The sequence below is a fragment of the Carassius auratus genome, unplaced genomic scaffold, assembly GCF_003368295.1.
Source record: "Carassius auratus strain Wakin unplaced genomic scaffold, ASM336829v1 scaf_tig00214148, whole genome shotgun sequence".
Taxonomy (NCBI): domain Eukaryota; kingdom Metazoa; phylum Chordata; class Actinopteri; order Cypriniformes; family Cyprinidae; genus Carassius; species Carassius auratus.
Window position 1 is genome coordinate 54,081 of NW_020527537.1, and position 72,089 is coordinate 126,169.

Genomic DNA, 72,089 nt, shown 5'->3' on the forward strand with positions numbered 1-72,089 from the left:
ACAGGACCTTCAGTCTCAGGTGCAGGTGTAATGTCTGACAATAACAATATAAAGAAATTGTGTCATATCACTACCTCTATTCCTAAGGAATCCAGATTAGCTATACACATGGGGCGACATACACTATCGTTAAAAATTTTGGGTTCAGTAAGATTTTTTAAATGTTTTTAAAAGAGGCATCTTCTGCTCACCAAAGCTGCATTTATTTGATAATAATAATAAAATAATAAATAATAAAAAAGTAATATTGTGAAATATTATGACAATTTAAAATGACTTTTCTATTTTAATATATTTTAAACTAATTTATTCCTGTAATCAAAGCAGGATCACACTCCAAATTTTCATAGGCAGGTTTGCCTGCAAACACAGTCACCAAATAAATTGCAATGTAAACTAGATGTACAGCATTTAAAACTGTCATTTTCTAGCCATTTCATGCTAATTAACAGTTTGCATTTACAGAGAGTAATTGTAACTTACCCTGGTGAAAATGCTTTGAACACACCATCATGTGTGGTGCAGTGTTATCAAAGGTAATCTTGGCCTCCTTACCGCTGCTATCCATGCCATGCGTCGCCTTTTTGTCACCTCAAAAAGTCATGATGACGACACATTAGCAATCTCTATAGAGAGGTTTCTGGAGAAGCAAACAGGTTACTGTGTTGTCCATTCGGACCAAACTTACTGTCAAAGTGCTAAATTGCTATAAACGTAATATCAATGCAAGAACAAAATGAATGCAACTTAAAATAGATATAGAGGAGTCATAAAATAAGCAAGTTAAACTCACAGCACATGTAATTACTGACTGTGAATGGAGCCACTTTAGGAAGCCAATAATCAGCTGTGCATGTGAATATTGCATTTTGAGTGGAATCCCGTGGCAACATTCTTTGCCAAATGATACTACCAAATCATGATTTTAATTTCTGTTTGATAAAGTGTTCATTACAAAACTGTGGGGGGACAGATCATATTATGATGGTTCATCATTGCAAAATGTACTTTTGATATAGAATGCAATAAAGCATGAAAAATCTGTTCAAAAAGGCTATTATTCACCTCCTGTATATGCTTTAAGTCTTTGACATAGACTGCAATTTAATCTTTGTTTTGCATAAATTACAGTTGATTCATGTGAAATATCCACTCATGTAAATCCTTTGCAAAATCATCAGACGATCTTTTGTCGGTGGACAGTTAATACTTTTCAGATGATTACTGATCACAAAAACCTTTAATATGTTAAAGGAGCTAAACGAATGAACCCTAGGGAGAACTGATGGTCCTTATTTTTCACCCACTTCAATTTTAATGTTGACATACTGACCAGGCAACAGGAGTCACAAGGCTGATGCACTGTCCTGCAGACATTATTCAGAACAGGTAATTTTTGCATTATTTGGTATGATGAGAAAGTACAAATGTTTAGGATCATAAGCTCTTCTGTTTCTTTTATCAAACAGGCTGATGTTGTGCTTTCCAATACATTGACATCATCCACACTTTGTGGCCTCTTATTGCTAATGTGTAGTTGTTATAGCCATTTTTCTTTATCATTTTCTATTGCTCAGCATAGGCAAGGACAAACACTGAGGGATACATCTCAGTATTGACATAGACTTACTCATCAAAAGCCACTGGGTGATCAATAAATGAAGCACAGCCAGAATTACAGATGATGTTTTCAGTTTATTGATACAGCTGTAGTTATCTCACCTTCACTAATATGTCTTGGCTTGGTCCGCCATTACCCTTGCAAACCGCACATTAACACTGGGCTAGCCATGTTAACACCCAGTCTTGCTCACAGGGCCACACAAAGCAGACGGTATTAAGCCACCAAGTCAAATATGTAAATAATTCAAGTACTGTGCCAGAAAATACCAGAGGTTAAAAATGGGGTTGGGCAGTGAGATTGCCAGTCCATAAGCATGCAGAGTGGGATTTTCCAATTTCTTCCTCCTACAGACCCACACACTTGACATCTCTCTGATCCAATTCTAGAGTCATCTTTGAAGACCATAAAGCCTTCCAGAGACTGTTTCTGTTCCCAACTCATTTATTTGGAAAATGGCAGTGATGAAGGAAGCAGGGTAATTAACAGTTTTGCAAAGAAGTATTATAAAGACAACCAATGAAAGTCTTCTGGCTTCGGAGGAATTTAAAATTGCCAAACTGCCATTTTGCAGTTCAACAAACCCTCTCAGAACAAATTGCTGTGGCAAAAGGCTAGTAACAGGCTTTGACAATATGAGGACCAATTCTGGTAATTTACAGAACATTTTTATTGATGAATAGATGTTGTTGTTGAAGACGATGAGTGGCATTTTCCAAATAAATAGCAGTTTAAATGGTCTTATATATAATAATAATACAAATTTGAAACAGAAAGAGAAGAAACACATCTTGGTAAACAGCTAAACAACCGCACACTCAAACAACTGAAAACACACACACACACACACACACAGAGAGAGAGAGAGAGAGAGAGAGAGAGAGAGAGAGAGAGAGAGAGAGAGAGAGAGAGAGAGAGAGAGAGAGAGAGAGAGAGAGATTCACATGCATGCAATCTCCACTCTCTGAAAACAAACAATGTTTGATCTCTCACAATATTCTTAACATCAGTCATGGAAATGGAACTCTTTCCAAATTTGAAAAATATGTTTTATTTTTTCACATCAAGGAAAGAGGAAACTGTGTCAGCAGAAACAGTCTCCCAGAGCGACAAGGATATAATTTGCTACAGAACTGAAAATATCCATATGGACTTTTGTCTGTTGCTCTGAAGGCTGCCCTGACTTTAACATTCATTCCTTACCTGATTGTTAACCTTTGAAATAAAAACACCATAGTGTTGATTGAATCTGCCTTACTGACTTGTGCAATAAGGGTGAAATATAGACTTGAGATGATGCTAAATGGGATGCAACAGTGATTATTGAAGAAACTGACAGAGCATCATATTTAATACAAAAACAGGGAATTGTTTCTTGCTTTGCCTCACAGTTGATCACTGGGCTGTAACAACTGTTGCCCTTAGGGAACCACAGACACTTAAGAACACCACAAATACAATATAATCGTAGTGATGACTGTTCCCAAAATACATTTAGTCCCAGCTAACAAACAATAGGGTGAAATGATGTTTTAAAAATGTTCTCATTAAGTTATAAAACATTATTTCTGAATTGTCCATAAGCAATGCACAGTATTAAACAAATATTTTCATTTTTAGTGTTTAAAATATTTTTGTGCTAATGTTTTGAGAATGTTATTATGTTGCAATAACTTAAAAAATAGAGCAAAAGGTTTCAGAAAAAAATAATGATGTTTTAGTTCTAACATTTTGAGACATCATTAGTTTGTCTAACATTTTGAAAAATAAAAAAGTCCAACTAAAACATATTAGAAAAAAAGTCCAAGAGCATTGTATAAATAATATGTTTCTGCTAATGTTTTGAAAACATTGTTAGTTTGTCTTAAATTTAAAGAAATGTTAAATGAACATCCAAACTATAATGTTGCAGAAATAATAATAATAATAATAATAATAATAATAATAATAATACAAAGTTTCATGAATGATGTTCATGATACATTTTGTGGTAATGTTTTGTAAAGACCAGATAACTTTGATCAAGCATTCTATTAATGTTACTGGAAGAATGTTTGTTCATAACTTTGCAGAAACCTTGCCAGAACTTTAATAAATGTTTCCTTTTAGCTGGGTACAGATGACACATTTTGAAAATCCATTTTTATATATATTTATTTATTTATTTTTATTTTTTCTCGATTACTGGGATTTTTCTATCAGTGTGTTTGTTGTGTTTGGTTCAGGTAGTTATGTTATGATAACAAAATGTTGGTCCTTGTGAGGAAACCTCACTAAAGCTAATCAGGCCAGAGCCTGGTCAGTGCACTGGTGGGAGACCGGTTCTGAAAATACGGCATGTGACTGCAGCAACTTTTAGTCCGGCCAGCAGAGAGTGATCATTCGCTGGCTTGAATGGCTTCAAAAGTCCCAGTATAATGACATGGACTTCAGACTGTTAAAAAGAGGTATTTTTTTAGATGAGGCATTAAACTGGCCTCCTGACATGCTGTCATCATCAATTCCCCACGTCAAATTATGAATTAGACATTGTATTCTTTATTGAACCTGGTAGCACATTCTGTTTACTGATAGGTCGCTGTGCAAAAAGAAAAAAAAATATATATATATCTTGCTGCTGGATCTAGTTTTAATCCGGCCAGCAGGGGGTGCTGATTCCCTGACTTGTATGGGTTCACACCGCAAGTTTCAGCAGAGCAGAAGCAGCGCGTTAGCAGCAGGTAGGCAGAGCAGAAGCAGCGCGCGCCTATTTTGCTTTCACACCAGCAGCGGAGGCAGCGCGCAACTGAACAGCAGATTTTGGTCAGAGTGCTCTATAATGGGTACGTTCGCATTGCTTTATTTCCCATTTAAAATACATTTAAATAAAAAGAGGCAAGAAGCTTTTTTAATTAATAATTTAATTGTTACCTACTTTTGTTGGATCTTTGTTTTGCTGTCTTTGTTTTCCGTGCAGTAGCTACGTGTTGTTGATAGAAGAAAGGCCATCGCGCTAAATTTGTTATTAAGGAGACTAAAAAGACCCAGACTTTGGGTTCATCCCATTAACCGACGTAGGAGAGAACATGGTGCATATTACCATCTTGTCACTGGGTTTGAAAATTTACCAAATTTACCAAAAAACACCCTGAAAACCAATTTAATAAACGGTTTTAAATTACGTGTATTGTAAATGGTTCACAGCCTTGACTTCCTGCTCATCTTGAAATCAGCATTTACTTGTTTATTATATATGCATGTATCACCTGCTTTTGTTATTTGTGTGCTTATGTGTAATTCAGAAATTGTAAATAAATGGTTCCAATTGAATCAATTTTGAATCAAATATTGAGTTGTTTGCTCGTGTGCCAGCGAAAGCGTCAAAAACACTATAAAATTAATTACCATCTGCAATAAGAGCCGCTGCAACTTCATCGCATGCTTTTTCCTTCTCCTGCGAGTCTTTATAAAGTACATTGTGTGGATCATAAAGAACTTGATATTTCTCAACTTTCACAATGAGACGAGTGTCGTCCATCATTGTCTTTCCAGGTGCACTCTGAAGACCACCGCCTGTGACACCACGTGCTGTTGTTTATGATTGTTAGCACGACATCCGTTCTTCTGCCAATACATATGCCTAGTTAAAAGAATAGGACAACTAATAATAATAAATAAATCTCCAAGGCTAAGCTAGCAATATAAATTATTTAAAGTTGTTTTTGTATTTCGGCAAAAAAGTCTATTTTTGGATAGAACTGTAAGTACTTTAACAGATTTTGCCATGGTCACTTTATCTTCTATACATATTTTTTATATTAATTTCCTTTTCGTAACATACTCTAGTTCTTGTTAAAACACCCTAGATGTGCTTTTTTTGTGCAGTTAGAGCACTTTTTGTGTGAAATCATATTTATTTTGTCCATCAAAGGTGTACTTTCACTTTAACTGAGCGTCAGCAGCGCTGCAAAAATAGACCCAGCGCCGAAACGATCGCGACACTGCTGCTTCTGCTCTGCTTCTGCAACGCTCTGCCGCGCAGCTTCTGCGTGCGGTGTGAACGCTCTCATCTGTTAACATAGGCACCGAAAAAAATACGCGCTGCTTCTGCTCTGCTGCAGCTTGCGGTGTGAACCCGGCCTTAGCATATTCAGAGTGTAAAAATAAGCAACCTTTTTAATAAAGCGTTAGACCGACGCCTGTAAAAAGGAGCGCCCTACAGGTTAGGAATTAATCTGCCCTCCTGACATTCTGTCATTAATTCCCCACAATAATCATTTATTTGACCTAATTGTTTAAGCAGGTAGCGCATCCTGATGGCCGTATTGAGCTCTATTGGAGCAGCTCTATTAAGGTGCCAACTACGAATGCAGCTGCTGCATGCAGTATGCAGAGTCTGGTCCCTCACTAATGCTAAGTTGGCCAGAACCTTGTCAGTGCACTGGTGGGAGACGGTTTGTGAAAATTTAACTTGCTACTGGAATTACTTTTATTCCGGCCAGCAGCGGGTGATCATATGCAGGCTTTAATGGGTGCAAAAGTCCTAGTATAATGACGCAGACTGTAGACTGTGATAAGAAGCATTCTTCAGATGAGACATTCAAGTCCACAGCCACTGAGACACAAGCCATAGAGCTGTATCATGGTAAACTACCAATATGTTTCAAATTAGGTTTTTGCTTGGTCAAGTGGACAAGCAACAGTAGTGCTGTGCTAGTAAACATCCCTGAGAATGAATGGGCTGACAGACAAAAAATGGATCTTGATCATGAAATGCTGCTAATGGAAAGAGCATTGGGCATCCATTGGGATGCTGGGTAAGACACATTTGAATTCAAAATAGTCATTTAAGATTGTTCACTCACTCGAAGATGACTTCTCTTGATCGTCAGCTCTATCTATGACCCCTTGGGGTTTCTTGCAACTGTAGTTTTACCAGCAAATATGATCCTGCAAGATTTATGTAGAGTGAAAATAGGATGGGACAATGATCTGCTAGAGTAAGTAAAACAAAAGTTGACAGAATGGCTCAATGAACTTTATCAGCTTGAAGAGTTAAAGGTGAGCAGATGCATTAAACCAGCAGATTTCTGAGAAAATCTTGTGGCACAGCTATATTACTTCACTGATGGGAGTGAAGATGCGTATGGTACAGCAATATATCTTCTTTTCGGTAATCAACAGGATCAGGTGCACTGCACATTGATTATGTGGAAGGCCAGAGTTGCCCCTCTAAAAAGGCCTACATTTCCACGAATGGAACAGACAGCTGTGACAGTTGCCCAAAAAAGGATTTGATGTTAAAAAAGAGAACTACAGTTGGAAGTTAAATCTTCAGTTTACTGGACAGACAGCACAGCTGTGCTTAAATACCTCAGAAATGAAAGCACAAGACTCAGAATATATGTGGCGAACAGAGTCACAACATTGAAAATATGCTGAACTTGGGCTAAATATAAATATTCTTACTGCCACAAAGACTCCCACTAATTCAAATAGAGTGGACAAAATTATGTCGGACATCAAGGAAGTCACATTTCAGATTGGAGGATGTTGAGCTTGAAATAGTGAAGTACTGCCAAAGAGAGAAGTTTGCTGAGGAGATATCAGCTTTGCAAAGTGGACAAGCCATAAAAAGAGGCAGTTCAATCTACAAATTAAAACCTCAGTTGCACAATGAAGTCTTACATGTCAGAATCAGAATCAGAATCAGAATCAGATTTCTGTGGAAGACTTAGCAATGCTGCTATGCCGGAAGAAGTGGGGGAGGAGCGTGAGTCGCGACACTAGCCTTCTGTTCCCATCTTTGATCCTCAGATCGAGACAGGGCAGGACCCCTATGTTGTTCAGGCTCAGACCTGGACCTCCTGGAATGAAGAATCTGAAAGCAGCAGAGCGCGCCTTCGTCTCCCTGAACTTCTCGATCACCGTCTCAATGTAAATAAAGTTTTCTTTTTCTGCTAAACATAAACTCTGTTTTGAAAGAAGGTGGAAAACCAAACAGTTGCTGGTTCACAGTGACTTCCATAGTATTTTCCCCCCTACTATCAAAGTCAATGTGGACCAGCAACTGTTTGGTAACAGCTTCTTCAAAATATTTTCTTTTGTGTGCAGCACAAGAAAGAAATTAATTTACTTTAGGTTTGGGACAACATGTGAGCAAATAAACAATGACATACATTTTAGAAAAAAAATAATTTTAGAGTGAACTATATCCTTTAATTACAGTTGCAGCACGTTCATGCTTTGTGTGTGCTCAGAAAAAAACAAAAACAAAATGTTGCTCTTGTGAATAAGTGGACACTGGGGATGTTAATGTCTGATGTATGTCACAGTATATTAATTCCTCGGCCCCAGAACTGCAGGTGATAGAATGTGCGCTGCAGCACAATACAACAATATTTCTTCAAAAGCAGAGCGTGGAGACAATTTTATCGTCCACTAGTGTTGGGCGATATGGTCATTTTTCAAATCGTCATATCATCAGCCCGTGAGATCGACGATACACGATATTATCGTGCATGGGTGGAGCAAGAGAGGGAGAGAGAGCCTACGGAATAACCCAGTAATCGAAAAAATATATACTTTAAAACATACTGATAAACTAACGTTAAATATAAAAATACTGTATTTAAAGCAGCTAGTTCATATATAGTTGGACGCAACTGTCATATTGCGCGTCCTGTGACAAATTTGCTGCATCTGCGAATGGAAGTTATCAGTCTAAATTTTTTGCAAAATCTGTCAACAGTTTAACACCAATATTGGGCATAAACGAACAAGTTAAATATAAAGTATTCAAAACAGGTAAGTTTATATATTTGGAGTAAAGTTTAATTGAACTGCTGCATCAGTCATACAGCGCTCCGGACTGCACTCCTCATGAAAAGAATGACGCACTGCCACAGAAACAAGAATGAGATGCGGGAATGGCGCGTCACGTGTGCTTACCTACTGAATTTGCTGTGTTTATAATAATAATATTAAAAAAAAAAAAATATATATATATATATATATATATATATATATATATATATATATATATATATATATAAGAGAGAGAGTGTGTGTGTGTGTGTGTGTGTGTGTGTGTGTGTGTGTGTGTGTGTGTGTGTGTGTGTGTGTGTGTGTGTGTGTTTGCTCTTGTTTTTGTGCCATATCGGGACACAAGAGTTCCAACAGCATAGTTTCAATGTTGTGACTCTGAACATGAACAATATTAAATAACAGTAATCATATATCATACAGACAATTAAATAATAAACATAAATTTACAATATACAATGGAATTACAATATATATTTCATAATTGTATTTATGAAAAAAAAAATCATAACATCTTTATTAGTGGTGTTATTATAACACATTTGATTTTGAATAGTTAGGCCTGAATAAATATGCAACTCAAAATCTTGTAGTTGTGAGTGTTTATGATCCCTAATGACAAACAGCTGGAATTTGCAAGTACGAATATGCTGTCATATTTAATATGTTATTTGTTAAAACTTGTACACAAGCTTGAACACAATTCACCATTTCTACGATTTTTCCAGCTTTTGGAAAGCAAATGATATTTGAATTCTCCCAGGCTCAAAACTTTGCCCTAGAGATCAAAGGTTGCCATGTGTTCTACTTGCTATTTCACCCTTGATAAATACTCTGTAGAAGCTTCAAACAGAAACAAAGATGATGACAGCCTTTCAGTATCTGCAGTAGGCCTCTTTGAATCAGACCTTAGAAAAATAAATAAAATAACATGTTAACATATTTATTTTTTGCTCTGATGAATGCGCGATTTAGAAACATACAATGCATATTATTCCTGTTAGCAGAATGCATTATCATTTTTATATCAATAGCCTTTTTTTTCACGCAAAATATCCATAAGCTAAAAGACTAAAGGAACGCAGCCACCCCCCAAGACTGCTGAATATGAGAATTATGTCTTTGAGCCTGTGTGCAATGGTTGTTTTTGCTTACCCTCACACTATATTTGCATGTGATATTTACTCTCAAGTTGCACTAGTTTGCTCAGATCAGAAAATTCTCATATTTACATGCATTTGATTTCTTCCTTTTCATATTTCACTTGCTATTGATTAACATTACTGTGTGAAGAAAAACCCATAAAGTTGTTTTGGATGATAAATGGGGCCATGTTAGCATGAGAGATTGGAAATGTAAATAATTGATCTATTTAGTGTGTGGATATCTGGCTTGGAAAATACTATGTTTGCATGTGAGGAATATGCTTATCTTCCAAGACAGGAAATTCTGATCCCTTATGCGCCTTTGCCCAAGCAAGCATGTTACAACAGGGAATTAAACCTCAACACAAGCCAGCTGGGTGTGAAACAATACAGTACATACCAGTGATAAACACGCCTGTTCTTTGAAATGGGTACGTAGACTTTGAGGAGTTCAAAATTATTTACATTGGCGAGATGAAACAACAATCAAGCACTTAATGGAATTATGTTGCTGTTTTAGAAAACCACATTGAACAGTAAATATGTAATAAAAGCTGTAACTGGGATAGCACCCCTTCAAAAGTTACTTGTTTTTGATATATTTTTTTTACTGTTAGGTACTAATATATACACTTTAGGTGCTAAGGCTACATACACACTGTTAGTGTTCGTGATTGACAGACAAGTTTGCTTACAGGAGCTTAACAAAATGTCATGTTCACTCAGCAGCTTAAAATAAAGGCATGAATATCCATCTGTTTAAACTGAAGTCAAGACACTGAAACCCATCAAAACCCACAAGATGCATATGAGCAGCACAGAGTGGGACTCTCACAATGTATGTGTGAGTATGAGTTCATTTATAGTGAATAATGTGGTTATCAACACGTAAATAAAATATATGTGAATGCAACAATATTAAAGACTCAAACTACAGGGGTGAAAACCATATTCTGCTGCTGTGTGAAGTTGGCCTAATATGACGTGACGTGACATATAGCCAAGTATGGTGACCCATACTCAAAATTCATGCTCTGCATTTAACCCATCCAAAGTGCACACACACACAGAGCAGTGAACACACACAAACCAGCAGCACACGCCCGGAGCAGTGGGCAGCCATTTGTAAAGTAAATAAATAAAACTTTGAGACATTTCAAAGGTTTAGAATAACATGAGGGTGGGTAAATGGTCACCAAATATAATTAAAAAAAGTTTGTTGTACACTGGAAAAAAAGAAAAATACTGGTTAAACAGTGGTTAAAAAGAAATAAAATATGGAAATATAAATATTGTCCCATATTTTACTGATTTGTTACAGTCTAATACAGATTAAATGTCAATGAAAAAAATGAAAATAACTGAGATATAGCATAACTAATGTTCTATATGTCATTGTTAATTCTATGATTTTCACCATAGCTTCTACTTCCATATAAACTGCAGGGACACCAACAGAACTTCTCCATTTAATTAATGCCAACATAGCTTAATAGCTCTCACCTTGAAGAAATATGAGACGGGTTGTGATATATAGCTGTCAAAGCATTATATGATATGTCACTTTAATTGAAAGAACACATTGAGACTGTATATAGGCCTGACGATAGAAAAGCACTATAGAAATTAACTAATGAAGTTCAAACTTCAGATAGCTCAGGGTCATTTTACCATTAAAATCTGAGCTGATATAAGGAGCAGGAAGTTGTGCTGCTTGAGTTTCACAGCATCCTTATTAAATGGAAGGACAAAAAAAAAATCTAAGTGCAGGGGAATGATGCTTAACTTATACATTAATTTACAGGAGAAGAGATAAAGAAAGTAAACCGAGCAGACAGAAACAGTCAATACATCACTTCTATCTCACTACCCTGGTAAACATTACACGATCTAGGCTCTTGAGTCTATCCAAATGCATGGCTATTATAGTTCATTTGAGCTGCTGACCTGTGCTGTAACCTTTCAGTGAAGACACAATTATCACCTAGCCAGAGGCAAAGAAATGGATTGATCTGGCTGTATTTAACTGTAATTAATTGGCCCTTTCTACATTAAGAATCCTATGGGAAGGATTAATGTGTTCAGAGGACCTGAAAAACCAACCTAGTTCTCTAATAAAGTCCCAGCTCTCCTGTTGTTTGCAGAGTAAACTGTTTGCATTTGAGATAAAAGCATTGAAAACACACACTCAGTATAGAGGTTTGACTTCTGGAATATTTCATATCTAGAACAACGTTCAAATAGACCTTATTGTTCCAATAATTAATTGCAACCTTTAATTCAATATAACATTAATTTGAATGCATAGTGTTCCTGTAGTTCAATTGGTGGAGCATTGCGTTATCAAGCGCAAGGTTGGGGGTTTGATTCCCCGGGAACACATGATAGGTAAAAATTGATAGCCTGAATGCACTGTAAGTCGCTTTGGATAAAAGCGTCTGCTAAATGCATTAATTTAATTTAATTAAAATTTAGTTGATTTAATTTTTTAAAGAAGTGATCATTTGGTTATTACTAAGCTATGGAAGATTGATATTAAGTTTAAAACGTGATTATTTGTTTTCGTTCTGTTTGCTTGCTAATGAAATCAAGTGGAAAGCTTGTATAGTGTGTCTTGTCTTTGATTTATGGTTCTGGAGGAGACCAATTATATGCAGAGTCTCAATTTGAGCCTAACAGCTGAAATATGTTGGCAGAATTAATAAATGCTATTAGGTCTTATTGTTCAGTGAAGTGTATAAATTACAATGTGTGGGTATTCTCTAAAAGTGAAGTATAATGTTGTTTTAAGACATATTGTGGACTTCAAAAAAAGGTTGAACTATTAATGAAATGTGCTTTCCAATAATAATAATAAATAATAATAATAATACTCTTGATTATGGCATTTGTTTCTGTAGCTAATTGTTTGGGGGACTTTTTAAAAGTATAAGGCCAGGTATTTTTCTGTAATAAGCAAGACTGTGACAGGCATTTCATATTTTGTCTCAGGAGAACATTTGGAAACTATTTAGCTATAAACTATGTATGTGTGGCAATACATAACAAAACTATTATTAAGATTAAACTACAGTCCAAAAGTTTGGAATCAGTAAGACAGATCAAGACAAGATACTTTTTTAAAAAACTTTCTTAAAAAAAAAAAAAAAAATGTCAAGGCTTAGCCAAGAGCGAGGCCAGGTAAATTACATTGGTTTGCCGCGTCCTTTGTTCAAGTAAGCTCCAAGCCAGTACCTGCATTTAAAGTTGTAATCCAACAATGTAATTATACAAATGAAAAGCTACATAATATACACACACATTAAGTATATTCTTTTCTTTAAATTTTTCTTTTAAATATTTTATTTTTTATTTTTTACAACATGATGCACTGTTGTAGATTAAACTACACAACAGTATATTTAGTTGGCTTTATTTAGGTGACTTTAAATTTAATAACTGTTGGGGATTGCCCCACTGAATGCTGGTTAATATTTATTGACCGCTGCAGAACTCTTGTCAAGGAGTCGGAGTCATCATATTTATTTGATGATTTATTGCACAAGATGTGACCTAACACACATGTTAGTGTATTTGAGGTAGTTTCTGAAATAAATAAAACAACAGATATAAATACTCATTGTTCACATATTACCAATAACTCAACATATAACAAACTCTATAATAAACAACTGTCAAATGCGCTGATATAGAATATATATAGAAATGTATCAGCAATATATCTGTGAGAATAATCTGCTTAGTAAAATTACAAACAACGAAATATAAAATATATACAGAAATGAGAATGTATCATTAATACAGAAGTTAGTAATAATAGCTGCTGGAAGTTATTATCACCATGAAATGTCACTTCAATGTAATAAAATTGTAAACATGAACAATGCACGCTGCGATGCTAGCGGGCTAAACCGCTCATTAAACAGGATCAAATTACACTCAAAAAGATCGCTAAACATCAATAACATCAATAACATCATAAACACTGTTAAAGTTAACACGATCGTGGTACACTGTAATTATCTAGGTAATTAACAATATATATTGAAGTAACTTACTTCATCACGCACTTTCTCTTGCACATAAACACTGCACCTGAGTGAGAGCGCGCGGCGGGTCTGCCGTGCTGAAGCAACAGTGAATAACCGGTCACGTTACAACCGTACATACTATGAATGCTGCACTACGTTATTTACGCAAGTCATTACTGCAACATAACGCAGATCGCAACTCTTAAACTTAAAAGGAAAGAATTCACAACAGCCGCCCCCACATTTGAGCAGCAAATGGGTAATAAAGGGAATTCTCTAAATGTCTTTGGTATTACCTTCTAAAGCAGGTAACTCTATCAGGCGGGCAACTGGTCTGGTGTAAACTTTACCATTAACGACGATTTCAGCAGTCCGCACACATCCATCACTACTGGGCAATGTCTTTCGAACTCTGCCTATGGGCCACTGAGCTCTTGGGAGCTGCGGATCCACAATCAATACGACAGAGTCAACTTCCAGGTTCTTTGAAGCCTTATGCCACTTCTGTCGGGTCTGGAGCGTAGGCAAGTAGTTTCTAGTGAAGTGAATCCAGAACTGGTCCACCATGTTCTGACAGTGCCGCCATCGCCGCCGCCCCATGTCTCCTGGAGCGTATGCCACCTGAGGCAGCGATGCATCCCGCCGCCCCATAAGGAGAATATTAGGAGTAATCGGATCCATGTCAGCAACATCTGATGAGGCATATCCTAATGGTTTCGAATTGAGGATCCCTTCTACTTCCACTAGGACTGTGGACAGAACATCTTCTGTGACAGCTTGCATTCCGAGAGCCACCTGGAGAGCATTCTTTATGGAACGGACTTCACGCTCCCATATTCCGCCAAAGTGTGGAGCACTAGGTGGATTGAACATGAAGCTAATTTGATAGTCTGAAAGCTGAACTTTGAGTTCTGGCTCCATAATTGAGAAAGCTTCCCGTAATTCTCTGTCAGCTCCCCGGAAATTGGTGCCACAATCCGAACGAATCTCGTGTGGTTTACCTCTTCTGGCTATGAACCGGCGGAGCGCAAGAAGGAAGGCATCTACATCCATTGAATTGAGGAGCTCAATGTGTACTGCCTTAGTTGTAAGACATTTGAAGATTATTCCCCAGCGTTTCTCATTTCTTCTCCCGATTTTGACCAGGTATGGGCCAAAGCAGTCAACACCAGTTGAGTGGAAAGGTGGACAGAGCAATCGGAGGCGTTCTGGTGGCAAATCTGCCATCTGTGGGACCTTTGGCTGAGCTCTCCATCGCTGACAGGACAGACAGTGTAGCTGATGGTACTTTATGGCCTGACGCCCTCTAAGAATCCAGTACTGTCTCCTTATTTCAGCGTAGACTCTTTCTGCTCCTGGATGTAACAGACGCTCATCAAATTCTTTGATAAGGAGCTTCGTTATTGTGTGTCTGGGGTCCAGCACAATAGGGTGGATTTGTTCTGGGTCTGAGTTTGCTAACCTTCTTAATCTGCCTCCAACTCTTATCATGTTTTTCAGTGTATCCCATTCTGGAGCAAGACTGACTAATCGGCTGCGTGCAGGAACTGGTTTCTTTGCCTTGAGGGCAGCAACTTCTTCAGGAAAGCTCTGGAGTTGGCATGCTCTTATCAGGACAGCTTCTGCCTCTTTGCTTGTTATAGGCTCACTGGAAGCACAATCCGATGTGGCCGCCCCATGACAGGCCCGTCGAGTTGCTTCTACTAATTCACACCATGATTTGAACTGGGTAGAATCAGGGAGGTTGGAGACAATGTCAAATGCTATTAGGCAGTAGCTTGGAAGTCCTTTTAATTCGGATACTACCTCTGACTGGGTGAGTTCAGGTTTTTTAGGCCAGTGTTCTTCGTTTTGTTTCAAGAATGGAGGTCCTTGACTCCAGCGACTAGGCTCAGCCAGACTTTGGAGTGATTTCCCTCGTGTTATGTCGTCAGCGGGGTTGTCCTGTGTATTTACGTACCTCCATGATCTGTGATCAGTTAGCTCCTGTATCTCGGAGACTCGAGTTCCGACGAACACTTTATATCGACAGGAGTCTGATTGAATCCATTCCAGCACAGTTAAGGAGTCTGTCCATAGGATTGTCTGACTGATGGAGAGAGTGGTCTCATTCCTCACCAGTTTGGCTAGCTGTGCTCCAGCTAAGGCAGCACAAAGCTCCAGACGAGGCATTGACTGCTGCCTCTTTGGAGCAACCCTCGATCTGGCCATTATGAAGGAAACGTGAATGACACTGTCGGATTGAATTGCAAAATATGCCACTGCCCCATATGCTTTTTCAGAGGCATCACAGAACACATGGAGGGAAATGTTCTGTTCTGCTGGAGTTGTGAAGGCCGTTAGGTAACAGCGAGGAATGGATACTGTCCTGAGATGTTCTAGCTCACTCTCCCAAATTATCCAGGCCGCCTTAAGGGTTGGCGGTAGATTTGGATCATCCCAGTCTCTCTTTTTTGTCCACAACTGTTGGATGATTACCTTAGCCCTTGTGGTAAATGGTAGTATAAACCCCAATGGATCATACTGAGATGCCAGCACCTGGTAGGCTGTTCTCATTGTCAGGGCTGCATGCTCAATAGGCCGGTAATGATAGCCAAGGCTATCAGTTGCGCAGTTCCAGCGAAGCCCCAATGTGGGCTCCATTGGGTCAACATGGGTTTGGACCAACCACTGCTCTGTAGCGGAGGAGCGGGCTTCAGTAGGAAGATGAGCGATCACGGCTGGGTGACTACTAGCCCACTGTCTGAGGTCGAATCCTCCTTTTGCTAACATGCTGCGTAATTGATCCACTTTTTGTTTGGCTGCAGCAACAGTACGAAAGCTTGTGAGACAATTGTCCACATAGAAGCTCTGGTGTACTATTTCTTGTAAACCTGGATATTCGGCTTCAGAATTATGAGCATGATGTTGCAGAGCGAAGATGGCACAGCATGGACTGCTTGTTGTACCAAATGGTAGGACCTGCCATTCATATACATCTGGCGGGTTCTCGCTCTGAAGGTCTCTCCAAATGAAACGGAGATAGGGTCTGTCCTTTGGTAGGAGACGAACCTGATGGAACATGCCCTTAATATCTGCACTTACAGCCACATGATGCTCTCTGAATCTCAGAAGGACGCCCAACAGTGATGGTCCAAGAGCAGGGCCAGGCAGGAGTTGATTGTTAAGAGAAAGACCCTGGTGTTTGAATGAACAGTTAAAAACCAGTCGTGGTTTATTGTTATGGCTCACCAGATGGTGGGGCAGGTACCATGATTCTTCTGCCTGGGCTGCTTCCCTTTGGTTCAGTTTGGCTACATAATCTGCTTCAATGAGTTTAGCAATCTCTCCTGAGTAGATTGAGGCCTTCACATGGTCTTTCTGGAGTCTCCTTTCAGTACTTCTTAGGTTTGCAAGAACAGATTGCATAGATCCCTTGAGCTTAAGGGCACCTGTCTTCCACAGAAGTGGGGTGGCATAACGTTGTACACCCTGTACACTGACTTGCTGCGTTTGAGACTCAAGCAGCTGCATAGCCTCGTTATCTTGTCTGGACCGGACCACCAGCTTCTCATTGCGAAAGGGCAATACGTCCAATTGCCATAACCTTTCCACATTTCTGTAGAGAAGATCATCTGTGTGAGCTGTAGAGATAAAGAAACATTGCTGCACTGGTGCCTGGTCTGTGGTACCCATTACTGCTCCTTGGAGAGCCCATCCAAGAGCTGTATGGACTGCTACTGGACCCCCTTTGGTGCCTTGACGAATTGGCTCTTTGGCTGTAATGAGATGAACTTGGTCCGAACCAATGAGTACAAGCGGATGCACTTTGTGAAATGGCTGTAGTGGAACTCCCCTTAGATGTGCATACCGTCTCCGAAGAGCCTGAACTGGGTATGTTTGTTCTACCAGATCAAGACCAGAAGCTGTAAATGCTCCTAACACCTGATAACGTTTCTCTGGGTTATTTCTCGGAGAGATTTCAAAGGTGACTTTTGTGCCACTGAGGTGAGTAGTGTCTGGTCGGACGGTACGAAGGGCTAGAGTCTCAGGTTCGCCTTTCAGCTGCAGTTGCTGGACAGCAGTGGGCAGGATCATGGTGCGCTGTGCTCCATCATCCAGTATAGCATAAGTCTCAAATGTCTTTGATCTGTGATGTAGCAGCACTGGTACCACCTTCAGAAGGACTCTGCCTGATGCAATGGATGGTAAGAGGTAGATACGGCTCTCAGAGTTAGCTGATGCTGTGTTAGTTGTATAACTTTGGGCCACACCATGAAGCACTTGAAGGTGAATACCACCACAGTCACTGCAGGGTTTCTTTAGATTACAGGTCTCGGGGGCATGGGAACGAGCACATTTCCAGCAGCGCTTTTCCTCCGAAATCCACTTGCAAAGTTCAGCAACAGGCTGCTCTCTGATACTACTGCATCGAGTGATGTAGTGATCTTTGCTGCCACAGAATAGACAGATAACTTTGGGTGATGTTCTTTTCCAAGACACCTTAGGACTGGAGGATGGTTTAGTCTCTGTGGGTGATACACCATGATACAAGGTTGTACTTTGGCTTTTCGGTTTAGCTGCATTCTTCTCCTTTGAACTACTGGGTGCTCTTTCATACTGGTAACGTTGCACTAACCTACTGGAAAGTCGCTGTTGCTGAGCCTTGACTTGGAGCCATCCAGCAAAGTCTTGTAGGTTGTACGGGTTAATACTTGGGGAGTTTAGCTTCCCTCTCAGCTGGAGAAACTCTATGAAGCCATCTCTTAAGTACTTGGGCAGCTTACTGAGTAAACGATCTACATGTGAACAACAGTTCAACTCCATCCCTCTGGTACCCTCCAACGACAAAAGCATACTCACTAAGAGGTGTACACGAAGAGCGAAACTCTGGAAGCTGTGAGCATCATTTGGTTTGACCTCTGGGGCTGTGAGGATTGCTGCTATTTCGCTCTGAGCCAGTTGGTGTGGTTGACCATATTGCAACTGAAGGGCTTGCATAGCTGCTGAATATGGGTACAAATGATGGCGACAAGACTGGCCAATCATCTGTGCTTCAGGCAATTTGAGGTGCTCCAGCAAAATATGGTACTTGTATTTCTCATCTAGCTCTGCATGTGGTTCAAGAAGGTTGTCCAGTGCTAACTTCAGGTTAGCAAATTCCCTTTCATTGTCATTCACAAAATCAGGAATCTTTGGTTGTGGGGCAGCATGCAAAGGGCGTTGAGGCACAAAGTATTCAGTTGGATTCAGTGCTTTATTAAATGGCTGCAGAGAGGGGGTATCAAAGGCAGGAGGATTTAGTGTCATAACTGGAACTCTAGGCTGGGTTTGAGAGACTGATGCTGCTGGAGTCATAAGAGTATAATGAGGAGTCGCAAAACTTGCTGTAGGCAGAGCAGTAAACTGCTGTTGTGAAGGTGACCCTGTCAAATGGCCATAAACTGCATTAAGGTGCTGGTAGACTGGCTTAGGTGCCATTAAAGGTGGCTGCACTTGAGGTTGAAAAGCCTTTCCAGCATCATAAATGGGGGACTGCTTCGTAAACAGTGGTGGCACAGTCTCTGCTCTTATAGCAGGTTGTTGTTGGTGTGAAACAGTAGGTATAGTTCCAGAAGATACTGGTGAATACAAGGGGATTGAACTGACTGGACATATTGGAACAAATCCAGAGTTAAAATCCTCAGCCTCCGCAGGAGATTTACTTGCATTCTTTTGCATGTCACTCACACATCCTTGGGTAGGTAGCTCAATGTCAGGTGACTGTGATGGAGTAGTATGACTTGAGGGAGGCAAACGTGGAGAAGTTACTGAAGGGGATCGTACTGGTGGTGTTATATGCTTTTCACTTTGATCATCCTCCTCATCCTCTTCTTCCCTCAAGAACGACGTGATATGTTCCATCAGCTCTTTACGCCGACGCTGTCGTTTTTCATATTGTTGAAGTTTACTGTGAAGTGCAGCCATATCAGCAGCCTCATCCTTCTCTTTGTCAGAAATAGTCTTCAACATTTTCCTCAATGAACTCATGCTCAACAAATCCATGGAGCTTGTGTCTGGGTGCTCACCTTGTCTGGAGACTGTTCGTGACTGACTAGCTAGGCCCACTGCGGCTGCTGCTCCTCTCTGCTCCACTTGCACCTCTTCTGTGGGTGGGGAGGAGAGAGCAGGTCGGTGATGGCCATAGTCAACATGATACTCTTCCAGATGCCTGGGTGTGCGACGATGCCGTGAGGGTCTGTCTGACGTCTCAGTTTGAGGGAGAGAAGTGGCTTGCTCTTTCGATGACATCACTGCAGTAGTCAATAGCTCCGGCTCGAAGGACCAATGTTGGGGATTGCCCCACTGAATGCTGGTTAATATTTATTGACCGCTGCAGAACTCTTGTCAAGGAGTCGGAGTCATCATATTTATTTGATGATTTATTGCACAAGATGTGACCTAACACACATGTTAGTGTATTTGAGGTAGTTTCTGAAATAAATAAAACAACAGATATAAATACTCATTGTTCACATATTACCAATAACTCAACATATAACAAACTCTATAATAAACAACTGTCAAATGCGCTGATATAGAATATATATAGAAATGTATCAGCAATATATCTGTGAGAATAATCTGCTTAGTAAAATTACAAACAACGAAATATAAAATATATACAGAAATGAGAATGTATCATTAATACAGAAGTTAGTAATAATAGCTGCTGGAAGTTATTATCACCATGAAATGTCACTTCAATGTAATAAAATTGTAAACATGAACAATGCACGCTGCGATGCTAGCGGGCTAAACCGCTCATTAAACAGGATCAAATTACACTCAAAAAGATCGCTAAACATCAATAACATCAATAACATCATAAACACTGTTAAAGTTAACACGATCGTGGTACACTGTAATTATCTAGGTAATTAACAATATATATTGAAGTAACTTACTTCATCACGCACTTTCTCTTGCACATAAACACTGCACCTGAGTGAGAGCGCGCGGCGGGTCTGCCGTGCTGAAGCAACAGTGAATAACCGGTCACGTTACAACCGTACATACTATGAATGCTGCACTACGTTATTTACGCAAGTCATTACTGCAACATAACGCAGATCGCAACTCTTAAACTTAAAAGGAAAGAATTCACAACAATAACCTTGGACATATTCAGGAGTAAAATGCAACATACACAGTAGTGCAGCAGTAATATTAATGCAAAAGCATCCTGACAAATTATTTGTTTAGAACAATACTGTATACCTTTACTTTCACTGTTAATACCTTACATATATTAAAATATGCAATATATTACTTTTACTTAAAGGACAGTTCACTCAATATATTATATATATATATATATATATATATATATATATATATATATATATATATGTGAACTATCCCTTTAGCTAAGGTTATAAATAAAACTAGTAGCTTTTCCCCCATGTCAGGGACCAAACAGTTAAGCAAGAGAAGTCGCAAGGGAAGTTCAAAGATAAGGATTTGTATTTCCCAGTAATCATGACAACAAAATGAAAATAAAGGATTAGGCCCAAAAACAAAAGGTAAAATAAACAAACAGTAACTAAAGCTCTAATACAAAGAAAAAAAAAAAAATACAACTGACCTCCTACAAAAGAAACAACAGGGCCCGTATTCATAAAGAATCTTAATGCAAAAAGTAGCTCCTAGTGACAAAATTCAAAGAAAATTCTTATAAATGTGGGCGTTTACTCTTAAAATTAAAGAAAAAATCCTAGTAAAGAAAAAAGTAATTCAGAAAGTATCTTAACCCTTAAAAGAGGACTTACGGTCAAACTTGTTAGGAGCACAGACGAGGACTTTTAAGAGGCTTAAGAGTTTCTTTAGCAGAGGAGAATATGGCAGAAAGACGAAGAGACAGAAGAAATGTGTTGCAGACAATGGATGACAGTGAGTTATTAAGATCGTGCAGGGATCATGTTTGTGACTGATCTTATTAGAGACATGCTAACATTTCCAACACAGCGCAGAAATTAAAGTAATCACTTCATTACGATATTTGGCAAGTGTGAAAATGCAACAATGCAATAGTGATGATTTGGGTGTGTCACAACCTTCTGTAAGCAGAGTGATCACACAAACAATTACAGCACTTTCACAACATCTTATTGTGTCGCAGTTCATTTAGTTTCCAATGGACATTCCCACTTTGCAGGCTCAAAAAACTGCATTTATGAATATAGCAGGCTTATAGGTGCGCACAAGCAGGGAATGAACCGTTAATAGTTTGTGCTATATGCTCCCATTTCTGCTTCTTGTCCCTTGCTGTGACACCCGGCCCGATATTTCCTTTAAGAATGGCCTTGTGTTCATCCACTAATTGGGCTAACAGAAAAAACACGGTTCCTCTGTCCAGTTTGGCTTTCTCGCCCTTCTTGGTTTTGATTCCATGTTTGATACATTAAAACCAACATTCAAACCACCACTTAAATAGGACAGCAATTACTGTAATTGGAAAGAGTGGAACAATTTTTATCATTCTAAGCCAATCAAATACCTTATAGGAAATTAAAAGCATGGTTAATAAAAAAAGGATTTATATACACACATATAATGTGTGTGTGTGTGTGTGTGTGTGTGTGTGTGTGTGTGTGTGTGTGTGTGTGTGTGTGTGAGAGAGAGAACGGTCAAATAGGAAAAAGTACGTATGTAAATTCAAAGTGAGAATTAGAATAGACCCTATACTTAAAATCACTCTTTTTTTTTTTCCTTTTCGGACAACCAACCAATCACAGTCTTCAAAAGATTGTGTCATACATAGCAACAGGGTCAACCCCGCCTCCTCACTAAGATGAACGTTTTTGTCTTTTCCTTACTCAGAGTTGCTCTCAGATCGGTCCCGAATCGCTCTTAAGCTAAGACTCCTACGTAAAAGTTTTTAAGCTGAATTAAGAGTTTTCTAAGAGGATTCTTAGAATCTTTATGAATACGGGCCCAGGGATTTATATATTTGCTGATCAGACCAATTTTAACACACAGGGGAAGACTAACAACAACACTACTACATAAGCTACAAATAACAGCAAAATCTACCTAAAACTTATTCCAAAAGGAAAATACTTTTACTTAACTCAAAAAAGTACTCAATATAATATAAATCCAAACCCCAAAATTAGGGGTGCTCCGATCACGATCGGCCGATCGTAATGCGCATCTCGTCAGTAAATCCGGTTTTCTAATCAGCATTTAATTCGATCAGGTGCGTGATTTCACATAGAGCAGCTGTTACTACACAGAGCCATTGTTAATAGAGAAGATGCGCAAATCACGTTAATTTTCAGCGTTTATTGGCGAATCTTCTCAGTTAACAACGGCTCTGTGTAGTAACAGCTGCTCTATGTGAAATCACGCACCTGATGGAATTAACCGCTGATTAGAAAACCGGCTTTACTGACGAGATGCGCATTAACGATCGGCCGATCGTGATCGGAGCACCCCTACCCAAAATATCTAAGGAGAGAATGAGCTATCCCCCACCCCGGATATAAACAATGGTAGTGTCCAATTAGGCAACCTCCCCTATAAAACTGCTCCTTCTCCAAACGCCACCCTTTTAAGCCAGCCAATTTCCTGGATCTCTCTCCGGTGTCGAGTACAACACTGGTAAGCTCAGAAACAAATAATTATACAAACAGAATGACAATCCAAAAGTTACTAATGGTGCATGCTCCCAAAAATATACTTCTGTATGGTCAACTTAATAAAGTACAATGTGTGTGAAATGAACTACGTGTCCTGGGAGTTATTTGTAACTAAAATGTTTGCAACAAATGTGGATGAAAAATTTATATAAACTAATTCTAAAGAAAAACCGCATAAATTAGAAGTGCATGAGGTTACCGCTCTTAAACTGGTTCTGAGGCCATGGTTGTGGCCTTCACACCCTGATATGGTATTAGTTGTTACTAAAAGTTGTTTACTAAAGTATCTCAATATTTCTTCTAATTACATTGGATACATCTACATGCACAATTTTCAATCTGATTGTAGTGTTTACATGAACGCTAAATACAGTGATCGGGTTAATGTGCGGGTTTATGTCAAAAGCTACAAATCGGAATAGATTTTTTGACGTGCACACTGCTCAAATGGTAAAAGTGAAAGTAAGTTTCTCACTGTTTGCGCATAACCATAAAAAAAGCCACTCGCACCCAAAGTGGGTTGCCTGTGGATGAGTCTCCAAAACAAGGTTGTCCTGCTCACTTCACAGTTGCCGATTGAAAGAGTTTTATAATGACAGGACATGCATTTATACATCACTTTATTCAAAAGGAAGAACTGCTTGTTCCGTGTGTCATGCGTCATTGTTATTTCTGTGTCATTGCACATGCGCAGTCCTTTCAGTTTCGTGGTTCAATCCGATCGAGTGTTTGCATGCAAGCTCAACCATATTAGAAGAGGATTAAACCACCCCCTTCAATCCAATCGAAATTTAATTTATATGAACGTTTTTCAGTCCAATTGAGCCATCAATCAGATTACAAACGGATTATTTGGGTGAATGCAAACGTAGCCAGAGTCATAGCTCTAAGCTATCTATTTTCCTTCTTTCCCTAAATCAGACCAGACCCCTGTACAGCAGGAAAAAGCTGAATGTGCCAGAGCTGGACAGTTTTTTTTTTGTTTTGTTTATTTTTTTACAGTTTTCAGCTGAGCAGGGAGGCCCTGACAGTGCTGATGGATCTTCTGAGAGTGAATGACAACAGTTTTTGTGTGCCACAATCCAGACCCAGGTGTTTCTTTTCTGTCTGCCAGTGGTAAATCGTACGGAGTGGTCTCCAGAGTGTTTGGCATGCCTTGTTCCACTGTCCACTGCATTGTTCTCCAAGTCGCTGTGGAGGAGCTGGCCGTTCACCAAGGGATTCACCTCTCGAAGACACCAGAACACATGCGGCAGGGCTGGGCTTAAAATTTTCTCATAAGGGCACCATTTGAGGCGACTTTGTGTAATAATGAAGAGTTATCAAAACGTGCGGAACATCTTTTAATCCCTGAGCAGCATTCACTACATTGTTGGTCATACACAGTAGCAGAGAAAAGAAAGAAAAAGAGAAGTAAAAGGAAGTAAGGAACAAATGTTACATAGGAAGCAGCTGCAGAAGGAGATCAGTGTAAACAGGCCAAGAAGATGATATGCAGAGAAGCAATGGTGTGATGTTTTTTTTTTTAACCCCCCTTCAACACCGAGTAGATTGGGGGAGAACTCAGGCGAAGTTGTGTGGGTGGATGAATCTAGCGAGTCCAATAAAGAAACACATTGACTGGTATTTCTCCATGGGAGCTCCTATATCTTTGTGTAACTGAGGGGAATATTGCACAAAACTCCTGTGTACACTACAGCTCCTTATGTGTGAGATTGCAATATCATGGTGATGCATAATGCGGCTTTGCTATGTAGGAAAAGCATGTAAATACTTTTAGTTGTATATATTGTGCTTACTAATGAAGGCATTGCATGCAAAGATGCTAATGTGTTGGGTTCATAATTGCATATTTAGTTAAACTGAAGCATTCAGTGGTGGCCCATCTTTTCAACATGGTAAAAGAGCAATATTTCTCCTCTTTTATTTCAGACATTCCAACACAATGACTGACACAATTGTAAGTTCTTGAGAAGCAGTGGGCAGGCATGTGCCATGAATAATGTATTTTTATTGTACCGAAGCATAAACCAAACCACAATCTTCATGCTAATGTTTTCTAAAGCAGTGATTCACAATTTCTCATTTCCTTTTACAGCGCAATCTAGCAATAAACTAGATCATATTTTCTTTTACCTTGAGTAGTTTTATTCTTTTTATTTTTGTGTAGTTTTATTCTCAGTTTGGAAACAAAATATCCGGTGAGTGATACTAAAATGATAATGTACCTAGCATTTGAACAAAACCACCAACTTTGAAACCCAAGCCTAACCGAATGTGTTAATAATAAATGAATAAATAAATGAATGAATACATACATACATGTATGCATAAACAAACACTTTTTTTTTTTTTAAGCAGCAAGCCATTCTACAAGTTTTTGAGCTTCTCCACATCACAAGTCGTAAGTAATGTTGTACCAGGTGAGCAACTGAGCAAGTTTACTAGATCAGAAAAGCCATACATATAACTGTAGATTTTACGAATCATTCACTATGTTTTTTGATAATCACCATAGTATTATGTAAGGAACACTGTGAAAATAAGTCACTACTAATAGATAACCTGCCCTGTAGTCATAAATTGTGTGAGAAGGTCAGGGGCGTAGCAAGTTTTTCAAAAGTGTGGGGGATGGATGTGGTTTGTTAATAAACAATAAAAAATTATGAATACCATGACAGAGGGGTACAAAATGCAGGGCTTAAAGTTCTCCGGCATTGTCTCGGATTTCCGGCTTGCAGTGTTTGGCTGAAAAAAATAAATAAAAATTCCTACATTTAAAAAAAATCAGAAAAGGGGAGAGAGAAAAAAAAAAAAACGCCCACACAAAGATTTTCTCTGGTGGTATAAATAATGTAACAATTTACTGTTTTTAGACATTAAAATAATATACACTTTTCTTTCATAATTCTTCAACAGGTACGCAAACAATGTCATAATTTCTCACTTTTTTCTCCTCAACATGTAACGTTACAATCAAACACAACAGGTAAGTATCCACAAAAGTATTCAGCTAATCAACAAACAATGCTCAAAATATCACCATCAGTTGCACTGGCAATGAACCCATAAATACACTGCTTAACAATGGCAGTTTGTCCCCCCTCCTTGGCAATTCCCTGCCTTCTTCATCACAGTTAATAACATAACATATACATTGCATGCCACATAACGTTACATAACCGAATTTAGCTAGCTGCTGAACAATATCCCAATAATAGCAATTAGCATTAGTCTAAAAAACAAAATATAATACCGAAAACACTCAACATGTCAACAAAACGATAACAGAACATCTTCCCAAACTCTTCCCGCCTAAGTTCCCGCCTCCTCAGCACGAGCTGACCAATAACACCCTAAGAGAGGCGGGAGGAAACGGAGGAGCGACTGTAGTAAGGTGTTTGTGCAAAACTGTGGAAAAACTGCAGAAAACGTGCGGGTGTTGAACCCTCTCACCGGGAAAAGGGTGCGATGCGACGCCCCTGGAGAAGGTATAAAAGTAGTTGCACTGTAAAAAATAATTCAGTGGCTTAGTAAATTTCACAAAAATAAAGAGCTATATTAACTTAATAAAATCTTTTGAAATCATTTAAGTGATATTTTGAGTGGGTCAGATTAAAAATAATAATTAAAAATCCAACAAATAATTTCTCTAAAATTTACATATATTATTTAAGTTTATGTAATGAAAATAAATAAGTATTTAACTAACTAATTATATTTTTAATATACCTTCAATATTTCTGGTGAATTCTAATAGAAATATTTGATAATTATTTACTTGTACTGATCTGTTTTAGAAACTAAAATTATTAAGTATTTCCTACCAATTTTCCTAAATAAAGTTCCAGCTTAATAAATGACAGTTTAAATAAATTGAGTAAATTTCGCGGCTAAAGTGATCACGTGTGCAGCTCCGCAGGAAAAAAAAAATCTGCTTTCCTCAGCAGCGACATCGACTAGCCATACACCTCACAGCTCCTGGTAAGTAAGGTTAGTCAGCTAATCCTACTTACGTTTGTAACACTTTATTAAAAAGTGAATAATTATTAAGCATTTCCTAACAATTGTCTTTGTATTTTACGTCATATTCAACAAGTTTCGTAGCTTAATCGAAGTCACCTGAAGGACGGCTTTCCTCAGCAACGGCAAGGCCCGCACTCCTCTCATATTGTGGTACGTTATGTAATTTATCCAGCTAGTTAATACTAATTATGTTTGTAATGTTTAATTCAGAAGTTAATTATTAATGATTTCCTAATAATTGTGTTTGTATTTTGCGTCATCTTAAGAAGTTTAACAAGTTTCGCGGCTCAAACAAGAGGCACCTGTCACTGAAGGACTGCTTTTCTCAGCAACGACGTGAACCGCATCACTCGAATTTCCTGTAAGTAACGTAGACTAACCATGTTCCGTACACTTTTCGCTATTCTCCGTTGTAAAAAGACATACAAGCATGCTTGTGTGCTCATTCTCCGGGGGAATACCTATTACACAGTCTACACTTTGATTGATGTCTTTAGGACCAATAGTTTTTGAGAAAACTGGGGAAAAGTACCACCTCCGCCAGTGTACGGAAGATGATAGGGGTTAACGGTGTTCCGTACAGGCTTATAATGATGTTCCGTACAGCTCTTATTACTTGATTTTATCGGCGAAAATGGACATTTAACTTATCAAAAGTGAGCTGTTTATTTATTTTAACTGCAAGAAAACATAATTCCAATAAATATCAAAGATTATTACCTTTTTATTTGATCAAAATACAAGTTAATGGCTGCTTTAATAAAGGGCGCATGCGAGTTAGGCATGATTGTGTCGTGATATTAATTATGACATGTGAGTTAAGCATGAACTATGTGAAAGATTAGAGAACATAATTTCCTTATCTCTCTGAAGATGCAGAAAACGAGAAGGGCACTGATTAATAAAAAAAAAAAGGTTAACCAATGTGAAAACTTCATAAAGTAAGAGATCTCTGCCGCCAGTCTCAGGTGAGGGTGATGCTAAGTGGTTATCGCCCGCAATCGATGCTTAAACACTCCCATTTCAAAGCATTTATTCAACAAAAAGTAATATATTTAACAATTTGTGATAACATAATATTCATTTAATACAGGCTGTAGTACTGTGAGAAACATAAGTGGAATAGAAATGTACATTTTCGCTGCTCTAGTTGTCTTCCTCCCAAGCTGAAGTTTTGAAGTAAATCTTCCCCACTGTCCATTTACAAGCGCGGTGGGCGCAACGAGCAAACTTACTCAAATATTACTGAAACAAACAGCGGATTGGTCTCTGTTTAGATCGGGAGTGAAAGAGAGAAACATAAGGATGACACAGATATATAGTTTATGTACGAACTGTAATTATTTATTCTGCAATCGGCGCTAAAACGTCACCTGTACGGAACATCGTTTTGTACGGAACATGGTTAGTCTACGTTAACGTAGTCATTTTATAACTATGACTATTTGCAATAATGTATTCAAAAGTTGATTAAACATTGACCGTGTGTACGTGTACATAACAGTGTAGTTTTCTAAATTAGTTAGTGGGGCAGCCATATGTATGTTAGTTAGTTTTTTTTTTTTTTTTTTTTTGGAGTGGGTTAACGTTCGTACTATTTGGATCACCGTTTATTTCAACCGCCATTTGAAAGTCTATTGATAAGTGTAACCGTGGTCCAGCAACTATACATGCCCAATGGAAAACGATTTTGTACAGGTTCCCCTTTGGGGTCAGTGGCTTGTCAAAAGGGAACACATCATTTATGAACTTTCAAATGACAACATTCTGTCTTGTAAAAAGCTGTCACGTTTTTGTAAAACATCATAATTACTACATGAACTCAGGTATGAGCTCTTAAATCACCACTACAAATACTCCATGCAAAAGTATTTAAAATGGCGTGGACATAACATAGACTGGTGCGTTTTAATCAGCTCCCACTATATGCTCCGTTGTAAAATCATTCTAGTACACTGAAACTTATGACATACAATATCGGTCAAAAGTTTGAAAACATTAAGCTTTTTAATGTAACAAATCCAGACCTGGTGGGTATTGAAGGACAGCCGAGGCTGGGTGAGGGGTACGTTGTTTTAATTGAGTGAACTTACTAAATTTCTTAAGAGTGTGTTTAAATATATTCATTTTGATTTGAATTAAGTAATATTTTTGTTCCCTGAAACAGATCAGTTTAATTTTCCATCCTTAAATAGTTTGATAGAAATTTCACAAATATATTATGTGTATTATAAATGAACAATTTGTTAGTCAAATACTAAATTGTTTTAGTGGAAAAAATAAAATATAACTGTACATTTTAGATAAAATAAACTGTTGTATTTTTAGTCAGTTAATATGTTTACATTTATGCATTTGGCAGATGCTTTTTTCCAAAGCAACTTACATTATTTCCTCAATAAAAGCCTATAGCATTGATTTACAGCATAGAAGCTCGCAGTTGGTCTCTTTTCATTTTTCTTTTAGGGTTATTGTTAAAAATAAATGTCCCTATGTAGAAAATTAACCTGTCTTGTTGTTAAGAAGAATGCTGTTAATTTTTGCAACTCCTCCCCCTAGTAAACTTTGTTTGAGATTTTACCTATCATACGGTCCAACAGAATGTTTGCTTCTTCAGGTGCTATTTGTTTTGTGTATTTGTCACTTTCTTGTAACATTCAGTTTTGAATGTTAGCTCTAACCAGTTATCTTTAAAATTTGCCTCTAGGGTTCAGCTGATCTACCCATCTTCGTACAAGCAGAGTTGGCAGAGGAGGTCATAAAAATCTACATCCTTCGGGACAATGATGGGGCAGTCAGCGATATAATCTTGGGAATCACAGCAGAGCCTGCTGCCATCTTTCAGGAGTCACATTGGATTTGAGATATCCCAAGACCCACAAATACAGGTCATTCTCCAAAAATTAGCATATTGTGATGAAGTTCATTATTTTCCATAATGTAATGATAAAAATTAAACTTTCATATATTTTAGATTCATTACACACCAACTGAAATATTTCAGGTCTTTTATTGTTTAAATACTGATGATTTTGGCATACAGCTCATGAAAACCCCAAACTCCTATCTCAAAAAATTAGCTTATTTCATCTGACCAATAAAAGAAAAGTGTTTTTAATACAAAAAAAAGTCAACCTTCAAATAATTATGTTCAGTTATGCACTCAATACTTGGTCGGGAATCCTGCAGAAATGACTGCTTCAGTGTGGCGTGGCATGGAGGCAATTAGTCTGTGGCACTGCTGAGGTGTTACAGAGGCCCAGGATGCTTCGATAGCAGCCTTAAGCTCATCCAGAGTGTTAGGTCTTGCGTCTCTCAACTTTCTCTTCACAATATCCCACAGATTCTCTATGGGGTTCAGGTCAGGAGAGTTGGCAGGCCAATTGAGCACAGTAATACCATGGTCAGTAAACCATTTACCAGTGGTTTTGGCACTGTGAGCAGGTGCCAGGTCGTGCTGAAAAAACGAAATCTTCATCTCCATAAAGCTTTTCAGCAGATGGAAGTATGAAGTGCTCCAAAATCTCCTGATAGCTAGCTGCATTGACCCTGCCCTTGATAAAACACAGTGGACCAACACCAGCAGCTGACATGGCACCCCAGACCATCACTGACTGTGGGTACTTGACACTGGATTTCAGGCATTTTGGAATTTCCTTTTCCCCAGTCTTCCTCCAGACTCTGGCACCTTGATTTCCGAATGACATGCAAAATTAGCTTTCATCCAAAAAAAATACTTTGGACCACTGAGCAACAGTCCAGTGCTGCTTCTCTGTAGCCCATTTCCTGCACACGCCTGTGCACGGTGGCTCCGGATGTTTCTACTCCAGACTCAGTCCACTGCTTCCGCAGGTTCCCCAAGGTCTGGAATCGGTCCTTCTCCACAATCTTCCTCAGGGTCTGGTCACCTCTTCTCCTTGTGCAGCGTTTTTTGCCACACTTTTTCCTTCCCACAGACTTCCCACTGAGGTGCCTTGATACAGCACTCTGGGAACAGCCTATTCGTTCAGAAATTTCTTTCTGTGTCTTACCCTCTCGCTTGAGGGTGTCAATGATGGCCTTCTGGACAGCAGTCAGGTCGGCAGTCTTACCCATGATTGCGGTTTTGAGCAATGAACCAGGCTGGGAGTTTTTAAAAGCCTCAGGAATCTTTTGCATGTGTTTAGAGTTAATTAGTTGATTCAGATGATTAGGTTAATAGCTTGTTTAGAGAACCTTTTCATGATATGCTAATTTTTTTGAGATAGGAATTTTGGGTTTTCATGAGCTGTATGCCAAAATCATCAGTTTTCAAACAATAATAGACCTGAAATATTTCAGTTGGTGTGCAATGAATCTAAAATATATGAAAGTTTAATTTTTATCTTTACATTACGGAAAATAATGAACTTCATCACAATATGCTAATTTTTTGAGAAGGACCTGTACTCACTTAAGTTGTTCCAAAAACTGTTTCTTGAGCTGGATCCTCCAAAACTCTGTTAATGTTCAGAGGTTAAAAAATTATCTTCTTGCATAGTAGTGGTTCACGATCATCCCACAGAATGGGTATTCCTGATGGAAGTGTTTCTGTTATCGGATTAATTCTGTTGAAGGGATAGTTCACCCAAAAAGATGATTTTGTCATAATTTACTCTCCCTCAATTTGTCCCAAACCTGTACGAGTTTCTTTCTTCTGTTGAACACAAAAGATATTTTAAGTGAAGTGACGTGACATTCAGCCAAGTATTAAAGAGTGTTGGTTAACGCAGTTAAAGGTTGCCATTGACTTTGCATAGTATACTTTTTTTTTTCCTACCATGGAAGTCAATGGCAACTTTCAACTGTTAACCAACATTCATTAAAATATATTTTGTGTTCAACACAAGAAAGAAATTCGTACAGATTTGGGACAACCCGGGGGGGGGGGGGGGGGGGGGGGGCTGGTGGGATGGGGCGAGTACATTATGACAACATCATCTTTTTGGGTGAACTATCCCTTTAATATTGATGTAAGTGTTGCTTTTATTTTTTTTATGGTTTAATGTTGAGTGTGACTGCAAATGGCTGGTATGCACCAGGAACAAAGTAAGATGTCATTTCTCTTATGGCTATCGTATTTTACATGTAATCTACTTGAATACTAAAATGGATGAAATGTTTCATAAGGTTTAATCATTTCCCTTATGGCTACTTTACAGTTTTAATTTTTGCAATCTACTGGAATATTAAAATGGATAAGATGTTTCAAAGGTTGATTTTAGACTTTGTCTTATGTTTAATTGACAAATAAATTATCAATAAAAAAATGTGTTTCTTTCTTTATTTGGTTTTATTATATTAATTATAACGGGTAAATAGTGTAAAAAAAAAAGTGAATGCAACATTTTGATAATTTATAGTCCAATATTAAGTTAAATTCACTTTTACATGTAGTAAACGTAGCACATTTTTTTTGGTTAAATTTCATCCAATATTTCAATTATATCTACTCAATATTTTTTGTTTATTTTACATAGAATTACAGTTGTGGTGTTTTATAATTTTGATTATATCTAATTAATTTTATTTCTCATATAAAGTAATTCAGTTATTCAGATTTACTTAATTTTTTTACTGACAATTACTCAATTTAAACAGTATATTTCATTGATTTCACAGCTTTAAAATTTACTCAATTTTTTTGAGTGTAAAAATGTTTCACCAAAAAAATTGAGTAAATAATAGTTAAACTTTTTACAGTGTGGTCTTTCATTTTAGACAAACTGCAGTGAATTGTATGCAAGTACATGCTTTAAAGGGGGAGTTAAATGCTCGTTTTCACTCAATATCCTGTTAATCTTGAGTACCTATAGAGTAGTACTGCATCCTTCATAACTGCAAAAAGTCTTTAGTTTTATTATATTCATAAGAGAAAGATAGTCTGTGCCGATTTTTCCCGGAAAAACACGAGCCGCTGGAGGCGTGACGTGTGGGCGGAGCTAAAGAATCACGAGCGCCAGTAGGCTTTTGCATTGAGAGCATGTGGAAACTGTGACATTACCGTGAGGGAAAAACCATCATCCAAAACATACCATGGCTTACAGTCACATTCAGCCGTTTATTTATGATCCAGAATCAGATCCCGAGGCTGAAACTGAACGAGAGCAGCAGCAGCAACGACTCGCTCCGAGCGGGGCTCGAACCCTGGTCTCCGATGGGAAGCGGACGTACTAACAAGGAGGCAGAGATATTTTAAGCAGTTTTACTCACTGCCTGCGGTTCCAACACACCATCGTGACCCTTTTTCGTTGGGATTGCATCATCCTTAAGAAATAAACGATACGTCCGTCGTCAAACTAGGCCTTGTTTGTAAAACAAGCATCTTCGAAATGCAGGGAACAAACACAAACACTTGCACAACTCCGTTGATGCTCTGTAAAAATAAACTCCATCCACTGGTCCCTTAATGCTGTTTTTTTTTGGTAATCTGTGCATGGTTGTTTTGCCCTGGCAACCACAAACACACTTCTTTTGTGACTTTTCGCGACGCTCTCGCTCTAAACAGTGAATCGCTCTGATCAGTGAAATGTCTGTGCTGCTCAGCCTCGCTGTACGGGAGCGCGCGCTCTTCCGGCAAAAGTGCCCTCAGGACCCATATAAGGAAATTCCGCTCCATCTAACGTCACACAGAGCCATACTCGAAAAATTTTTTTCCGAAACTTGTGACAAACCGGAAGTAGTATTTTGGGAACAAAAATACTCCTTCAAACGTACAACTTAATTTTTGAAACTTTGTCCATGTTTAGCATGGGAATCCAACTCTTTAACAGTGTAAAAAAACTCAGTATGAATGAAATAGCATTTCACCCCCCCTTTAATTTTTGACTGTTCAAAAACATAGGCAGAGGCATAATTTTCTAAAGAGTCTATGTGACAGATAAATTTTCTGTAAAACTTTATTTTGGTGGTCCCTTTTGAATTTTCTGTAGACTGTATGTTTAACATCTGCTAACACTTTATTGTGATGGGCTCCCAAATTAAAAAAAAAGAAAAATACTTTAAGTAACTTTGCAAGTACGTCAACTTATTGTAATCCTAACAGTCTTATATTAAGACCCTAATAAGAGTAAATAGACAAGCAGGTACATACAATGTTACTCATAGTAATAGAACTAGACCATCACAATAAAGTGAACTGAACTTTCATTAAAAATTTTATTGGATGTATGGCATTGTGAAACATCAGTGATGAAAGAAATGGGTATTGTTATCTTCTTTTTTGTAAGACTGGATCAGTTTAATTTGCTATACTACACAATATGTAAATAATGCCATTTAGTTATTTGAATTTAGAATTATTTTTTCCCCTGCTTGGCAACTCCCTCAGAACAGACATGAGCTCCATTTTCGGGTTGCAACCCACCAGTTAAGAATCACAACATTAAACATTTTATATATATATATACTGTTCTGAAGCTGTTTTTTTTTTACATTAACAATATTTTTACATTAACAGTTTTAATAAAGCCAAGTATTAATCGGAATTTGGTTAGCTATTCTTTTTAATAGTTAACTATATACTAACAGATATTTACTTTATACAGTATTTCATCAACTATTTATTTATTTATTTATTTATTTATTTTTTTGGCTGACTGACACTTTATATTACTGTTATTATTGTTATTATTATTATTAATAGCCATATCACCCTGGAGCCCAAGACCAGTTGCCCACTGAAGCTAAGCAGGGCTGAGCCTGGTCAGTACCTGGATGGGAGATCTCCTGAGAAAACTAGGTTGCTGCTGGAAGAGGTGCTAGTGAGGCCAGCAGGGGGTGCTCACCCTGTGGTCTGTGTGGGTCCTAGCGCCCCAGTGTCTTGATGGGGGCACTATACTGTCAACATGCACCGTCCTTCGGATGAGACGTTAAACCGAGGTCCTGACTGTCTGTGGTTATTAAAAATCCCAGGATGTCTTTCGAAAAGAGTAGAGGTGTGACCTTGGCATCCTGGCTCAATTCGCCCATTGGCCTCTGACCATCATGGCCTCCTAACAATCCCCATATCTGCTTCATCACTCCGTCTCCTCTCCATCAGTAAAGTCGTGTGTGGTGGGCGTTCTGGCTCACTATGGTTGCCGTCGCATCATCCAGGTGGATGCTGCACACTGGTGGTGGATAAGGAGATACTCCCTGACTATGTAAGCGCTTTGAGTGTCTAGAAAAGCGCTATATAAATGTAAGTAATTATTAATTAATTATTATTATTATTACTAGAAGTATTATTATCTCTTACTTTTAATTTGTATTCTATAATATTTTTTTCCTATATTTTCCAAATTAAAATTGTATGATTGATTTATATGCTACAAATAATTATTATTATTATTATTATTATTATTATTACTGTAATAAATGTTATTTAAATTATAATTAGTAATCTGGAAATTACTTGGAAAAACACACATGAACCATATATTGCCACAATCGTCTGTTTATTGTCTTCACATTTCATCAGTCAAAATGTTTCTCATTTTAATTCAGCTTTGCTACAGTGACAGCCTTTGTCCATATTAAAGGGGGGGTGCAATGCTATTTCATGCATAATGAGTTTTTTACACTGTTAAAGAGTTGGATTCCCATGCTAAACATGGACAAAGTTTCAAAAATTAAGTTGTACGTTTGAAGGAGTATTTCTGTTCCAAAAATACTCCTTCCGGTTTGTCACAAGTTTCGGAAAGTTTTTTTCGAGTATGGCTCTGTGTGACGTTAGATGGAGCGGAATTTCCTTAAAGGTGTCCTAGGGCACGTCTGCCAGAAGAACGCGTGCTCCCATATAGCAGAGCACTGAGAGCAGAGGCATTCAGTGATCAGAGCGAGAGCGTCGCGAAATGTCACAAAAGAAGTGTATTTTTGGTTGCCAGGGCAAAACAACCCTTCACAGATTACCAAAAAAAAAAAAAAAAACAGCATTAAGGGACCAGTGGATGGAGTTTATTTTTACAGAGCATCAACGGAGTTGTGCAAGTGTTTGTGTTTGTTCCCTGCATTTCGAAGATGCTTGTTTTACAAACATGGCCCAATTTGACGATGGATTTGCGTATCGTTTATTTCTTAAGGATGATGCAATCCCAACGAAAAAGGGCCACGATCGTATGTTGGAACGGCAGGCGGTGAGTAAAACTGCTTAAAATATCTATGTCTCCTTGTTAGTGCGTCCGCCTCCCATGCCGAGACACGGGTTCGAGCCCCGCTCGGAGTGAGTCGTTGCTGCTGCTGCTCTCGTTCAGTTTCAGCCTCGGGATCTGATTCTGGAACATAAATATACGCTGAAACTGACTGTTAGCCATGGTTTGTTTTGGTTGGTTTTGTCCTCACGGTGTCACAGCTTCCAAAGGCTATCAACGCAAAAGCTTACTGGTGCTCGTGATTCTTTAGCTCCGCCCACACGTCACGCCTCCAGGCGCTCATGTTTTTCCGGGAAAAATCGGTACAGACTATCTTTCTCTTATGAATATAATAAAACTAAAGTCTTTTTGGAGTTATGAAGGATGCAGTACTACTCTATAGGTACTCAAGATTAACAGGAATATTGAGTGAAAATGAGCATTTCACCCCCCCTTTAAGGATTTCCTGCATGCCATAAGTTATTACTATTAAAATTAGTCTTCCCATTATATTCTTCATTCAGACCGTGTCCCAAATGGCACACTTCATGCAGACTTAAAATGTGTGTGCTTGTCCACTGAGTACAAGAGACCATGGGTTATCCCATTCATCATTTTAGCTTTCATAAGGCTTACGCCCTTTTAAGTCAAGCTCCACAGCAGACATCTGCTCAACAGTCAAAGCATCATTACATCACGAAAGTGTGGACTCTGAGGAAGACTGCAAGAGTTTAGGGTGTGATTTGGGACAGGGCCTCAGACAGATTTGGGAATACACACAAACACATGAAGCAGGATTTATCGCATGAACCAATCACAGCCGAACATAACGGTCTAATCCAAATATATCACAAATCAGGCATTGCCCCCTTCACGTGACATTCCCCCATTTATTCTCAATAACCTCCCCGCAAACTCATGCCATGCTATAGGGGGTCTGTTAAAACTCAATGGGCTCAGGTGAGGCAAGAGAGACTCCTATTGTAACTTTACCTGCTGGTGTCACTGTTGAACAATGTTTCTTTAGAAAAATAAAAACTGTATTATAGTTATTAAAGTTTTATCACAGTTATTATTACAGTTATTATGGTTTCTCACATTTATCCTCACTGCAACATAATGTGTACACATACTGTGTGTGTGTATACGGTAGTTTGGTCCGGCATTAATCTAGGGCAGTGACCCTCAAATCTGGCTCGCGAGATCCCGTTTCCTGCAGAGTTTAGTTCCGACTCTAATTAAATACACCTGCCTGTGATTTTCTAATGATCCTGAAGACACTGATTAGCAAACTCATGCGTGTTTGATTAGGGTTAGAGCTAAACTTCGCAGGAAAGTGGATCTCGCTAGCCAGATTTGAGGATCACTGATCTAGGGGTATAAGGAGACGCAACAAAACAACAAACATTGTTTTAAAAAGTCCTGCCACAGCCCCACAAAAAACAAATTACCATAAATAACTTTTATTTGACAGCTCATGGGACAAACACAAAAGGTACATTAAAATAAGACAATTTTAAAGAAAGAAAAGAAATTCCGTAGCTTTAAGAGGCCAAAATAAACAAAACAATTTAACTGGATTGTTTAAGCCTCTAATTAATCTAACAGAGAAAAACAAAATAATAACAAAATAGTACCCTAACTCCCTTCCTGGCCCCAAAACAGGAGAAAAACAGGATTAAACAAATCGTGCCCACCTCCGTACAACTTCCAAATAAAACAAATAAACCAAACTATAATAAATTTGATATTAACAACAGCAACAATAAGCGAAAACTGATAACAGGGAGGGTTAGTATGAAGCTCCCGACTTAAACTCCAAAAGTAAATATTAGAGACACTCACAACAATCAAATCAAAGTAACACAAAACCAGAGTAAGATATTAGGCAGTTATGTTCAACAAGAAATTAGTAAACTGCATCAACAGACTGGGCAGGGGGGAAAAAAAAAAGCTCTTGAGGGAACGTTTTTTTTCTGTTGGTAGTTGCTGCTTTGCTTTTATGCTGGCTCACTCTTAACTGGTAAGCAGGTGCAGCTGAGGGCAATCATCTACCTGCCAGACAGGAGTAGGAGCCAAATGGCAAAGAAAGAAACACACACACACACACACACATTAAAGAAAACACAGCTTTTCTAATAAATCATAACTGCGTCTCTAAACGTAACTATATTTATGTTTACATAAGGGATAATATAACCTCTGCTCTGTCTATTGGGGACACAAAGTAGAACAACATTTTACATCCAATGGTTCAGTGTCTGACAGCCAGCAAACTGATATAAATGCATCATGGGACCAGCAGTCAACAATATCAAACAAATATGACTCAAGTGCTGTTAAAGGGTTAGTAGTCATTAATGACTCATCCCTCATGTCATTCCAAACCCTGTAAGACCTCCGTTCATCTTCGGAACACAGTTTAAGAAATTTTAGATTTAGTCCGAGAGCTTTCTGTCCCTCCATTGAAAATGTATGTACTGTATAATGTCCATGCTCAGAAAGGTAAGAAAAACATCATCAAAGTAGTCCATGTGACATCACAGTATCACTTAGAATTTTTTGAAGCATCGAAAATACATTTTGGTTAAAAAATAGCAAAAAAATATGACGAACGAAAGATTGATTCGTTCTCGAGTCAAGAACCGGTTGCATCGGTTTTTGGATCACCAGTAGTCATGGGAAGTTTGGTTCTTTTCCGCCAACCAGTTCTTTCGGACAGTTCTGAAAAACCGGTTGAAGAAAACGGTTCACTGGTTCTTTTGTATTCGACGTAATGACGTCATTGGCGATGATTCAAGCCTTTGGTTTACCAGCGCTCATAACATTAGCACAGAATCAGTTCAGAATCAATCACCAAAAGAATCAGTTTCAAACGATTCAGTTCAATTTGGTGCACTAGTTCAAGAAGATCCGGTTACATCAAGTGATTTGTTTGCGAACCGGATATCACTAAACAGCAGTGCTGTGAACGCACTCACAACAGACCCAGAAGGAAAGACAATGCTGAATAAAGTCGTAGTTTTCGCTATTTTTGGACCAAAATGTATTTCTGATGCTTCAAAAATTCTAACTGACCCTCTTATGTCACATGGACTACTTTGAAGATGTTTTTATTACCTTTCTGGGCATGGACAGTATACCGTACATACATTTTCAATCGAAGGACAGAAAGCTCTTGAACTATATCTAAAATATCTTAAACTGTTTTCCGAAGATGAACGGTGGTCTTACGGGTTTGGAACGACATGAGGGTGAGTCATTAATGACATCATTTTAATATTTGGGTGAACTAACTCTTTAAAATTGAAAGCGTGGATTCCTCTTAATTTAGTCCAAGTGCTTTACAAAACTTCTACATTGTTCTTTGTCTTGATGCATCAGAGGAAGAGATGGAGAACACAGTGCAGTGGCAGAGCACAGGTATTATGGTCTCACACATTTATGGAAAGAGAAAAAAAAAAGACCCTCACTGCAACATAATGGAGTCTTTGCCGGATCCGCTTTTCCAAGCCTGTGGAAACACTGATGCAAATGTATATTTTAAATATCATGATTCGCAGAAAGTTTTGAGTGTTTGCCCTTTGAAGCAGGAGCTTGGGGGCTTTTGGGAGTGTATTGCACTGCTGTGTCCCATTGCTGTACAGGAAGACAAAAGTAATATTCTCTGGTGAATTAATGCAGTGTCTCTAATTCCGTCTTCCCTGCCTCTCCTCTCTTAGTGCTGTATGGTTTAAAGAGAGTGACTCGAGTAATGAACATTGACAAGGACTACTGCCAAAAAAAAAAACAGGCAGCAGAAGGATGGATGGAATGCAGAAAAAATGAAAAAAAAAAAAAAAAAAAACATTGAAAAGACTATTCAAATCCCTCAGTTTTAGTAGAAGACTCAGAGGATTAAAACAAATCTCTCAAGTAATACTTAAACCCTTAAATGCATGAATGTTTCGCCAATCATTATGACATATTCGATTCTTTACCGACCCAGACCATATATCCAGCACAGATGGATCTCTAACTGCTGCAATAGCAAAAAAAAAAAAAAAAAACATTCTTTTTTTTTTTTTTAAAGAACAATTACAGAAGAATTAAATAAAGCATATTTCGTAACCTTTTGAAACTTAAAAGGGTGCAGTTTGAGCAGATGATTTTAAGATCGCTGTCATCATCAGAGTGCACTTCCACAGTTTATTCAGCATCTGCCTCACATTCACGATCTCAACCATATTCTCAAAACTATTGTTTTCAGTGTCTTTCAATTTGAAAATATCTTCAATTTGTCGCCTCTAATGGTGCCGAAGAAAAAACGTGTGTGATTTATGGGGAAGTTGTGGCCTAGTGGTTAGAGATATTGCCTCCTAACTCTAGGGTTGTGGGTTTCAGTCTCGGGCTGGCAATACCACGACATAGGTGCCCTTGTGCAAGGCACTGAACCCCCAACTGCTCCCTTGGCGCCACAGCATAGAATGGCTGGCCACTGTGTGTGTAACAAACCTTGAAGTCTTCTGTTTGATCACCACCAGAATTTGCCTGTGCTTTACATTGACTCTTGCACCGACTGTCACATATCACTCTGGACTATAGTTCCCACAATGCATCTCACTGAACACAGGCCAATTCAAATGATCTACAAAAGACTGCTCTCTTGCTCATCTTGGCTAGCTAATGTAAGTGTTTCATATTCAGGGTTTTTCTTTTTCTTTTTATCAACACAATAAATATTATCTTTACTACCAACTTTATCTTTAAATATTCTGAAAATTATTTGCAGGTTAATTAATCTTAATAATTTGATATGAATTTGATTACTTGACACAATATGCAATTCATTAGACTTTATTTATGTATTTATTTATTTATTATTTTAATTGATATACCTATTTAAAACATAAATATCGTCTTTCTCGAGGCGAAGTGAATAATCTGACAAAGTCCCACCCATTTGGGTTCGCCGTTCGTTCTGTGTATTGGAGGCTCCAGGGCTGCTGGGGAGGAGAGATTGTCTTTAAGACAGCCCCGCTGCTCGAGCGCTACACTGACCGTCTGCCGCGCACAATCGCCGCTTGATCGGGATTATCTCCGTTATCTCGCCGTGCTCCACTGCAGAGGAACTCCTGAGAGGATCGTTCATTTCATCTTCGCTGACCCATTCTGGGAGTAAAACACAGACTTAACTTACACCTGTCCAGGGAGATACTTAGTCGAAGACCATTGCGTGTAACTCAGTGGAAGACGGAAGTTTTTACTGTCTGTATCGTAGAACGTTTGTAACCTTGGAACTCGTAGCTGCTTATCGGTGAGGATGGGACTGTTGCTTGTCTCCATCGCCCTCTGCGTGCACCTCGCTGTCCCGCATCTCGTCAAAGGTGAGTGGCAAAGCGCAGAATCTCAGTTTTTGTGAATTATGTTGTGTAACTTTCTATTCCAGCAAGACATGGAGAAAAAAAACAAACTGTTATAATTCGGCATGGCACAGAATTACCCTAAAAGGCTCGTTTAGAACAAAATGTTTGTTGTGAGTCTCATGTCCTAAATTAACCTCAGAACGCATGATTACTTTGCAGCAACTATATTTGAGCACAAGTCAGTTGCGGATATATGAAATCTCTTTCATTATAGCTCATGCCGTTTTTATTGGTCAAGTAAAGGTATAAGGGAGATATTATTCACACGTTATCCCACTGACAGGCTGCTACGGCTTTCCTGAGCCTACTACCACGGGTTTTACACATGGCAAGCTGTTTTAACATTTAAACCGGAACACGATCGGTTTTTATTGTATTTATTATTATTGTTTTTCTAGTAATCCAGTAGCGACTAGTACCTGTCCACCAACTATTACATAATAGTACTTATAAACAGGTCCTGTTAACAGTGGCTAAAGTAATATTGTCATTATGCCTATTAGTCCACATGTTAATTTTATTGACCCCATAGTGGTTGTGCAAATGAGGAAGATCAAGAGTGAGTACAGAAGATGATCTTAAAAGGGCAAGTATGAGTGTAGATGTGAAGAAGGTCAGATGGAGCAAGATTATAAAGTGCCTTTTTAGTAAGTAGAATAATTTTAAATTCAAAATGGTATTTAACTTGGAATCAATGCATGTCGTCACCTTTTAAATTATAAGGTTTTATCTGCGTTCTGAAATGTATTTCAAATGAACAATATCAAAATCCTCTCAAATTTGTAAATTGTTTTAATAATAATAATAATAATAATAATAATAATAATAATTGCTTATAATTGTAATAATTTTTTTTTCCGCTTTATGTTAAGCATAAAAGGTAGAGCTAAATATTTGTGCAGATGTAAAATTTAGGCATTATTGCAGGTACCATGTGTGAAACTGAGAAAAAATACTTATACGTTTTTTGCTTGTCCAGCCATATTGATTATAGGTAGGACAGTGAAAATTTAAAAATGAGATGTTTTAGTAATGAAAATGAAAAATTGTGAGCCCAAACCTGATTTTTTACCTCTATTTTGATGCTAATGTACTATGCCTTTGCAATGTCTGCAAAAGGCAGTAACTTCCACATTATCAATTTTTGTTTGTATAAAAAATATATATAATTACACTCTTTATATAATCTAGTGATAATGGGCTATCTCATGTGGACTATTGCATAGTAATGTGACTGTATTTTTTTATTTATTGACCTTAAAAAGCCTAATAATAGGTTAAAAAGGAGTTGATACAATGGATACCAAATTATTTGATACAGGTGCATATAAATCATGGAAAAGGTATTGATTTTTTTGTAATTTGTTTACAAAAAACATTTATTGTTATTCATATCATCATTATTATTATCCTTAATGTGGAAAAGAGTAATTGTAAATGTAATTGTTAACATAGCTTGCCACATTATATCTGTATTTTGAGAAATAGGAGACTGATCAGTTGTCATGCTGTATGGACTTGGGATCCATTTACCGGAGCTCAGTAGATGTTTCTCCTTGTTCTTATTGATCTCCAGTCACTGCCAGTGCTTTCTTCTATAGTATAGATGAGCGAGTGATGCACATCCGTTTGGATTTAAATGTACTTTCATTGTGAGAGTGGACAGGTTTCCTGTCTAATTCTTTCATAATGAGATTCACATTAGATTTTTATCTTCATCTCCATTGTTCATGCTGGGTAAAGTCTTAGATATGATGTTCAGTGCTATCATGGTCCATATTACTAAAAAAAATGTAAAAAATATATGTATAGTGTTTTAACATTAAATTTGTTTTCGTTACTGTGACATATGTGTTTAATGTGTGGTATTTATCATAGCATAACTTATTTGGCACACTATTTTAGACTCTTCAGAGGTGATTTTGAACATGCAGATCAACATTTAGATTCTCTTGCAGTAAAACAAAAAGTCATATGTATTTGGCATGCAGGAAGGTTGTTCATTCTATGGGAAGACCGACCCAGAGGAAAATCTTATTGCTCAGAGGTTGCTTTTTCATAGCTCGACAGACACAGTGGAAGTCCCAGTTTTGTGTCATAAGATGTTTCTTTAATTCCATGGTAGGAATAATAATAGACACAAAAGAGTTGCTTGTTGACATACAGTATGAATATATGCTTATAAAACTAATGTATATAAAAAATAATGTGGATGATTTGCAAGAATTTGATGAGAAATGTGAGTTCAAACTGAAACATTGGTTTCTTGGCAAACATGAACACAATTTGAGAAAATGTGATCTCTTCTAAAACCCTAGAGGAAATATGTTGGAGATTACTTGGCTTGTTTCCTTCTTGAGAAAAACCTGAGAAGATTCTCATTCTCGAATTGTATCTATTTAATCTCATTGCTCATTGCTCCTCATTTTTTTTTTGGAGAAACAGTTTGAATGTGTGTTTTTTGCTCCCAGAGGAGATGAACCTGTTTTCTGAAAGTGTCTCTTGGAGGCTTCAAGAGCACTGAAGTATATAACAATGATGGTGCATCATTTCAGTGTTCTTCAAAGGCAGATATCACTTTCTAAATTTGGATGGCGCTCAGAAGAATGTAGTATAGACACATCAGTCCAAATATTCTTCAGCTGACAGTTGTGTTCCTGGATATGAGATCAAGCCAAAATAATATGGTGAAATAATATTTGAGCACAGGTTGTAGGCTTGTACCCTTTTTGTAGCTTCCCAGTCTTCTCAGCTTCAGGGTTCTGTAATTTTAAGTGTGCTTCCAGTCTAGCTGTGCTAGAAGCTATAATTGTAGATGAGCATGGCCTCAGTGCCTCCTGGTGTCAACTTTGCTTCTGCAGCATGGAGCTGCAGCCTCCTCCTTGAATAATGGATTCTTAGCTATAATACCTCAGGGTGCACTTGTTCCTTGGCTTGGTAAGAAAGTGAAATCATCAGTGGAAGTTCTTCTATTAATCACCGCACATTCAGACGTCACACACTGACATGCTTCAAGGTGTAATTTGGTGTCATGCCATGCTTTTAGTCATGTTTTAATTGTTTCTTACACAGAAATTAAGAACTTCATATAGTTTATTTTCTATTAGAGTTGAAAGTAACAAATATATGGTAAAGTAAAGGGATAGTACACCCAGGAAATTAACATTTTGTCATCACTTACCTACCTCCATTGTTCCAAACATGATTATGATTTATCATGAGTATGAATTTTTTTTTTTTTTTTTTTTTTTTTTTTGTATCCTTTGGTGGGGCATAAAATAAAATAATTTGTTGTTAACCAAAAAATGTTGTTAACCAAACACAAAAAGTATTTGATCTTATTGACAGAAATACAGTGGAAGTCAATGGGAAACAAAAATATTTGGTTACTAACATTTTTCAAAATTGACATTCTTTTGTGGAAAAAATAAATAAAAAAATAAATAAAATAAAATATCTGGTTTGGAACAAGATGCGGGTTAGTAAATAAGGTTATAATAATAGATTTTTTATTTATTTATTTTATTTTTTTTAATGACAAACTAACCCTTTAACGTAAAAGGGGACGTTTTAACATCCAGTGGTGGAACATTTGGAGTTCAACATGTATGGAAGCGTACAGTATGCTATTTTGTGGTCCGACAGGATGCAGTATATCATATTTCTCCTATTGTGTAGTAGACTGTGTGGGAGATTTCAGTGACCGCTTTCATTGACACATGCAACTGTTGGGGGGCAATTACAAGTAAACACCCTATTGTCAGTGTCAGAGGCCACAGCTCCTGTCTTGAGCAAATTGATGCTCCTTTAACATCTTTCGCTGGGATAGGCACACAAGAAATAATTTTGCAATGAGTATGGATTCACCCAAAGGTAATCTTGGCCAAAGCCGAATCTAAACAAAATGAAACACTGAGCCGAAAGCCCGAATACCAAATACTGAACATGATTTGCCCAATTTTTCCCCATGTATGCCTATTTAGCAAAAACACAAATTACCATTGCATTAATTACTGTCAAGGTGGATGGTTTTCTGGCGTGAACTCACCCTCTTGGCCGAACGGATGTATTCCAAGTTCTTATGGTCTGTCCAAACCAAGAAGGGCTGTGCTGGCCTCTCCAACCAGTGACCCCACTCACCCAAGGCCAGTCTGACCGCCAACAGCTCCCGGTTCCCTACGTCATAATTCCATTCTGCTGGGCTCAGGCGGTGAGAGTAGTAGGATGGACCTTCCCATCTCTGGGAGATCTCTGAGAAAGGACCGCACCTACTCCAATCTCAGAAGCATCCACCTCCACAATAAACTGACGTTCAGGGTCTGGAAACGAAAGAACAGGAGCAGAAATGAATCGGGACTTTAGGTCATTAAAGGCCTCCTGAGCCTTCAAATTCCACCTAAACGGTACCTTAGTGGAGGTAAGAGCTGTCAAGGGTGCAGCAACCTGACTAAAGTTTCTGATGAAGCACCTGTAGAAGTTGGCAAATCCCAGAAACCGCTGCAGTGCCTTTCGTGAGTCTGGAGGTGGCCACTCGGCTACGGCCCATAGCTTAGCGGGATCTGCTTTGATTCCCTCCGCCGAAATGATACTCATCCCCCTCTCGAATCCAAACCAGGTGATAAGCATTACGGAGGTCCAACTTACTGAAGACCTTGGCTCCCTGCAAAAGTTCAAAGGCAGATGACATTAAGGGCAGAGGGTACCTATTCTTAATGGTAATGTCATTCAAACCTCTGTAATCAATACATGGGCACAAGGAGACATCCTTCTTCTTAACAAAGAAAAACCCTGCGCCAGCAGGAGATGAGGAGGGACGGATGAGACCGGCATCAAGGGACTCACGAATATATTTGTCCATAGCCTCTCTTTCTGGACCAGACAGGGAATATAACGACCCCTGGGCGGAGAAGTGCCTGGGAGGAGGTTGATGGCACAATCATTAGGCCGGTGAGGAGGCAGGGACAGAGCCCGGGACTTGCTGAAGACCTGCCGCAGATCGCAGTACTCCTCCGGCACCCCGGACAGATCAGCATCATCCACCTGCACAACAGGAAACATAGCACCAGGAAAAGAGGCAGAACCCAAACAAGACTCAAGACAAGACTGCTTCCAAGACAAGACTGAGTTTCTGGCCCAATCCACATGAGGGCCATGCTGCACCAACCACGGGTGTCTCAGAACCACGGGGGCACTCGGGGATTCAAGAAGGTACAGCTCGGTTATCTCATGGTGATTGCCAGAAACGATAAGACTTACAGGAGGGGTGAGGTGAGTGATGGTAGTGATAGGGGAATCATCAAGAGACCGAACAGAGATAGGAGTAGAGAGGGGAATGGCAGGAATTCCCCAAAGCTTGGCCAGTGCTGTGTCCATGAAACTACCACCAGCCCCAGAATCCACCAGGGCCGAACAGGAGTGACTAGAACCTCCGAACTGGACACCCATGGGAAGTAGTGTGCGGGAAGAGTGGGGTAAATTAAGAGGAGATGTGCCCACCAGAATCCCCCTGGCTACTGATGGGCCTTGGCTTTTAGCGGGCATTTTCCGACGAAGTGTCTGGCCGTCCCACAGTAGAGACATAAGCCCCGGGTGAGTCTCTCTTGCTTCTGCTGAGGAGTAAGATGCAGACCTCCCACCTGCATGGGTTCAGGGTCAGCAGGAGATGGCAGAGGCAGGACCGGGGTGGATTCGCTGGTCATTTCACCCACCCTCCAAGAAGTGCGAGCAGTCAGTTGTTGGAGACGAAGGCGAAGGCGGCTCTCAACACGGAGGGCCAGGTCGACCAGATCATCAAAACTGCGTGGAAGCTCTTTGGTGGCGATCTTGTCTTGGATCTCCTCGTCTAGTCCAGCACGGAACACAGCTCTGCAAGCCCCCTCATTCCAGTCACAGGTCGCTGCTAAGGTCTTGAATTCAATGGCAAACTCAGTCACTGAACGGCCTCCTTGCCGTAGCCGTGCCAGCTGGGCTGCTGCCTCATCACCCCGAGCAGAACAATCAAATAATTTGACCATCTCCTGTCGAAAAGACTCAAAATAGGCACAAAAGGGAGCCCGGGCCTCCCATACTGAAGTTCCCCAGTCACGGGCCCTGCCTGTGAGGAGGGTTAGAACATAAGCCAACTTAGTCTCTTCCTGGGCATACCGGCGGGGCTGGAGGGCAAAGACTAGGGAGCACTGAGACAGGAAGGCTCTGCAGGAGTTTCCATCATAGGGAGGTGGGTTGTTGGCATGAGGCTCAGGATCATGACGGGTAGTGGAAAGGCTAGTGGGGTTCTCCGATCTGGCAGATGTCTCTCTTCGAAGTTCCTGGAGCTGGGCAGTCAGCTCCGACAACTTGGCATTAAGGAACTCAACCTCCGGGGACATGGATATTAGCTGGGAGGCATGTTGGCCCAAGAGAATGCCCTGCTGGGTGACGGCTGATCTGAGGGGATCTGCACCTGCTGAGTCCGTGGTGGTCAGATCGTTCTGTCAAGGCGAGACTGGGACTCAGTTGCAGGTGCTCAAAAGGTCAGTTTATTAGATGGGCTTTAAATTCAAAAGGACAGAAAAAATAAAAATACATATTAACAAACAAAAACTATCCAGGAACTGGGCAGTCTGGAGCAGATCCAAAAGAGCCTCCTGGATGAATTCCACTTGGAAATCCTCTGATGCTATGCCCGGATAAACTGACAGGGAGGCGGGGGTGCTGTTGAGGCGGGGAACTGGTGGCGCGCTGTGGCACGGCGAAGAAGAGGAGTGACAGTGATCGGTGATCACTAGCACGGAAGGCTGGAGAGTAGCGCTGCCTGAAAGCAGGAGGAAGTGGGAAAAAACAAAACTAGAGGATGAAAACAAAACGGGCACGATCTCTGTGCAGGCTAAACAAGAGATGTGGACAAAGCTGAGACATGGACAAGAACAACTCGACGATCTGACAACAGACAGCACACATGAGGAGACTAAATAGAGAAGGAGTGATTATCATGATGCAGAGCAGGTGATGGTGACCAATAACAAGATAATAATGAAACAAGAGGGCGGAGACGGGCACCACGGTGACACAGAAGCACATGGTAAGTGTAAACAACCACACACTATGGGGAAAAACGGACAGATCAGCCCGGGGACGTGACAAATTCCATTGCAAAAATTTGCTTTTTACTGTTTTGTCCTACTTTAAAAAAAAAAGCACAATTTCACTTTAAATTAATAGCAAGTTAGTAATATAATATGTACTGAACAAAATTATAAATGCAAAAATTTTGTTCTTGCCCCCATTTTTCATGAGCTGAACTCAAAGATCTGAAATAAAATACTTTTTCTATGTACACAAAAGGCCTATTTCTCTCAAATATTGTTCACAAATCTGTCTAAATCTGTGTTAGTGAGCACTTCTCTTTTGCCAAGATCATCCATCCACCTCACAGGTGTGGCATATCAAGATGCTGATTAGACAACTTGATTATTGCACAGGTGTGCCTTAGGCTGGCCACATTAAAAGGCCACTCTAAAATGTGCAATTGGCATGCTGACTGCAGGAATGTCGAGCTGTTGCCCATGAATTGAAAGGCGTTTCAGAGAATTTGGCAGTACATCCAACCGGCCTCACAACCACAGACCACGTGTAACCAGACCAGACCAGGACCTCCACATCCAGCAATTTCACCTCCAAGATCGTCTGAGACCAGCTACCTGTTCAGATGCTGCAAGAATTTTGGTATGGGCAGGCGTATGTTATGGAAAAACACAGGTGCATTTTATTGATGTCATTTTGAATGCACAGAGATACCGTGATGAGATCCTGGAGCCCATTGTGAGATCCTGACATTTGTGAGAAAAAAAGTCTAATGTTTGAGATTTAATGTCACATTCTTTTTCCATATTGTCCTTACTTTAAAGTGGAAATGGTCTTCCATACCTCATTATACAGTCTAGGTGATGTTTATGGGTGACTCATCGCAATGTTTTTAGAGACAACAAACTGTCTAGACATACTTTACTAATGTGTATATTTGTTCTTGCATGTATTTTTTACTGTAAGTAGTGTATCTCTACCCTACAGTTTAGACTTCAAAAGCTAAATGATTATACTGTATTGCATTATATTTTCCACTTTCTATTGGGCACTCTATCCATGACTGTGTAACTATGTTATCCCAGATTGAGGACAGGAGTGTGTTTGACAGGGGACCTATGTTGAGAGTGTGAGACAAATTTGTTCTTGTTGGTTGAGCCTGTGGGCCCTTAAGCTCCAGTAGTTCAGGTCTTTATCCCACACACATGAACTGTGCTGTCAGCATCAGCTGGCCACTTCATTAGAATGACTTCCCTGCAAGTGTCTTGTATTCTTTATTTTACTGCTTTATTTACATTTGTGATTACATAGTGAAAAAAAAAAGATCATAGATCACCAAACACCGTCCACAATAGAATATCTGTCAGATGAGTGGACCATGTGTGTGTATACATGCAACCATATTACATAATTTGATAGGCTCACAAGGCTCATTTTGTAGGTTGACAGGAGAAGTAGATGGTTTTGTCATTATTTTATTTTCTACCATCTCTTTCACTTGCTCCTTAATTAGTGTACAGAGGCTATTCCTTTCTAGATCATTGGTTTTGATTGGCCCACAGATCACAATTAATCATGACTGGGGCAACATGACTGCTCTGGTAAAACATAACTCAGTCTTTCCATAATGACCTTCCGTTTTGATGAGGTGTCATTGAACCTTACTCATTGTTCTTCTTTTCCTGTACACTGGGGTGTAATTGTGGTCATCACTGTCTGGACTGTACCCGTGCAATCCTTCTTATAATAAAAGATGGATTCATTTTTCAGTTGTTTTGACACATTAATGGCACCATTGGCATTTGTTGATTAGCAGGACTTAACCTGCATTATCTCATGGTAGGGCAACTCCATCACAGGAATAAAACAATGCTAAACGTGAAGAAAATTAGGAGTCAAGATTTGGCTCTAAAGCATGGCCTATTTCTCTAGGCTTATTCTGAATATCCTGTACACTCTAAATATTTAATGGTGTTGATTATGTACTTATTAGTGTAGGTTATCGATATATTGTGATATCTATAGAAACCTAGTCTTTATTTATTGAGTTTTTTATTTTTCACCCAATGAACATAAGGATACTGATAAACACAGGGCACAAGACTCTGGGCTTCTCAGTCTTTTCAGCTCCTATGAAATAACGAGATAAAATACTGTCAAGTTTGACAGTCTTTTGAATGAACAATACATTTTTTACAGTTTATTAATCTTTTTTAATGTTAATAAAAATGGTCATTCATTGTTCATGTTACTTCATAGTACATTAACGTTTACAAACACAACTTTTGATTTCAATAATGCATTAGTAAATATTGAAAAGAACATGAACTAAGATTAATAAATGCTGTGGAAATATTTTTCATTATTATTATTTATGTAGGTTAATTAATGTAATGAACTAATGTTAACTAATGAACCTTATTGAAGAATGACCACAGATGAGGCATTAAGTGCATGGCACTGCGACCAACTTAAAGTTTTACAGAGTTTAATGTGGCAATGTGTTAGCTCAGTTTTTTAAGATCAATTTTAATCGTGTAACTGTTAATAGATTTGAACAAAGGAGTAAAGTGTTACTACTCACAGGCCGTATTGATTGCAAATACAAAAGAAAATTTGGTTCTTATTAAAATAATCACCCTCAACCTAAATCAACTCAGAAAACTGCTGTTAACAGATTAATATAAAGTTTCCCATTCTATGACTAGTAAAATAATGGCAAATTACTCTGATGAACACGGCTCTCCTCGGAGTAGCTGTGTGCACTGCGTCGTCTTGTTGTGTGACAGGTGTCCACGTTAAGGCACAATACTGCCACCTGGGAGCTTAACCAGGTACTGGCACTTTGTGGTTATCGCTAATACCAGTAGATCGTCACACACTAAATTAACACGATATCAAAAATCGTTGCTTTGAATATCAGGATTATCGTCAATACTGGCATATCGTGACACCCCTAACATATATATATAAATTAGGCCTACATTTTCCCGAGGAGAACTGTGTGTGAACTGTGGTGAAGGGGAAGGCTAATAATGGATGATTTCTCTTATAATTTGAGGAATTTGGGCATGTAATGTTGTGGTGTGCCTGTGGGGCTATCATCAAATGCCATTGAGAGATTTAGAGTTGTCTCTATAATGGCAAGACGTTCCATACCTGTGGATCTACTGTCTGTGGGACATTTTGGGCTTGTCTGTGTGCATCTGAAGCCGATATTTCAGTAGGATACTCTTGTTTTGCTGTGTCTTGCCTTGAAACATGAGAAAATACAGTAAAAAATATTGATTGCTGCAGTTAACTTATCTTACTGAATTGCAATAATATAACAAGTAACAATACAAGCATTGTATTAAATAAATAGTGGCGCAGCGTGAGAGAAGCAGTGCCTTTTTGTTGTCTGACTTAGGGAGTCCAACATGGTTTAGCTCTTTTTATAATGCTTATACAATCTAATATTGTAGAATGAGTTAAACTGATTCATTCCCTAATCTACATTAGTAGATTTTTGTTGACAAAAACCCCTTCACCTGCACCCTGGGGCTGTTAGTGTCTAAGCTTGAGCTCTACCATAAAAAAAAAAAAAAAAAAAAAAAATTATTCACAGAAAACCATTGAAGTGGTTATAAAAGAACTTTGCTATTGACAATATTTTAATGGACCTTGTGGGTTTTCTTATGGTATGGTCATTCATTTTCAACACCCTACACTCTAACTTATTGTATTATCCTGAACATCTTCTCTAAAACATCTCTATATATGTCAAAGCCTTGTCTGGTTGTTTTTTGGCAGGTAAAAATAATATAAAATAAAATAAACAAACAAACAAACAAACAAATAAATAAAACTAATTTACACTAAATTAAATTCATTAATATGTAGTATTTTTCAGCAGCACATAATTTTTGTATGTATTTGTATGTATCAATATTTGTATGTATCAATATATACACATACATTGTCAATACATATATTTCTATATATTGACAAATATAAGCACTAGTAGTTTCCCATAAATGGAAATATATTATGTAATATGCATTTTGCAGTATATCCCCATGTATTTTTTGTTACGTAAGAGTTAACAACTTTTCTTTGAATTGCAGCTCAGTAAATTTAATTTTCCTTTCTTTCCAATCCAGCTTCCTGTGGTGTATGACCAGTCCAATGAAATACAAAAACCAAACATAAACCACACAAATTGGTGCCACACAAAGGATTATGAATTAAGAAAGAAAGAGTGCAGTTTCCAATTAGTAAAAGGGTGTTTGAAGTGGATAAAGTAGAAAACATAATAGCTTAATCACAGGTTGCTTCTGTAGAGATGCAAATGTCAAATTCTTTATTAACGTAAACACCATCTACGGAAGGTGCTGAATGTAACTGGGGGAGGAATTAAGAAGCTCCTAAACATCAGAGAATATACAATTATTTCATGTGTAGCCAGGTGCCTAATTAGCAAGTAATTTGGAAGTAAACTCAGACACTTGGCTAGTCTTTGTGCAATGCTGGGAGTGGGTGGATTGTTTGGGAATTATTGGCTGAAATCCGGCTGCAATTCCTTATGGTTCCTTAATATTTTTCTAATTAGATTAGCTCCATTACTCAAACTCCTCAAAAGAGTCTAGACAGACTATAATATCTGTCTTAAATTCTGCAGTCACTGTATCTACACATATATGATGTGCTTGGCAGCAGAGATTGGCCCTCGAGTCAGTGACTCGGACTTGAGTTCCTCTCAAATCAAATGGACTTCAGGCTTGACTTCAGACTTGACCTCAAATGACTCCAGACTTGACTCGATTCAAGGAACTGGACTCATGAGAATTTTAAAAGTGACTCAAGTCTTTTATCCTTAAATACTCCTATAACTGATGACTGCATCCGCATCTCGACATTCATCCGGACCACCATTTTAAGTGAGCAGCGCGTCAAAAGCAGATCACAAGTGCTCAGGGTCATTTATAGTAAATATCTTTCAGCGCTATATCCTGTAGTATTTTTATCTCTAGCCAAACACGCTTTATTCTAATCCTTTTCTGCTCCGTGCGCTTTCTCGTTTTGAACATGGTAGTGGGTTAAAACATAAAAGGCTGGATGCAAATTAACCTTGGATCTTAATCTCTCTCTCGAACTCTCTTTTAACAAAGCAGATCATAGATCATATATTTTGTCTACAGCCTGTTAAACAGACTTGTAAATAGGAAGATTTCAGTACATGAGGATTATGAATGGGATTTTTTTTTTTTTAGCTAGCCATTAAATGACTTGAGACTCGACTCATGACCAAAGACTCAAGACTTGACTCGGACTCCAGGTTAAAGGCTTCAGACTTGACTCGGACTCCAAGTTAAAGACTTGTGAACATCTCTGCTTGACAGTTGTGATCTCCATAGTACAGCATATTCCACAAGTACTTTTGGGTATTCAGCATATCTCTTGCCTCTGCAGAGCCATGAATTACATTATTCAGCCTCTATACTGACATGAGGTGTAATAAGTTTCTGATGCAGGTATCAGTGTAATTTGTCTAGATCTGAGTGAACTGCATTGAATGGAGGCTGCCCAATTACTCTCAGGACAAAGTTGATGTCATGACTCTTTTATTGACTATCAAAAGATGGATGTTTAATATGATACTCAGATGCAAACCTTCCTCTAGTTTAACAGCGCTCTTTGCCTGTCTAATCTTGAAGCTTACATCTCCAGTCATTGGCAGAGTGCGCTATGACTTTCACCACTATATTCTCTGCTCCCAGACACCCGGTGTTCACAGCAGGCCACTGTTAGGCACATTAAGTACATTAATCACAGTCAATATCTGAGGATTTGGTTCTCTTTACTTCTCTTTTACATCATCTCATGCTCGGTTCAAGGGTTTCAGTCAGCTAGTTCTGATTTAATGTGACATGTGAACACTCTTGAAGGTATGTGTGCCTTTGTGACGGATCAGTGAAGAATCATATGCCAAGCGTGTGTATGCATGTGTTTGTTCCCATATTTTTAGCTTTTATTTTATGTGTGTGTGTGTGTGTGTGTGTGTTGTTTATTAGTGTTCCCGTGCACTCTGTGTGTCTAGTATGTGTGCGATGCAAGTGGATGTTTTCTCATAATGAGCTGCTATGTGTGCCACACACAAAAAGCTTTGAAAGCTAACCCAGAAATGTCATCATATTAATAAGGGCTTCTTCACAAGCCAGAGAAACTTTTTCAGAAACTTCTGCTACAGCACTTTGTGTGACACTCCCTCTGCACACCTACTCATGTCAAAACCTACATGCTCATGCTACTGTTTATTGACCGTCATAAATCTCTCGCTCTATCTCTCTCTCTCTCTCTCTCTCTCTCTCTCTCTCTACAGTGTATATATATATTAGAGGTGGGCATAGATTATTATTATTTTTTTTAATCTTGATTAATCTCACTGTAATCTTGAAATTAATCTAGATTAAAATGGCTCATTTGAATTCTGCCGAAAACATTCAGAATATGTGTGCTACCCTAATAAAATAATGACTAAAAGTAAGTCTTTTAGAATGGGTTTCTCAAGCCAGGTGGTGCATTAGACCAGGGGCTCATCTCCTGTTTCCAAAATGCATCACAAACTGCTTGAGAAAGCTGTAAACGAATTCCACATTGCCCAAGGTGCAAACAACCTTATGCCTGTTTCACACATACTCTGTCTGCAGTGCGTATGCGTTTCATATTTTTTTACGCACCCATGTTAACGGATTCCAGCATTCACACAGTTGCGGCCAGTCAGTGCGTACCAGGTGATCGATCGTTTATGTACCGAGTAGCGAATTGCAAACACTTCCTGTGTGAAAGCACAATGAGTATGAGTCCGTGCTGCTTCTGCACCCAGGGCCGTAGCTGGGGTCAGCGGGGCCCCAGTGAAGGTTGTACCAATGGGCCCTGTTTGAAATTGTTAAATTTGTATGTTCGTTCGTTTTTATTTATTTGTGCTATTTACACAATGTTTAAGTTTGTTTTCAAGTTTGTAGGTGTCAAGGTACAGAAACTGAATAATTAAATGTAAAATAGCACTGGATAGTCTTCAATGTTAAAATGAAATATACAATCAAACCAAAATTTATTCAGACACCTTCACCATTTCTCACATTATTACAGTTTATTTGCTATCGCTATGGTTCTAAAATATGACACGAACTTAAGAGTTAAACTGTATCAGAACAAATTTGTCTTGATAATGTCGTGACTTTGATATAAATATATGGAATGGATTGGAGTGGAGTGATTGGAGATGAGCGACACCTGCTCGACCCACCGGTCTCGAGTCCCACGGAGGAGATGGAAGGATATAAAACTGGAGCGACGACAGTGAAGGACGAGAGAGGACCAGGCCTGGGCTTTTAGTTGTGTTTGCTTTTTATTTGTGCGCAACAGTCGTCCGCGAGGGGCTGTTGCGCTGTTTTGTGTTTATTTTTGATTATTAAAGTTTCATTTGATTTTCCGCCGGTTCCCTCCTCCTTCTTCCCGATGATTATGAAGGTTTAATTGTTACAGTCAGTTCACTTAATTTTGCTATACTCACTTACATAAATGTATTATAGTGTCCTGTACCTACTAGTCAAATATATAAAAAATGATATCTGGTGTCTGAATAATTTTTGGTTTGAGTGTGCATTAATTCTTGTTAAAACTACAAAGTAATTCAATCAAGAGCATTGGGTGATTTTCTTTCATTTTCTTTCATTACCTAAACTGTACACTGAAAACCCTAATAAGTTGACTGAACTAAATTTATTGAGTAAACTTGTTGCCTCAATTTAATTGAGTAATGGAGTCTCCCAAAACTTACATTTTTAAGTTTATTTAACTTGACGGTTTTGTAGACTACCTAAATCCCTCAGAGGTTTAAATGTTGATACTTGATTCATTTGAAGTCACCATTGTGGTGGAAAGTGTTTGGTTTAGTTGGGATCTTGGTCCAGTTACTTCTTGGGTTAATTTGTCTCTTGCTGCTGTATTGGTGTATTTTAAAACGCTGTTTTTGTGGTGAAAAAAGACAAATTTAAATGAGCTCAGGTGTTATTTGATGTTTTTTGTTGTTGAGAAAGTCATCACATAATACGTATTTGAGATCATAAAATAAGTTTTGTTTGATATTTTTAACAGGCACCAGGAGTAAAATACTTATTTTAAAGATGGACGAAATTAATGCGTTTGAAATAATTTGAGTAAAAGAATCAATCAAGTACTCACACACACAGACTTCTAGATTTAGCATATGCATCACAATAATGGTGACAAACAAAAGAGCTCCATAGCACAAACTCCTCCTTATTTTCGAGCCTTTTTTGTTCTGATTGTCACCATTGATGTGATGCATATCCAAAATCTTGATGTCTGTTTGTGACGACGTGATCGGTTTTCTAAAAGTAAGTACATTGTTTTATCTACAAAGTTTATATCCATAAAAGTATATCCATAGTTGCAGCAATACATTTTATTTTACTATAATTAGTCACCATTACAAGCAAGATATGTGTATGTTAGATCTCAACTCTCTTTGCCACAGTAACAGTGTTTTACAACACACAAGTTACAGCAGCAAGAGACAAGCTTACACCAACAAAGAGCTGATAACACCTGAGCTCTTTTAAACTTTGTCTTTTTTCGCCACAAAAACAGCATTTTAAAATATACTGTTATAGCAGCAAGAGACAAGCGAACATAAGAAGTATCTGGACCAAGATCCCAACTAAACCAAACATTTTCCACCACAATGGTGACTTCAAATGAATCAAGTATGCACATTTAAACCTCTGTTAATTCTCAATAAGAGCTTCTCTAGATGTCTGACAGAAATAAAGTCACAGAACCTTGTAAGGAGGATATGTGAACGTCTATATCGGATGTACAGAAGACATAAAAAACATTAAAAAAAGACGTCATAAAAACATTCTCTCCTCAGTGGATGTCTTTTCAATGTCTGCAAAGACATAAAAATACTTTTTTTTTTTTTTTTTTTTTTTACAGTGCAGTATAGGGTTTACTGTATTTTAATAAATATTGAGACAGTTTGTCAAAAGGTCAAAGTTTAAATATGCTGTTATTTGTTTTACTTCAGTGTGCTGTCAAAAATAAGAACATCATTTTCAGTTAAATTTACATGTTGAGTTAACTTAAATATATAAGTACACTTGAAATTAGTACCAAGTTAAGTGAACATAATTGTTTAAGTACGTTAAATTAGCATCAAGTTTGGTGAACTGATTGATTTAAGTACAATCTACAAAACCGTCAAGTTAAATAAACTTAAAAATGTAAGTTTTGGGAGACTCCATTACTCAATTAAATTGAGGCAACGAGTTTACTCAATCAATTTAGTTCAGTCAACTTATTAGGGTTTTCTACAAAACCGTCAAGTTAAATAAACTTAAATATGTAAGTTTTGGGGGACTCCATTACTCAATTAAATTGAGGCAATGAGTTTACTCAATCAATTTAGTTCATTCAACTTATTAGGGTTTTCGATCTAACGAGTTAAGCAGAAACTTAACTGTCATGTTCTTTCGCTCAAAGGAAACCGATTGGGCCACTTCATCAAATACTTAAGTTGTAATTTCAATAATCATCTCAAAATCACGTACCACAAGGATTTAAATTAACATATTTCACCAGTAGAAATCATGCAAAACAACTTTATATCTACATAATTTTAGTCACCGAACATAGTACACGAAGAAAAACTTCCTCTTGAATTGTAGTTCAGCAACCAAACAGACCAAAAGGACGAATTTTGTAATCCACCAATCAGTGCTTTTGTTCTCTTGTTGCTAGGCAGAATTTCTCCAATGGCCAATCACATTAAAGGAAGAACAGAGTGAAGTTGAGTTTTTCGAAAGGATTACTCATGATTCTGAGCTCACAACACTTGAAATCTTAAGTTTATGCATTTTGAAGGTAAATTAGTTAAATTAACTCATATTTTTAAGTGACAGGGCCAAAATGCAAAATTTTAAGTAATGTTTAGTCAACATTACTTGATTTTTTAAGTCAAGGCAATATTAGGGTTTACAGTGTATGAAATCAGAGAGTGTGTTTGTATAGTAATACAAAGATAAATTACTATCATATGTGGCTAATAGAACAATAATCTTGACTTCTCAGAAATGCTTTATTTGATATGCTTTACAAAGGTTGATTTTGGTCAGTTAATTACAGAACATAATGCTGAATTGAGTGTTTAACTGATCATGCATGTCTTTGCGGTACTGAATTGTTGATAATGAATTCCGAATTCAGGTGGTAGAAAGCACAGGCCTTGTTGGAAGTGATATGATGTTGCTAAAGTAATCATTTATGATGCATTTTGGTCCATCCACATTGGTTTGGTCCAATCACTTTCTACATTCTGTATTGCTGCTGAGGATTTAGTACGACTGGAATGTTTTGGCTGCTTTCACCTCGACTGCATTTCCATATCCTCTCTCTTTCATTTGGCTAATTAAATGAATAAATATGCATTCAGCTTTCCAACCAGTTTACAACTCAGGGTTGTTTTAATTTTTTTCTCAATGGGCTACTGCATAAATAGACAAGAGTATATACCCGTTTGTGTGTCCGGAATAGGGTTAACAAGTGAAAACGAGAAACCAGTTCTTATTCATTACTGGAATGATGTTTAGATACATACATTTTTCTAACACATGCATTTTTCTGCAGACTTCATAACTTACAGAAATGCTCAGAGTTTCCCTGCAATTTGCAGTCAGTATTGTTACTGTGAAGTAGAACTAGAACTATGACAAATTATTACAAATACAAATAACACTAAAATAATACTTTTGCAATGCTTATTTAACACCCCCAGAAAAGATCTTGAATTTTATATTTTGTCTACAATTGTGTTTATTTTGAACATAATTTATCAGGTTTTCTTAACTGGAGATAATATATATGTGTGTGTGTGTGTGTGTGTGATTACAGAAGAATTCAGCAAGGAATGTAATGCTCTGATGTCTCTACAAGATGTAATGATGGTGTATTGTTAAGATCATTTAAGCATTGAAGTGGCCAAATTGCTACGGATGATTCTGGGAAAGAACCGACAATGTGTGGCAGTGCATTCAGACATTAGCTAATCGTTAACCACACCAGACATTCTTCAGATACGACTTTATGTGGTTGTGTAGGTGGGTGAGTGGGTTGATGGTTTCGATTGAATAAGTTGGTCCTGAATAAGTCTGGCCGGGGTCAGACTGGAAGTGCTGGAAAATGCTACATGTAGCTTTGTGAAATTCAAGCTAAAGAACCTCCATACACAAAACAAAAAAAAAAAATAACTGAATGCGTGTGTGCTGAACAAGGTCCGTAATGGGATATCAGTGGTTTATAAAGCATGTGGCTAGAACAATATTCTCAAATTTGTTCATTTTGTTAAGTAACATTTAAAAATTAGCAACATCTGCAAAAAAGAACATATTCTCCTCTGATGTAATACAATACTCTGTCATTGTTTCAGTGTTATTCCTTTAGGATTTCTATATTATTTCAAAGATGCATTTGGAAAATATTAACCTATTGGTTAACATTAAAATATATCTTATTCTGCAATCTATGCACATGTTTTTGTGGCTTTAATTAATCAATACACCGTGGGCCCTATCATACACCCTGCACAATGCGGCACCAGATGAGATGCAAGTGTTTTTTGCTAGTTTCAGCCCGAATCAGTTGTAATTTTTCACGTCCTGCGCCACATTGTTTAAATAGCAAATTAATTTGCACCCATGGGCATGATGGTGTGAAACCGAGGTGTGTTCAGGCACATTGATATTTTAAGGAAACTTAAGACTGCGACTTTGACCAACTAAAACATATATATATATATTTTTTTTTTTTTTTTTTTTGTTAAAGAGCACATTAGTAATATGCACCTACAGGTGGGTGAGCGGCGCACATACTCTGCTCATTACACACACACACACACACAGGGACGCACATCAGCACACAAACATTCCAAATATTGCAAATGAAAGCATTACAATGTAAAAGATTATTATTGTGACACATGGTCTGCTTACTCACTTTAATCTCGCACATGGGCAGAACCTTTCCTCTCTGGAGAAGCATTCAGTCTTTGCTCTTGCAAATTCTGCCATATAAACAGTGAATCCGCCATGGTGCAAATGTAACTGGCCTTTAAAAAGAATCAGAAAGTCACTAATTAAATGGTCACATTTGCATTACCTGATTTTGATATAATACAGTTATTCAAATTATAAAACAACACTGTAACACACGGACTGAAGGCAGGGGTTGAGGAGTATTCAGGATTTATTGAAACCGGTAGGAGTTGACATAGGGAGAGTAGCAGGTGGATGGAGGATGAGAGAACTTGCATTCTTACGGAGTAGTTGCCATATGGGGGGGAACGGAGTTACTGGGAGTGAGCACACACCTCGGTGATGGGGAGTAATGGAGGACAGGAGGATAGCTGGAGGCAATGGAAGAAGATGGAGGATTGCTGGAGAGAAAGTAAACACAAGAGGTTAGTTTTGCAGGAATCAATGCTGGTAACTTTAGAGAGAAATGATCCACTGAAATCACAAGATCTGACAATGAGGGTGACTGAGGAGTGTGTATTTATGTGGAGGCGAGCTGATAGGTTGATGGTGAACAGGTGCTGGTGATTGGATGGTGTACAAGTGCAGGAGATGAGTGTCTGAGTGAGGTAGTGCACTGTGGATGAAGAGCCTGACCGACTTACTGTATGTCAGACAAAGACAGCATGTGTACATTAAATGATGCTTTAAGCAGCTGTAATTCATTCTTAGTGAGTTTTCACAGCATGGTAATATATATTATCATCCACTACCCTTCAGAAAGGAACAAAGTAGGTAAGATTTTGAGATGTTTTTGAAAGAAGTAATTTATTCTCAGCAAGGCTTTTTCTCTAGTCTTCAAGGTACTGAAACACCAACATGTGTTGATACTGCTTTAAGAGCTTAGCTACTCAATGCACAAATCTGTCATCTTCAGCTGGTGAAAAATCTCTGACTATTTGAGCGGAAGTGTTTGTGTTTGCACAGATCCATGTGCTTTGAGTGAGTGGCATCGTTTGATCTCCACCTCGCTCATTGACTGAAACCATGTGAGCTGTTGCACTCATGGCAACCCTCCATTAGGATGCACATTTCCCTGCCCTGTGATTTCCAAGCACACTCCCCATAACATCAACAAAGCCGGGCGTCTTGTACAACTCGCACATGTTTCAGTTCAGAAGTCACACTGCTGTTTTGCACAAACCGTGAAATGGACATGGCCTCATCTTCTAACCAGTTTTTGACAGTAGCAGTGCCTGCTGCTACTGACCCGTGGTCGACGCGGCGGGTGGTTGAGAGGGGGGTAAGAGTTGGCGGGTGTTCTCGCCGCATCTGTGACATCGATCAGCTTGGCAGACTGTTGGGCATAGGAAGGAAGAGTCATCATCAAAAGCTAAATCTGTGACGGGCGGCTCTTATGGACTCGGCCAAAAAGTGGGGGATGCTGAAGTAGTTCTTACTGATGCGTGTCCTAGTTGAACTGGTTATATATTTTTTGAGAAGATATATACAAGCCACACAAGAGCTCTGAAAGCTGTGCGAATTAAGACAAGCCCATGAATAATTTACATTTAACACCCACCCTTCGCAAATTCACATCTTCATTTTTTTGAACCTCTTTTTCTCTGCTTTCTAATGTTGTTGCATAATCTGTGAACTTCTATGTTCTTTCACCTGCAGTTCGTTCTTAATGGCTGTTCATGCTTGCCTTTTACCTTGCTTTTATTCCCTCAGGTTTCTATACTGACGACATTGATATTACACATGTAATTTACTTGAGCCTGGTGCTGGTCTCTCCTCCCGTGACTAATTCAGCAGCAGGCTGTAAACAAAAGAGGACGAGCTAGAATCATAAGTCATTTAGGTCTGTTTTTCTCTATGCCTTTGTTTTTTTGTTTTTTTTTTCGAGAAACACTTCCTGAGGTTTATATTCTGTTGTACTTTTATAAATGTTTATCAGATTCACTTTCACAGATTTCTTTTCACTATTTATTATTATATATATATATATATATATATATATATATATATATATATATATATATATATATATATATATATATATATATATATATACAGTGGGGATCGAAAGTTTGGGCACCCCTTGCAGAATCTGTGAAAATATTAGTAATTTTCAAAAAATAAGAGAGATCATACTAAATGCATGTTATATTTTATTTAGTACTGTCCTGAGTAAGATATTGTACATCAAATATTTTAACATTTATTCCACAAGACAAAAAAAAAAAAAATGTTGAAATTATTAAAATAACCCCACTCAAAAGTTTGGGAACCCTTTGTTCTTAGTAATGTGTTCTGTTACTTGATGATCCTCGGCTGTCTTTCTGTTTTGTGATGGTTGTGCATGAGTCCCTTGTTTGTTCTGAACAGTTAAACTGAGCAGCGTTCTTCAGAAAAATCTTTAAGGTCCTGCAGATTCTTCAGTTTTCCAGCATCTTTGCATATTTGAACCCTTTCCAGCAGTGACTTTATGATTTTGAGATGCATCTTTTCAGACTGAGGACATTTGAGGGACTCAAACACAACTATTTAAAAAGATTCAAACATTCACTGATGCTCCAGAAGGAAACAAGATGCATTAAGAGCTGGGGGGTGAAAACTTTTGAACACAATGAAGATGTCCAAATTTGTCTTATTTTGTTGAAATATAATTTTTTTCCATTTAGTTCTGCCCTTCGTAAGCAACAGAAGATACTTGTATGTTTCCTGGTATACAAATTAAGTACAATTTACCTTGATCTTCAAATTCCAAAAGTTGTTTAAAAAGATGGAGCTAAAACACATAGATAAAGAGTCATTTACCCACCTACTGCACTTGCTGTTCATTATTTTGCATTAGTTGTAAAAATCTTCCTGCCTTCGTCAGTGACTGAAAATAAGGAAGAAATATGAAATCGTGTGGTGGATCTATTTTATTCTGAATTACCCCTCCAGATCTTCCAGTTTCATTAGGAAATACTTGAATACAGGACAAAAACAGCTCCCAAGTGATTGCCTGGTGTCTTGAAGTAAAGTGGGACAAAACAGAAAGTGTAGGCCCTGCAACTGGCTGCTTCAGCTCACCTACTTCCTCTGTCATCTCAAATGAAGTGTTCTGGCTGGTGGAGGTGCAGAAATGTCTCTAGTCTTTGCTTTCTGTGGTGAAATCATAATCATTAATCATCTCAATCATTATCATGACAACCAGTTCCATTCAGACAGACCTTTAGGCAACCTTCTGCAAGATACCCACTCGCTTTACTTGGAGTATATGTATAAAATAAATAGACTCATCTTTAGCAAACCCTCTTAGTGACCTGATGTATATGACACTTATTTGTCACTCTGACAGTATTGGTACAGTATTTGCAGTCTTCGTATCATTTGCCTGAGCACTTGACTTGCATTTGTAGCTGTGCTGATAACTGCCATATTTACAATATGTCAACTTTTGTTTAAAGTTACAGTTTGACAGTGTCTATTAAACATGACTATGAAAGTAAATGAGATTTAAAAGTGCTGTATGTATTTTTTGACTATAAATAGCATAAAAACACCATCATACATTCACAGATATTTAGGAAACATGCTTAGTTCACATACCCATTTCTACAAAAAAACAACAACAACACTATAGCCAAACGGTTTATATATATATATATATATATATATATATATATATATATATATATATATATATATATATATAATATCATTTAAATTTTTTTTTTTTTTTTTTTTTGGAGTTGATGCTGTGGACACTGTTTTAGCATAACATAATTGGATTACAGGGTCTGACAGAGATATTTCAATAGACATTTCAAACAAGAGACCAGGACTGACAGTCTTAATAGTTTAGAAAGTTATGATAAGGATAACCTACTTGACAAAACATTCCATTCCACATTGCAATTCAATACAATACAACAATTCAATACTAATGCAATACAATTTTTACTCACATGTCTTACTGTTTGACATGTTGGGGTCAAGCTGGTGATACTGTTATTAAACTTTTAAAATCTCTATATAAACAGGCATTACATTTTTTTTTATAAAAAACCTAACCATTTTCATTCTTGTAGGATAATAGACAAAGATAATTTTTTAAACTTTGATAATTTTAGACTTTATTCAAATTTGTGTATGGTTCAGAAAATCCTAAACGTTCTGGCTCCTTATGTATTAAGTGACTTTATTCATCTTCGTGTTGAAACTTCTGTGAGATCTACCAGACTATCATTTATGTGTAATTGTCTGGTTCCCTTTCGTCGCTCTGCATTTGGACTATCATCTTTCGCAGTGAAAGCCACTAATCGGAGGAATGCCCTACCAGGGGACATAAAAGGCTGTAAAGCACATGGTCTTTTTAAATTGAAGATCTTTTTTAAAATTTAACCAATTATGTAATCATTGAGATTGTGGTAATTAAATTGATTGATTGATTGATTTATTATTTATTTATGGCCCTGACAGTATGTGTGTATGCATGTATGTATTGTATGTGAACATAGGTACTGCCTGTGTAATGTTATGTTAGTGTTGAACTGCCGGGGGACTACGGATGAAAAATAGCCCTCGGCTAAATCCGGTACAATACATGAAATAGAAATTTTATGTTAAAAATTGTGCATGGTCCCTTTATAAATAAATAAACAAATAAAATAAAACGAAATAAATCGTATTTCACCTTGAGTATGTGGGAGGAATGATGTTGAATTTTGGTTAAGACATGGCAAAATTTCAACATGACTACAGATATCTGTCTTTAGTCAGATGTAGGAGTGTGTTCACTCAGAATGACATAACTTGTGTTTCGTGGAATATATAAAACATGTTTACATAAATATGTTTGCTTCTGCCCTTTGAGAAGTGTTCCCTTTTCCAAGCTAGTGGTTTTAAGTCTTAGGTATTTTATTTATTTTTTTTTTTTTTGTACTCAACTCAACTTTTTCTCTGAAGTTGACTTTGACTTGTTTAGAAACTATTTTCATTATCTCCTCATAAGTAGAGTGGGTCCCCCTCTCATCATTTTGAAAACTTAAATGTTACACGCTACAAAATGAAAATGTCCTTACTTACGGATTGCAAAGTTTGAAGATGCAGCCAGAGTACAGACAGCAACTTTTGACAGATCCTTTTTGGACAGGCATCTCACGTGGAGAAGCATAATCTGTCTTAAAAATCTTTTTTCCAGACAGTCTGCAACTGTTTGCCATTTTCACAAGAGGCCCCAGCATGGACTGGTCCTTGTGTGGATTAAAGTACTCATTCAGTTTATTGGAGAAACAAGAGAAAGAATCCTCTAGGGGCCAGCGGGATGTATCAAATTATAACTTCAGATGTGGATTTTCATAGTGGAGTGTATTTAGGGCCCGAGCACCGATGGTGTGAGGACCCTCTTGTATCTGCTTTGTTTTTTATTAGGGCCCGAGCCAATGGGCGCAGGGCCCTATTGTTCCCCTAAGGATTATTCTTATTATTTTTATTTTTTTTTTAACCTTCCGGGGGTTTTTGGGGGCCTTAACATACTCAAAAACTCTTGAAAATTGGCATACACATTGGAACCTGCGGCCATCAGGACGCTGCAGAGGCTGGGACCCGGGCGTGGCACAAGGGCTCTACAGCGCCCCCTGGAACACCGTCAGAAAATCCTGAACCATAGCTCACACATACTTGCATGTATTTATATGAAACTCAGTACACTTATAGATCTCATTGAGCCGAACAACTTTCACACTCTATGTCATAGGCTCCGCCCAACAGGAAGTCAGCTATTCAGGGCTGTTTAAAAAAAGCATGCTCTGGAATTTGAAATACTCCTCTGAGGTTTTCCACCCGTTCGCCACAAAACTTGGTGAACATGATCTCAAGACATTGAGGATGAAAAATTGCGAGGGGATTTTTGATATCTCGAACGGTTCGCCCGTGGTGAGGCGTTGAAATTAGGGCACAAAATTTGAAACAGGAAGTGCCTAATAACATCCACATACATTTCCTGAGTTTCATCAAACTTCATCGGTTTGTTCATTGTAATATGTTGCTCGCATATATGTAACTATAAGGTGTCAAAGTTACAGCGCCACCAACTGGCAGCAGGAAGTGTGTCATTTTTTCAAATGCTTTGAATTCAGCATCTTATTTTTACTCTATTTGCTTCAAACTTCATCAGAATAATGACAAAACACGGCAGATGAAAATCTGTTGTGGGTATACTGATATCTAATATAGTGTTGCCATGGCAACGTGTCAAACTTGAATATTCTGTTATGGTGATTTTGAGGCAGACAACAAGCTCAGATTTACATGAAACTCAGAACACATATCAGTATTAATGATATCTAGACAATGGCAAAAGCTTTTAAAAGGGCGTGAAGGAGGCACTCTATAGCGCCACCTTTTGTCAAAAATGGGGGGGTTAGTTTTAGCTACAGACACCAAACTTGGTACATAAATTGTTCTTATTAAGACGGACAATTTTCTAATTCACAGTCATAAGCTATGACAAACAGGAAGTCAGCTATTTTGATTTGTATTTTTATTTTTGGGCAAATTCGGGTGTGAATTAATGCATACTCCTCACAGGGGACGTGCACTATACACACCAAACTTTGTCTACATTTTGAAAAAACATTGAGGAACTTAAATTGCGAATGGATTTTGGATAGCTTGAATGGTTTTGCCGTGGGGATTTTTTGAAATAATATTAAAAAAGGAAACATTATTTGTCTTGTATTTTTAAATTGCAGCTTCCAAACATTTCAAAACCATTTTTTATTTAGAGAACATGCGATTCTGAAGAAATATGCATAGTTGCATGACTTTACAACACTGTATGATTAAAAGAAAATTATAAAACTGCCAGACATCTGATCTCACTCTGAGGCATTCTCTCTGTGTGAGGGAAGGGAGGGGGAGGGGGTGGGGTGCTTGAGGGCCTGCCTGACAGAGAGCGAGAGAGAGAGAGAGAGAGAGAGAGAGAGAGAGAGAGAGTTAACAACTCTTTAATCAACAGAAAAAAATCTGTAATTGTGTGTTGTTGATTTTTTTCATCATTACAGCTTAAGAAATCTCTCTATCATTTTCTATCATTTTTAGGGACGAAAAAACCTAGTACAATTTGTAGGGCTCAGACAAAATGATTTTATATAATTAGGTTAAGAATTATGTTAATTGCAAAATAAAAAAAAGATTTTAAAAATACATACACGATGACTTGTATATATTTTTTTATTCTGATAATAATTTTAAACTTATTTGATACTGACCTATGACAGCCATTCTGTGACATGACATGACATGACCTGAATTTACACAATCTTGCTGATTTAACAGTAAAACAGTTCAGCTCACAGATAAAGACTAAGCTGTAATGCAGGCAAACATATTTTACAAATGCTTATAGATCAATAAAATTGTTAAAAATGCTTTTTCACAAAGTACATAATAATAAGGCACGTTGATATTCTGATGACATTTTTTTCCAAGTATATTTTACCAATTTCAAATCACATCAATCTTAATAAATACTATAGATCTGGTATTTCATGATTTATGAGTGATATATATAATTGTCCTCGATGGCTGGAAGTGAAATACTCATATTCAGGAGTGCTGAATTTTTAGGCATGTCTTCTTGTCATGCATTGGTCATTGAGCTCATTGTAGCGATGCTTCAGGTGTTGAAATAGATTTGTTATAGATTATACAGGTTCACTGTTTGCAGAGTGTATACAGTATGTGTATGTGGTGCAGACGCAGTAGCGAGAGCATGTTATTGTTACGCAAAAACACATTAAAATAATGTGCGAGCATGAATCTCTCCGCTTGCATGCACATTTCCTTTACTTTGACAAAAAACGCGTCCTCTGATACATGCTGCTTTTGCTCGGAGAGCGTGCGCGCACTTAAAACCTGTTTCCTCTGCTCAAACTGTGTCCTGTGCACTCACAACTCTCTCTATGCTTATGCGCTAGATATTCATTCTTTTCACACCTTTCTACTTCTAACCTTTTCTGTTCACATCTTTTACCATGTGCAGTGTGAATGCTCTGATCCATTAACATGGGCTCTGAAAAAAATATGCATTACAGATAGAGCTTGTGAACCTAGCCTTGCATAGGCATATGCACAGTCTGTCCTGTTCTCCTGCTCCATTTAGGAACGCTTCATTCAGACTGGTTCAGATAGCAACACCAAACGTGCAGTGTGTAATACCTATCATGGCCACCACCAGATGGAGCTATAGGATTACTTTTAAATAATTGTTTTAGAAACGTGTATAAAGCATTTAAATCATTTATAAAAATCTTTCAAAGTAAAATAATATGTATTTTAAAAAGCTAATGAATTTTACTGGTAATATAGTTTTATATAATAATTTCAGAAATGTTTATAGATCAATAAAAGTATTTTTAAAAATGGTTATAGATCATGAAAAGTGCGAATAAGCTCTCTTTGGTTTACATTAGTTAATGCATTAACTAACATGAACTAACAATGAACAATCTATTTCAGATCATTTATTAATCTTTTTTATGTTAGTTATTCCTATCATTAAAAATATTATTATTTATGTTTTTTCACAGTACATAAACTAATTTTAAAATAAAAATGTAATAATAAAAAAAAAATATTAATAATGTATTAAAATATTTTAACTAAGCTTTAATTAACATTTATATAAACACTTATATTGAAAGAGACTGAAATTGAAGTAATTTTTACTTTTAAAAACCACTTGTAAGACACAGTTAACAAATGCAGTGAGCAGATGAAAGGACAGAACAACAAAGATATATAGTGCCCCCTATTGGCAACAGGAAGTGTCATATTTTACACTGCGACAAACTACTCCTAGAAATTTTTTGACATTAATGTCTTTTTCGTGGTCAGTCTATCTTGAGTTTTTGTTAAAGGTCGTGTCCATGGCGCCATGACAAAATTGATGTCTCGCCATAGGAAGAGAAGTTGTTGTAACTCAGGCATAAAATATTCGATCTTCCCCAAACTTCAAATGTTTGATAAGAGTCTTGGCCTGAACACATCTGAAGGAAAATATTCCATTATAATGATAGCGCCACCTGCTGGCAAAAAGAAGATTGGCACATATAAATGACTGACATATTCCACTTATATTTACGACTTTAAATGCATATTTCTCGCCGTTCGCTTTTTTTTACTAAAGCCGCTTTCTGGCGGTGAGCCCGGGTGCGAGGGCCCGATCATCGCTGCTTGCAGCTTTAATTAGGGCCCGAGCACCGATGGTGTGAGGACCCTCTTGGAATTGCTCCGTTTATTATTATTATTATTATTATTATTATTATTAGGGCCCGAGCACCGATGGTGTGAGGACCCTATTGTATCTGCTCTGTTTATTAGGGCTCAAGCCCGAAGGGGCGAAGAGCCCTATTGTTCTTCTAAGGATTATTCTTCTTATTATTATTTTTTTTATTTTTTATTAAACCTTCCGGGGGTTTTTGGGGGCCTTAACATGCTCAAAAACTCTTGAAAATTGGCACACACATTGGAATCTGCGGCCATCAGGACGCCACAGAGACTGGGACCCGGGCGTGGCACAGGGGCTCTACAGCGCCCCCTGGAACACAGTCAGAAATCTTGAACCATAGCTCACACACACTAGCATGTATTTATATGAAACTCAGTACACTTATAGATGTCATTGAGCCGAACAACTTTCACACTTTATGTCATAGGCTCCGCCCAACAGGAAGTCAGCTATTCAGGGCTGTTTAAAAAAAGCATGCTCTGGAATTTGAAATACTCCTCTGAGGTTTTCAACCCGTTCGCCACGAAACTCGGCGAACATGATCTCAAGACATTGGGGATGAAAAATTGCGAGGGGATTTTTGATATCTCGAACGGTTTGCCCGTGACGAGGCGTGGAAATTATGGCAAGAAATGAGAAACAGGAAATGTCTAATAACATCCACATACATTTCCTGAATTTGATCAAACTTCATTGGTTTGTTCGTTGTATGATACCGATCGTATATATGTGACTATTAAGAGTCAACGTTATAGCGCCACCAACTGGCAGCAGGAAGTGAGTTATTTTCAAAATGTTTTGAATTCAGCATCTTATTTTTACTCGATTTACTTAAAACTTCATCAGAATAATGACAAAACACGGCCGATGTAAATCTGTTGTGGGGATATTAATATCTAATATGGCGTTGCCATGGCAACATGTCAAACTTGAATGTTCTGTTATGATGAGTTTGAGGCAGACAACAACCTCAGATTTACATGAAACTCAAAACACATATCGGTATTAGTGATAGCTAGACAATGGCAAAAGCTTTTAAAACGGCGTGAAGGAGGCACGCTATAGCGCCACCTTTTGTCAAAAGTGGGGGGTTTAGTTTTAGCTACAGACACCAAACTTGGTACATAAATTGTTCTTATCAAGACGGACAACTTTCTAATTCACAGTCATCAGCTACAACCAACAGGAAGTCGGCTATTTTGATTTGAATATTTAAATTGAGCTCTGATTTAATGCATTCTCCTCAGAGGAAATGTTCACTATACTCACCAAACTTTGTCTACATGTTGAAAAAACAATGAGGAACTTAAATTGCGAACGGATTTTGGTTAGCTTGAACCGTTTTGTCGTGGTGATTTTTTGAAATGACAGTAAAAAGGGAATCATTAATTGTCTTGTATTTTTAAATTGCAGCTTCCAAACACTTAAAAAAAATTTCATACAGAGATCAAATCATTCTGAGGACATATGCATAGTTTCATGACTTTACAACACTGTATGATTAAAAGAAAATTAAAAAACTGTCAGACATCTCAACTCACTCTGTCCCTCTGCAATGTATGTGTGCTGACTGAGTGCATGTGTGTGTGTGAGTGTGTGTGTGTGAGTGGGGGATGGGCATGAGCTGAGTGGCAGACACAATGAGAGAGAGAAAGAGAGAGAGAGAGACTTAATCATCTCTTTAATCACCAGTAAAAAAATGTATTTTAAATTGTTATTTTTTGTTGCTGTTGCTAACATTGCTGTTTTCATTACAGCTTAAGAAATCTCTTAGGCTTTATCCTTTTCTGACAGTTTCAGGAATTAAAAACAAAATTCTAAAAATACTTATTTGTGCTGCAA

General features: G+C 38.0%; 1 protein-coding gene across 2 annotated transcripts; it reads right to left on the reverse strand.

Annotated features, from left to right (window-relative positions):
* Positions 1-13,015: 13,015 nt before the first annotated feature.
* LOC113091249 (uncharacterized) lies at positions 13,016-20,714 on the reverse strand. 2 transcript variants are annotated; one of them, XR_003287318.1, is made up of 2 exons: positions 13,629-20,714; positions 13,016-13,155 (listed from the first exon to the last, which is right to left on the reverse strand). XR_003287318.1 is itself a non-coding variant. In XM_026256657.1 (2 exons), exon 2 carries the CDS (start codon positions 19,869-19,871, stop codon positions 13,878-13,880), a length of 5,994 nt encoding a protein of 1,997 aa, XP_026112442.1. In that variant the 5' UTR covers positions 19,872-20,054; positions 20,528-20,714; the 3' UTR covers positions 13,091-13,877. The 2 variants fall into 2 exon arrangements, 1 of the variants encoding a protein (XP_026112442.1); XM_026256657.1 differs by having other exon boundaries at positions 13,091-20,054; positions 20,528-20,714.
* Positions 20,715-72,089: the final 51,375 nt, after the last annotated feature.

What these genes read in the sequence shown, in the direction of transcription:
- LOC113091249 (XM_026256657.1), bottom strand. Translation starts at nt 19,871, where the DNA reads ATGTCATCGAAAGAGCAAGCCACTTCTCTCCCTCAAACTGAGACGTCA.